We start from the raw sequence: 72,089 nt of genomic DNA, 5'->3' as shown, positions 1-72,089 counted from the left end.
ATTTGGAAATATGGAAAATATTCCATTGACTTTTGAAGAAGCTGTCTGTAAACGGTATGGAAGTCTGTAATAGTTGATACCGTTTATGTAAAAACTGCCTGTGTCTGTTTATGGATTTTTTTTAAAGTATGAAAATGATCTAGAAGATACACATCAAGTGTGACTGTGGTTAGTTCTGAGGAGACAGAGGGGTGGGTGAGAGCTGGGATGTAAAAAAAGGTGTTTTGAGGTTTTGTTTTGTTTTGCCTCGTATGTGTCTGAACTTCTTGCAATTAGCCCACATTCAGGTATGACTTTTATCATTTAAAGATAATAATAGTCATAAAGCCTCTACAAAAAAAAAAAGGAAAAAAAAATCACTATTCATCTTAGCTATTGGCAGATACTATATTATGTACCCAGTCCTTCCCTGAGACCAGATAAACACATTCAGAGCATTTGGCAAGTTTTCAGACTGTTCCCATCTGTGATTGCATGGCTGTGGTACGCGCAGGCCGGACCAGGGAAGGCAAACCCCACGTTAGGCAGGGAGGGGGCGGGTGAGCAGCCCAGGCCGCTACAGAGTCTGCAAAGGAATCCAAGCTTCCCGATTTCCTCCCCATGTGCATGTGTTCCGTTTCCTTTCATCCTTTTCGCAGTGTGGCTGAAGTCTTAGCGTTTTAAAGCCAGAATTAGGAAAAAAATCTCTTGACTGTTGTGTTTGATTGCTCATAAAAAGGCTTCGCTGTAAACTGTCCTATAACTTCTGAATTATGTTACATAAATGGTTTGAGGCTTTCTCATTATTGCCGAAGAAGAAAATTTACTGCTTTCATTTAAAGCCCTAGCACACGCTGAAGAAAAGTTGTAGTAGCTGAATACCTCTATTAGACGCTTGTCCTCTGAGCTCCTGCCTTGAAAAAAAAACCCCACTGGGCGCAGACAATAATGTTCAGGGTAGGGCATTTCTTGAATCAGAGACTTTAGGTGATAAAACAGACACAGCAGTGTGATTGGTAATCTGAGCAAATCATATTTCAACTTATTTGCCTCCTTTTTTTATTTTAAGATTTTATTTATTTATTTGGCAGAGAGAGATCACAAGTAGGCAGAAAGGCAGGCAGAGAGAGAGAGGAGGAAGCAGGCTCCCTGCCGAGCAGAGAGCCCAATGCGGGACTCCATCCCAGGACCCTGAGATCATGACCTGAGCCGAAGGCAGAGGCTTAACCCACCCAGGCGCCCCCTTATTTGCCTCCTTAATCATATAGCCTTGGACAGCGATGTTTGCTTTCAACATAGACGCCTGCCTGGGTGTCTACGTTATCCACGTCTCCTTGCACCTTAGTCTGCCAAGGCACTGAGTAGAGACAGCCTTTGCTCCCTTCCTCGTGAAGTTTGCTGCAACAATTCCATTCCTGTTAGATGTATGCCATTGCTTCTGTTAAGAAGTGGATTCTATTTTCCCTCCTATTCAGCTGGGTGTACCTTGTCACCTGCTTTGAACCATAAGACGTCATGGAAGTGACACTTTATTGTTTCTGACTTGGGCCTCAAGAGCTGACTGTTGTCCCCTGGCCCTCCTGATTCCAGCCACTATTTAAGAAATTCATGCAGGAGTACTGAATGTTATGAGGCCCTGACAAGAGAGGCCCTGGAGGCTGAGATGTCATCTTGGGAGGAACTCCCCGCTGAGTGCGGCCTTGGGAGCGACCCCAGCTGATGTCGTATGGAGCAGAAGGACCACCCAGCTGAGCCCAGTCAACCCACGGCATAATAAGAAATAATACCTTATTGTTGTTTGAAGCTACTAAGTCTTGAGGTAGTTTGTTACCCAGTAATAGAGAATGAAAACATGAAATATATCTTTTCTTCATTCCCTGTCTCCCTGTTCAGTAACTTGGTTATCCCTGAGCATCTCTTATGCTCATTTTCTGAAACATCATTTGTGGAGGAAAAAGGAACATTTGTTCAATCATTGTTCTTTGTCTAGCATGCACTTCTCAACTTGTGCTGAGTTGGGCATTGTGTGAGCCTTGGGCAACGTTAGGAAGACCAGGACAGAGCCCCTGCTTCATGTGACCCTTAGATCAGTGGAGGAGGCACAGGAAAGAAATCAACCTTTTCACTGGTAACTGTAGCCTCCCAGCCTGTGACCCCCACAATTCTACTATGGGGTAATTCTGAAGTCCACTTTCTCTCCCTGAGTCTCTGGGACTCACACAGGCAGTAGAGAGCATCTGAGATCATTCAAAAGTGATACATTTTATCTCTATCAGATAGGAGGGTGTCTTGTCATTAGGAACCTAATACATGAAAACTAAATCTTACAAGGCAGACACATGAAGGGACAATTATTCACTTCATAAAACTGGATCTTGCATTTAACAACAAAATCTTTTGAATTACCTGTTGCCTAATTCATAAGACACTGGGTGGCATAGGGAAGGCATTTTGAGCTGGAAATCAGGAAATGAACACAAATGTTAACTATTCCCAAGTAAATGTCATTTAGGAAAGTTGCTTAACTTTTCTCTAAGTCTGGTCAAACTATCCCCCTTTGCAGATGATATGATACTTTATGTGGAAAACCCAAAAGACTCCACTCCAAATCTGCTAGAACTTGTACAGGAATTCAGTAAAGTGTCAGGATACAAAATCAATGCGTAGAAATCAGTTGCATTTCTATACACCAACAACAAGACAGAAGAAAAAGAAATTAAGGAGTCGATCCCATTTACAATTGTATCCAAAACCGTAAGCTACCTAGGAATAAACCTAACCAAAGAGGTAAAAATACCAGGAAGTCTGACTCAATGATGTGTAAGGTGCTTTCCAGTCCGAGAGTCTATGATTATAAGTGGGTTTAAAGAAACTGCTATGAGCGAGGCAGAAACTATGGCCATAAAGTGTTAAGCTCCACAGCCAAATCGAGGCTGAATTGTAATGTCAAGCATCCCTGGAATGAAACTGAATCCAGGGGAAGGCACGACTGTATCTTTTGAGGCCATTCCCCCATGATTCCCTCTGAGAAGATGAAAGACAGAAAAGGAGGATTTGAAGAGTAGAGCCTAGGTTGAGAAGGAAGCACTGGGCTCTGAGGGGCGGAGGACCTGGGGGCCAGCACCACTGCCCGCCATCGGGCACCGTGTCATAATTAGTCATTAAAGAAAATGGGAGGGGTGTCTGGGTGGCTCAGTGGGTTAGGCCTCTGCCTTTGGCTCAGGTCATGATCTCAGGGTCTTGAGATTGAGCCCCACATTGGGGTTTCTGCTTAGTCGGGAACTTGCTTCCCCCTCTCTCTCTGCCTGCCTCTCTGCCTACTTGTGATCTCTGTCAAATAAGTAAAAATAAAATCTTAAAAAAAAAAAAAAGAAAAAGAAAAAGGAAATGGGAAGTTTCGTTCCCCAAGCTAGTGAGACCTGAATACAACGGGCACATAGGTTAAGGAGTCTGGACTTTTCCACAGACAGTGGAAATGAATAAAGCTGTTTTTGAATAGGGGAGAGTGATGGTCAGGCCAGGATGTGGGCCCCAGCCCTGGCCTTTTCCACGCAGGCAGCAGCGTCATCCCCAAGCACCATGCGGAATATCCTGTCAAAGCCATTCGGCCAGCCACGCATGTCCCAGCTGGTGGCCCACCCTCTGTCCCTCACCCTGGCCTTCCAGGCCTTCTGAATCCAGTCTCCACAGTCCAGCTCTCAAGAGATGTTGTTTCTCTTCCTTCTGCAGATTGACCTGGATGCCTTTCTCTGGTCCCTGCCTCTTCCTACACTTATACTCTTGTACAAGACTTGGTGGCAGTATCCCAGCACCTCTGGGGGAGATGGTTTCTCTGTTAGACTCGGTATTCACACTCGCAAGGCTGTTTCACAAGGCAGAATAATTCAGATACACAACGTGGGTGGAGGTAGAATAGGCCAGGACAGGAGAAGTCAAAGGAAATCATCGCTTTTTTGGTTTGGTTGGTTTTGGGTTTTGGGTTTTTTTTTGCGGGGGGTTGTTATTTTGTTTTAGGAAGCTGCAGATTTGTTACTGTAGGTCCAGAAACATGGGGACTGGGCGGGGGAGCGAAGTTGGAGATGAGTCTGAAATAGACAAGCTGGTCCCTGGGGGCCAGGCTAGACTGGTCGGGAAGAACCATTGTTTCAAAGGCTAAGATAGAAGGTGGATGTTCAAATGGAGGTGGTGCTGGTCTTCAACAGAGATTGAGCGCAGGTCGGGCGTGAGAGAAATCTTGCACCAGGTATTAGGAAGCCTGTGGTTTAGGGACAGAAAATCCTGGTACTAAAGAAAGGAGGATAAAGCAAAAACATAGTCATAAAGGAACACATACAGCTTTTACATCTTCAACTCACTTTCACACATAGTTTTCTTTGTTTGGACCAGAAACCTGTGGGATACATAGGGTAGCTGTTATTATTCCCACTCGGTGGATGAGATTAAAGACACATTATTGCAGGCTCTGAAAGACTGGAAGGAAGGCTAAGACTTTGATACAGGGGGCTATGGGAGGTCATTGTGTGAGGTTTCGCGTGGGACAAGCCATTAAACATTCCAGAAGATTCACCTTGTAAATTCCCCGATGCTGTGGATCCCCCTAACACAGTACTCCTGGGCTCAAATGCTTTTCTATTCTGGAGCATTCATCTGTCGCTGTACCTTTTAATTGGTCAAATACCCATCTGCACTATCCATACTGGAAGCACACGGGCAAAAATCAGAAGGTCTAAGAGGTCATTAGAGGTTGGAATGTATGAGGAAAAGGCATCTTTTCTAGAAACTCATTCTGCTCTTGCAAATGACTGAAAACATTTCTGAGTAACAAAGCAAGACTTGAGACAGTGTAACTCATGTGGTTCTTCCCATTTATGTGTTTTTTTAAGCCTCTTTATTTTTCCCCACTTTGTCTGCATTACTAATGTAGAAGAAAATTTGAAATATTCTGATGATTAAATGAGTATCTTCTGGTTAAATTCCTGGTTAATGTATACTTTGAGATAAAATCGCATAGATAGATACATTGGAGCCATTATTTGTCAGTCTGGCTTCCTCTCACCACAGGGCTTATAAAGTTTGTGAAGGCTGTACCTGGAGGCCACCATCACGGACTCCATTGGCATCACTGTCCCATGAAGCTAAAGTCACCACCACTATTAATTACCCCTGACTGGGGCTGCCCAAGGCCAAACCCAACACTGCCCTGCCTTCAATCCCAAATTCCCTGGAGGATTCTCAAGGCCAGCTGACTCTACCAAGCCTAAACTTTATGTCATCCTTGGTCACCAAACAAAATGCCATGGATGTTCCCTTGACGCTGTCACACGCTCATTTCTATGGGATTCTAAGCCTCCTGTGTCTGTTCAACCACTCCTTTCTGCCTCCTGCCCCATGGCTTTCAACCATGCCCTCTGGAATTCCATTTCCTAACCCAGCCATCCTATGTCTTCATACTCTTCACAGTTGCTTCTCCACTTCCTGAGCTTAATGAAAATGGGCTCTGGCTTGAGGACATGGCTCTCCCAAGTAGCTTTCTCCAGTTGAAGAGCCCCTATATCCTCTTGACTATCCCAAGAGGTGCCTCAAACCCAACAAGGACAAAATGGAACCTGTCATCTTCCCTATATTATCCATTCTCTTCCCCACGCCTCCATGACACAATGACCCAGAGGTTACCCAGTCGCCCCAGCCGGGCATCTGGGAATCCACCCAGACTCACCTTTCTCTTTTATCTTCCACATTCTGTCACTCACCAAGCCCTGACCACTTTTCCTGCTAACTAGTTCTCTAACCCATTCCTTCTCTTGTGTTTTTATTAGTAAATTCTAGTTCAAGGTCTCATCTCCTACCTATATGGTCATACTCCTTTCCTGCTTTCATGTCACCCCAGATCTTCCTCCACGCAGCTGTCGAAGGGATCTCTGACACAGAGCTGGCCGTGTTATTCCTTTCCCTCTACTGGTCCAGTGACTTTCCCAAACCCAGCTGAGCTCCCTCTGAGGGAAAACAGGTCCTCCTTGTTCTGTCCCTACCCACCACTTCATTCTCATCTCCCTCAAATTGCTGCCCCCTGCTCTGTGCTCTAAGTGACCAGTGCTTTGTTGTGCTCATCATGCTAGAATAATCCTGCATTTTCTTCATGTGCTTCCCCTTGCTTCAAATACCCTTCCTCACTCTACCCCATACCTGGCCTCCTTGTCTCTTACACACTAAGCTTTGACTGGTTTCATCTTGCCCGTGAGCCATTTCCTGAGAGGTCATGCCAGGCTCGGGAACCCTCCCCATCCTCTCTCAGCATCCTTTACCCAGTTTGCTTTAGCCATGTGAATGTGCACGCTTCTTTCCCCTGTATCTATTTTCCTGGAGGTCAAAACCCCTGCATTTTTTACATTTTTTAATACATTTTATTTTTACATTTCCATCTGTGGGTCTAGCAAAGTGACAGGAACATATTAGGTGCTTAATAAATATTTGATGCACTGAAGTAATTTCCACTGGAAAAGGATTTGCCAAGTCCCAGTGGCCTTCATGCATGTAGGCATTCACTTACTCATTCAGCAATAAAATACCTACTAAATATTTATATCCTATTTATCTAGCATTCTTGACCTCTGCTGTTTAGATATGCTACGACTTCTTGAAATGCCTCAAATTCACTTTCGCGTAGAATCACTCTCTCGTGTGAGCACCCCGGCTTATGCAAAATAACTGGTCTAGGTGATCTGGGAAGAGGCAAGACTAAGACAGCCCAGATTCTCATGAGTTTACAGTCTGATCTGACAAGACACATCTACAGTATCTGGCAATACATAGTTTGTAGAAAAAAAATCTTTCAGCAAATGTAAATTCATAAGACGTGAACTGGATACCTACATGTTAAGAGAATTTAGAGAGAGAAGGAAAAAAAAGTCAGAACTGGATGAATTGAATGAGAGTTGGCTGCAGAAGATAAGGTTTCTCTTTCACATAAAGACAATGAATGAATGGCCAAATGTTACTCTATGGAAAACACATAAACCAATAGGACTTCTGCGTTATTCTGATCTTATTCTTCTATGTATCAGTCCTATATAAGGTGATCTGCATTACAGACACATGTTGTTACAAGAGATCATATTTCTTTATTTCCCAGGGACCAGGCTGGCATACGTAGGTCAACAGTATTGCGGGGGAGAAAATGGAACTGATGAATGAACTGAAGCCAGAGGTATCTGGAAACTGGGAATGGGAACATCCGAGTTTCAAGGTTCAGCTAGCTGCCGATTGTAAAATGTAATACATGAGGCTAAGACAGAAAACATACAAAGTATCTAGGTCTTTGTTAAAGTCTAATTAAAAGGGGGTTAATCTGTAGGACTTTATGTAAAAAGGAATTAGCAAAATTGATAAGGGATTGGGTGTTGGACGTCAAAAATCTCCCAAGTTTTTGTTTAGGGAACCATGTAAAACCAAGTGGTTCTCTTGACTGTAATAAAGGCAAACTATGAGAGATGAATATTAGGAGAAAACTATATGAGTTTATTTAATCAATTAAATATATTGTGTAAAGACTTTAAATGCTATTTTTCTGCAGACAAATAGAGATGTGGGGGTTCTAGAAGTGGCATGAATTAAGAGCCATTTAAACAGTGGCATCCATGGGTCTTAGAGGTGAGGAAAAGCCTCCCCTTTCCCCCCCAAAACAATGAATTAGCATCTCAGCTATGGCGTCTGGGACTGGTGTAGGGTCCAGTCCCCCTACCCAACAAGAAGGGGAGATTTTAACGGGGCTGAGCTCCTGGGTACAGACAAATTACTGCATTTTCAAAGGCTGGAGGAATAAATGGAACAAAATCCAAGAAGAAATTGAAATCGACATTTCAAATATGATACAATTGAGGCAAAATACCCAGTATTTCCCCTCCTCAAGTCTTCTTCCTGATGCTATGATATGGTTGGAAGCACTGCCAAAACCTCGTTCTAATTTTGCAGTGACAATGCTACCTCTGTTTCCTCTTCCCACACCCCAAACTGTTAACTCTTATTTCCTTAGCTATCCTATCTCAAAAGAAATCCTTTGGGACCTCCAAGCTCCTGAAAAATTCCTCTTCTAAGTATGACACCCACCACAGAAATTCTCCCACAAGTTCTCCAGATAGTTTCATAGAATACTGCTTTTGCTGGAATATTCGGCCAACAGCCCCAATTTGCCTAGTAATGAAATAAAGAGCTGGTGTTTCTCTTTCCAACATTGTCACCACAAGATTATTTTAATGCAAGTTTAATTAGGAAGCAACACAATTAATAGTGTCCATAAATAGCAAATAGGAATGGCAATTCCTAGTCCTACCAAAATCCTACATCTTCATGCATTTTTCCACCTCACTACAGTGACCAATGAGGTGGAACGATTTCCTGACTTAGCTTCCCCACTGGCCTCCATTAGGGTTCCTCTGATGGGTCTCTCCTGGATCTCAGTTTCTCCATTCATCTTCAACCCTTCTAGAATACATGTATAGTATTTCTGGGAAATCCTCAGCTGCATATGCACTCTCCTATCTGAGATCCTGAGGAATCTGCTCTACCAACATCTTAATGGAAGGGAAGATGGAAAAGCCTCCATTCTTTGATCTATGTAATTCCAGGGGACACTGCCCCCATTAAAGGTCACTGCAATTCTTATCTGCTCTTGAAATGGTCCAGCATCATGGCTGCCTCTGCCAGCCGCACCCCGAGCCTCTGGATACTCACTGGTAGTTCACCACTTAGATCTCTGGGGCAATGTCCCCCGCACCCCCCAGAACTCTGATGCCATCACACTGACCCCAGCAGAAAGTTACATTTCCCTCTATAATCACATTCCTTAATTCATGCCATTCCAATTAACAACATAAGGCTTTGGACTTGATCAAGGGTTTGGAGATGGAGATAATTATTTTTTATTATTTTTATTTTTTTAAATTTATTTATTCATTTGACAGAGAGAGAGTGCGAGATCACAAGTAGGCAGAGAGGCAGGCAGAGAGAGAGGGGGAAGCAGGCTCCCCACTGAGCGGAGAGCCCAACGTGGGGCTTGATCCCAGGACCCTGAGATCATGACCTGAGCCGAAAAAAGAGGCTTAACCCACTGAGGCACCCAGGTGCCCCAATTATTTTTTATATTAAAAATGACTGTAAACATTATTGTTCCCAGGGTCTATGGAAAAAAAAATTAAAAATCAAGTTAAATGCTTCACAACCTTCTCGGGTTTCCTAGCCTTGGTCCTTTTTCATTCCCCAGAAACAGAGAAAGAATGTTCTTAAATCTACAATGGCACAAACCTCTACTTTCCTCTACAAAATTTATCCCTCTACTTTAGAAGGTCGGTCTCCTCCTCTGCTCCAATAAGGGCAATCCATGAGACATCGTAGTCTCAGCAGTATTTGCCCCAAGGTCAAGTTGCTCAATGTGAAACAACACTTTGAACCTCCAGCCAAACAATGTACACACTCATCTCTGGTAGGACAAATGTTGCCAAAACTCATTTTAAAAGAGAGAAACATTTCCCTGAAGGCAATATGATCTGAACAGTTTGCGCTGGGTCACAAAGGAGATGGCATTTTTACAGTATTGACAAAGAGATATCAATCCCCTGTTCCTGTTCTCCTGCTTCCAGACCTTTCCCAGGCTTTTCCCTTTGTAAACCAACCAACCAACCAACCAACCAACCAAGGATCCCATTACAGCATCTTTGAGAATAATAGAGCCATCATCTTCATAGCTACTCCATAACTCTTCTTTATCTTGGACCAAATCTTATTCTAGTCAAGATCCCCTCCATGCTAATATTGGAAATAGGAGAAAGACTAACATAGTGACACATATTCCACCAAAGCCATCTGCTTTCTGTCTGCAGGATTGCTTTTTCCTATTTTATTGGTATGGAGTAACATTTAGCTTCTCTGCAAGGCTCTTTCCCATCAGTCCTCTGATCTCATGTCCTTCCTGGGCTGTACCCTGTCCCTGTCACTGACAATCTATGGCTAATCTGGCAGCCCACTAGTGTCGCTTTGTTAGAGTTGAGTTACACGAGCTTGGTCACTAAACTGAACTGGTGTTATCTGAAGCCATTCAGAACCATTGTCTGCCCAAGCATCTTTTGTTTCTCTCCTCCTAAGTCCACATTCGGAGTCCTTTTATTAGTTCCCATTTCTGTGTCAGATTTTACTTCCCATCCCCACATAACTCTGATTTCTTCCAACTACTCTGCTCCCGTCTCTTTTTGTTCCTAGAATTCCTCTGTTCCTGCCCTTTTTCTCTTCCACAGCTGCACATTTTTTTCAGGCCCCCTGACCTCTCTAGAATACCTTCTCACATCTCACCTGACACACCAGCTCTCTCAGCTATTAAAATTCGGGAAATTTCCCAACCCCTCCAGAGCCAACGGTGACAGAATCACCACTGCTGTCAGTAGACAGTTCTACAGGGATCCAGATAAACACGACTGGGTTAATCAGGGCTTTGTCAGTCATGTTGCAACGGCATAATATAGGCATTACTTCAGCTACTTTATGGACTAGAAATGGACCCCAGCTGCATTACTAATGAAACAGGCTTTGTGGGATAACCCAAGGATTTAACCACCATTTATAATATTATCTGTTTGGGAAAATGATGCCTCCCTTCTAGGTAATGACAAATGAATTTTTGGTACGTGATTGATTCACACCTGGCCTCTGAAAACATTGTTGTAATTTCCCTTCCACTTGCACTGGATTATCTCATCTGGGAAGCAGCATCTTTTCTGTCTTAAAGACCTATATAGACCCACCCCACCCCTAAAATGCATTGCTGTAATTGGAGGAAGCCCACTTGCTGATGAGAATAACAATAAAATATTTATTTCTGTGTATTTTCACCTTTTGATCACATCTTAAGATTTTCAGAGCAAATAGCATGGATTTGGGCAAAGAGCAAATTATTTAGAGATAGGGACCTAGGTTAAGGTCTGGCTTTACTAGGTATTAGACATCTAGTTGGCCAAGTCACTTAATCCGTGGGAGCCTCAGTTTCCCTAACAGTAAAGCAAGAGTAGTAACAACAACAATATCCTGCTTCTCAAATTTCATGATTCCTCAGAAAGCATGGCAGCAGGACAAGGGGTGCTGGGACAGGTGGAGACGAGGGTGACTACAGAAATTCAAACAAGCTGGTAGGACATGGCAACCAAGGGGATTAAGCAATGTGCAGACAAGATGCAGGCAAAGATCGGGTTAAAAGGAGGAAGTAGCCGGATGTCCTCACTCGTGGTCAAAGCCTGGTCAGCAAAATTGAGTGTGTGGTATTCACCCATCCCAGTATTTCATGGAGGTCCTTACCAAGGCCAGGTTAAATCTCTAAGGCAGAGAACAAGCTTTCCAAAATTATAAGAAGATAGACTAGAAACCCAGAATGGGAATCCAAGGAAAGCCCAGTTCTATGAAATGAGGGGGGGCAGAGGACACTTGGAAACAGGTGGCAAACTATCATGACACTCTAGAGTAGCTTAACCATGATTCAAGACAACTGGAGAATTCTAGTGGTCGTCTCTGAGACCCCATGCCCAGCAACAGAAGAACCTTGGCATGGAAGCTCACACATTATCAGGGCAAGGTGTAGGTTATAGGAATGTCCATTGCATTGGCAGAGGAGAAGCATTGTCCAGTAGAATTAAGGTTGATGTAGCAGGTAGCTGAGTCAGTTGAGGTTCTGTGTGCTCAGTTGGGTACTCGGTTCCAGAACGGTGAATCCATCTCACCTCCTTGTGGCCATAGGCCTCTTCTTTGCTCCTGTCAGTTACCCTGTAAATGCTGAGTGCCTGGGCATCACGGGAAGAGGTAAATTGGCACCACAGCCCATGCGCGACCAGTGTAGGATGAGTGCCCGGGCAGAGGATGAATTCTGAATACAAGTTAAAGTCCACGCTAGACAAGTGGGGAGTCAGAGGCAGTAGCTTTTTGTACAAAGAAGAGAATATAGTTTTCCTCTCATGCAAAGGAATTTTAAGGATGGTGTCTCATTCTTTGTAATTAAGCCTGCAGACATCCTTAGTCCTCTGCTCTTGGAACCTTGGGAGAGAGAAGGCAGTCCTCTGCCTGCATTTTAAGAGCTGTATAGAAGAAGACAGACACGATCCAAAGAATTCAGTAAAAGATGAGAAGTCAATGGTCAGCAAATTCAGAGTTCTTATTTGAGGTCAGCGGAAAGTAATAAACCAAAATAAATTTGTTAGGCAGCGAGAGTTAATCACTTAGTTAATACCTTAATATCCATTTGAAGGTGACTGATTTATGAGTCCTGACATATGTCCTTTGCAACATTTGAGGAGTAGTGTAACAGAGGACAGAATTCAAGGTGTCACCGTCTCAGCTTACTGGCGATTATGTGAGGAACGTGGACGTCTGGGTGAGGTCGGCCCTTGATCCTTGCAGGATCAGAACTTGTGTGTGAGCCTTGAGGAGCCCCGTCTCGGGGAGAGGCATGTGGACCTGGGCTTCCCCAGCGCTCATCCCCAGCAAAGGGACCTGCACATTTCCTAATTAGGTTATACTCAGCGTTCCTAGGCTGGTGATGGATGAGATACTGAAGTGTAATCACAACTGATATTATTCATGTCCCAGGAATGTGCAGCCGAGGCGAGCTCCCGCAGAAAACAATGCGATCGTTGACAAGTAGACTTTTTACATTTCGGATCCTGGTTTGGATTTATTCCTGTTCGGTCACGATCGCAGAACAGGTATCTAGAGAAGACACAAAAACAGGCTGTAAATTCCATCTCCACGTTGCTGGAGCCTCATTAAGTCCTCTAAAGACTGGCAGAGCCTGCCTTTCAGAATGGTCAGAAATGGGGCCAAGTAGGGCCGCCTCTGCATCAGCCCCGAGAGGCTTGCTTGCCTAGAGGCCCTAGGAACAGCGGGCAGGGTAATTAACTTAATCCACAGGTGTTGTGCCGGGCATTGTGCTAAAATAAAAGATGAGGATAAGCTGCCTAGTCTGAAATGGTTACAGAAGTCAGGGGGAGAAGCCGACCAAAACGAACATGCCAGTGACTACAGTAGTTCCCCTTCTCTGTGGTTTCACTTTCTCGTTTTAGAAACTCTTGGTTAACCACGCTTTAGAAGCCAATGAGCTTCCTCCTGACGTATGGTCAGAAGGTCAGCAGTAGCCCGATGCTACGCCATTCCCTCCCTTCATTTCATCATGTGGGCATTTGATCGTCTCACATCATCACAAGAAGAAGGGTGAGTACAGCATAATAAGATATTCTGAGAGAGACCACATTCGCACAACTTCCATTATAGTACATTGTTGTAACTGTTCTATTATTAATTATTGTTGTTCTTCTCTTACTGTGCCTAATTTGTAAATTAAACTTTATCATAAGTATGTGTGGACAGGAAAAAAACAGTATATGTAGGGTTCAGTCCTATGCATGATTGCAGGCATCCACTGGGGGTCTTGGAAAGTACACCCCACTGATAAGGGGATGCCCATTGTAATGCACGTCAGTTTTATAATAGAGGAATCAAACCTGAATGAGTCACTGGAGCAGGGGGAGATTAATTATGACTAAAGGGAGGAGGGCTATCTCTCAAAGAGGAGTTTTGGAGAATGAGTATGAGTATATGGGCAGGGGAGGAATATTTCAGGAGGTAAGAAATGAGACAGAGCCTTGGGCAAGGAGCTAGAGTAACACAGAGGAGGGACAACAGTCCAGACAACAGGACTTGAGAGCCTTGAAGGCTATGGAGGTAGTAGTCAGATGGAGGGCAGAGGGAAGGGCATTCCAGAAAGAAGCAACAGCCCTGCCCAGAGAGGGGAAGGACACAGCAGTTTTGAATACAAGTCAGTCAGTATGTTTGGAACCTGGAGATGGTTTAGAAGGTGAGGTTGGAGAAGAAGGCAAGGACCAAGGCATGACAGAAGGTTGTTTGCTTGCTTGCTTGCTTGCTTTCTTGCCATCTAAGTGTTTTGTATTTTATCCTTATGTCTATGTGGTCCTTATGTCAGGTGGCCCAATCTATTTGACCTGGTGACTAATTGGATCTGGAGAGAGGGTACTGATGAAAGCTCTCAGTGAGACATGATGAGGGCTTCACCCAGAAGTATAACAGAAATAAATAGTCTTAGGTGATCCCACAGGTTTTCTTATGGAAGGAGGAAAAAATTGGAATAATTCTGTCTATTCAGTAATAATATTTCCCAATGCTCACTGTCTACCTTGTTTCATTATTTATGCAAATATTATCTCCTCTATTGGATTATCTGTTCCTTGAGGGAAGACCAGAGAAATTCATGTCTGATTCAACTTTGTGCTATTCACACTTTCTGGCACTGGCCTCACACAGGCTAACTATTCCCTACATGTGTGCTGAATGCACAGAAAACCCAGAATTTGTATCTGGGACAGCAGGGGAGAGAGATGGTGTCAGGGTTAGTACTCAAACAGGAGAAAATCCTTCAACTACTTGCTGCAGAGAGGTTAATTTCCCTGCCATTCTGCCCTTCTTTCAGACAGTAAGGGCCACCAGAGACCTTCAAAGACTTCAGAGGGTCTCTGCTGCCCATCTTCTTAGATGTGATGGGCACTAGAGTCAGTATAATTTCTAGAAGATTCCAAAGACTGGCAGATATACATTTGGCAGTGCAAGGCCAAAAGTGAGCAGGAGTTTCTTGTCCAAGTTTCAAAATATTCACTCACCTATTTATTGATACCGAAGGATTCATGTTCACCAGGATTCTCTCAAGATATCCATTTCTAAGCTGTGTTCCAAAGCCAGCAGTATCTTGTGTACTGAAGTATAGAGTATAGCTGAATGTAAAGTCTACTTTTATATTTTCATTTCAGCAATGCAGATCAATAGCGCAATGATCAACTTCTCAACAGTACAGAAAAAATACAGTTTTATACTTTTCTACACCCATAAATTCCTGTTTTTTGCTGGTTTACTTCTTTACTTCTAATTTTCTGGAAGATGTTCAGCTCCTTATAAGGAGTTAACATTTATTCATTTTATTATTTCAAAAGTTAAATTTCTAAGCTTTAAAAAAACATGGAGTTAAAGGTGGAAACCAACTTTGAGCAAAACGATTAAGCCCAGATCCTCTTCCTAGAACTTTTTAAAAAAAATAAACCTTTTAATTTTAAAGTAGTTCTAGACTTACATAGAAATTTGCAAAGATCATACAGAGCTCCCGTATACCATTTCCCTGTCAATGTCTTACATGAATATGGGACATTTGTGACAGTTAATGAACCAGTATCAATACATTGTTTTTAACTCAAGTCTGAATAAAATACCAAATATCCCTTTTCTGTTCTAGGATGCCACTCAGCACAACACATTGCATTTAGTTGTAACATCTCCTCAGGCTCTTTTTACAGTTTCTAAGTTTTTCTTGGTTTTGACCTTGACATTTTTGAGAAATACTGGTCAGGTATTTTGTAGAATATCCCTCAGTTAGGAATTACCTGATGTTTTTCTCATTATTTGACTCTGACTATGAGTTTGGGGGAGGAAGACCACAGAGGCGAAGTACCGTTCTCATCTCATCTCAAGGCTACGTACTATCAACATGATTCTATGACTGTAGACATTGACCTTGATCTCCTGGTTGAGGTAGTGTTTATCAGGTTTTCACCATTGTAAAGTTACTTTTCCCCAACCCTCATATACTGTATTCTTGGAAAGGAAGTCACTATGTGCAAACCACAATTAAGGAGTGGGGAGTTATCCTCTACCTCATTGACAGAAAGATATTTATACAAGTTATTTGGAATTCTGCAGAGGAGATCTGTCCTTTGTTCCCCATTTATTTATTTATTCAATCATTTATTTATACCAATATGGATTTGTGGATTTTTTTTCCTCCTTTGGGTTAAAACCTAATACTACTTTATTTTGTTGCTCAAAGTCTTCCAGCTTTGGCCATTGAGAGCTCTTTCAATTGGCTTTTGTGTCTCTGTGATCTTTGGCCTACTTCCTTACTTTCTGGAACTACTAGACGCTGCAGGCTTATCTTGTATATTTCCTGTTCCTAGAATCAGGCATGTCTTCAAGGAGCCCTGATTCTTTTATTGGAGAATGGTGTTGGAGATCATGATCTGGGAGGGCTAGGTGCTACTGGGGTGTCATTGCTTCTAGGCCCTACTGGCTGACAGAAAGAATATATGTGTGTGTGTAATACACATATATACAAAATTACCTATGAATATTTCTCTGTATCTCTATTAACCTAAATATGGGTCATAGTGGTGTCTCCAACTGTAACCCATTACTACATGGATCATTCTAGACTTCTTCCCTTGCTCATCTACAACCTCTCCCTTACAATGAGAACCCCAGCTCCTACTATCAGCTATCCATGACCTAATCGCTTGGTCCCAGTGTAGTGTATTTACATCATTCTTAGCCCACAACCTCAGCAGAACATAATTTTATAAGCTAGAGTGCTTATGTACAATTCCTTTTGCCTTTTTTATACAAACTCCATTCATTTCCAAAGTGACTTATGTCAGCACTTTCTGCACCCCTTCTTTGGTGGCAGCTCAGGCATTTATAACATAGTTACATTCTTTTGTCATATTTTGCATTCCATCCTGGAATCCTAGAACCTCCTAAATGATTTTTAAATTTGCATAATTAAGGTGCACTCTGTGTGCTGAAAAGTGTTGACAAGAGTAAAAAGGCATGCTTACTACACCCCATCTTGCAGAGTCTTTATTGTTGGATCTATTTCACTGGCACTGCCTGAGACTCCCTCCCTCTTGACCTCCCTTGTTCCTGAGAGCTGAACAGTGTAAGCCTCTCCGGATGCTTGGGGCAACCTTTCCCTCTTCAGATCCTAGTAAGATGAGGTTGCTTCTGGCATTGATGACCCGTGCACACCTGTTTTCTACTTCATGCTCTGCAAGCCATGTCAAGTGCACCTGTTGTGGGGTTTCGTGGGACAAGGGAGGTGGGGAGCGATTCCTTGCTCCCTTTCACTGCCATTTAACATTTCTCAAATCTTTCCACTTGCCTGAGAATCTAAATATTTACAGATCTCTCTTACCCATCTATTCTGTGTTCCTTCTTCTTTTCCCAGTTTTTTGTGCTATTGTATCTCCTAGGCCATTCCTGATGCTTCATTCACTCAACACACACTCGGTGCACACAGACTCTGTGACAAGAATTGTGCCAGGTCCTAGGGACACAGAGACAATCCTCCTACCCGGTAGGAAGAACAGAACTGAATATATTTTTTGAGATTTGAGAACGTGCCAGTCACATTCATAAAAATTCTTCCACTTAATCTCATATGTATTCTTAAGATATGTTCTAGGATAACCTCCCCACCCACCCACCATTCTTACAGATAAAGAACAAAGGCTTAGAGAGCATCAGCCTTGGCCCCGAGGTCCCACGGCTAGCCAAGGGACAGCTGGGGTCTGCACCCAGATGTCTGACTCCAGAGCACATGCTTTTTTCACCTTCATGCCATGGCTCTCCCCAGAGATAAAATTCAGAGCACTTTCCCATTCTAACCCATCAAGGATGTGTGTCTTTTTTTTTTTTTTTTTCAAAAGAAGCAAAATTATTTAGAGACAAGCCAGCAAGCAAACAAAGAAGCAAAATCCGTTCTAGACTAGGAGTCTCTGCCACTAACTAATTAGATGGCCTTGAGAAAATCACCAACTTTTTCTCAGCTTCCGTTTCCTCTGCTATAAAATGAGAGGGCAGGACTGGTGACTTTCTGGTTTTTTTGTTTGTTTGTTTGTTTGTTTTTAAAGATTTTTATTTACTTTTTTGGCAGACAGAGATCACAAGTAGGCAGAGAGGCAGGCAGAGAAAGAGGAAGGGAAGCAGGCTTCTCGCTGAGCAGAGAGCCCGATGCGGGGCTTGATCCCAGGACTCTGGGATCATGACCTGAGCTGAAGGCAGAGGCTTTAACCCACTGAGCCACCCAGGCGCCCCAGGACTGGTGACTTTCTAAGGTTCCACTGAGCTCTGATGTTCCTTTAATCAACAAGACACATCTGTAGCACCCTTTGGGAGAACTGTTCGATAGGAGGTGGAGACAAATGGAAGATGGAAAGCCTTTCCTGCTCATCTGGTGACAGGAAACATCTCAAAATTTTCTTAGTTGGCGTTTCTGTCGAAATGTGTCTTCCAGGGTTGTAGAGTCGGTGTGTTGAAACCACTGTGTGCTCACACCGGGGGTGAAGCAGAAGCAAGGCAATGCATTTGTCCACACCCAGAGAATGTGCCACGCCAGGATGAACCCTGCTATAAACTATGAGCTTTGGGCGATAATGATAAGTCATGCAGGCTCCTTGATTGTAACAGATGTAGCGCTCTGATGCAGGCTGTGTGTGTGGAGGCAGAGAGTGGATGGAAACTGTACTTTCTGCTCAGTTCTGCTGTGCCGCTAAGACTTCTCTAGAAAATAAAGGAAATCACTCAACAAATACATGTTTTAATTTAACTGAATTTTCTATGCAACGCTCACACATTTGTAAATCTGAGTTTGAATTCCATCTTTGGGTTTTCCATAAACTCTGCTTTCCTTTACAACTAACTAGGTCATTTGCCTAACAAGAAATGATAAAGCAATTAAGGAAGAGAATGGGGCCTCTGACTCGGTCATTCCTCCATGTTAATCCTAATTTTTAGGTATTTTAGGACAGCATGAATCTCAGAGTAGGCAGTTCACCTCCCAAGCAAGGTTAACTATACTCCAAGGTGGAGAAAACTTTGATCAGCCAGAAGGCTGTGCAAAAGGATTAGGATTCTAGCTCATTGGTTCTATGGCTCCTGAGAGAATCCTCCCTCCCAAGCCTGTCCTCCTTGCAAGAAAGCACAGCAGTCTCTAAAGAGGGCAGGTCATTTTTATAGTGACCTGGGCATGTCCTTCTGGGGTCCATTGCTAAAGGAAAAAATGTTAGAATCCACAGTCAGTGCTCTGCTGGTGAAGAAGACATATCAAGGAGAACTGGGGCTCCAAGCTGACAAAGTGACCACAGGAAGTCCCTGATAGTGGGTTAGAAAGAAGGATTATAAGGAATGAGGAAGAAAAGGTCAGAGAAGGCCAGAGACAAACCTCAGATCCTTCCTCACAAATCAAGTGTTGGAGCCTCACTGACATCCTTGTGGAGGCCATTGCCGGGGTCATAAAGACCCCTGCAGTACCAGACCACTCAGACCAGGTGTCCCAGCCCCAACAGAAGAGAAAGTCCGGTGACCACCCTATCCTAACACCTATTTCAAATGCCACCTCCTCCATCAGGCCATCCTCATTGCCCTACCCAGAAGCAAGCTCTGCACTTACCAAACCCCCTGCCATGATTTCATCTGTGTTTCCTGGAGCCCAGGAGAGTCAGGAAGGAATTTCGAGAAACTCCTTAACGAGAGAGTAGAAGGCCCAGAGAAGAAGGGTTCCAGAACAGCTGCACTTTCACCTGTCAGGAACATCGGGGTCCTGCTTACAATTCCATTTAAAAAGGGAAAAACCTCAAAACCATAAATGGACAATGAAATATCAGTATTATTCGGCCATCCGTCCCCGATAACCCAGATGGTCTCGGTTGAGATACACGCTGGGCTGTTGTCAGATAACATATCAGAGCGCATGTCCTCATTTGGCATTTGGAAAATAACATAGAGTTGATGATATTTCTCATATCTTGTCTGATTTATAGTTACGTGTGTCCTTGTTTCATCATCTCTATACATTTTAAACTGCTTACATGTAGGAAGCATATTCTTCTTTGCGTCCTTTAGAGTACCTGTCCCAGGGCCTTTCGCTCTGGTGTTCAACAAATATAAGCCAAATGACAGTAAGAATATCAGATCAGATTCACTAGCAAGCAGATGTATGGGATGAAGGTGCTAAATTCTTATCTTTGCTTTTTAGACAGACACACGACAGTCAGAAGCAACTTGCCGTAGAATTTTACAAACCCAAAAGGAAGCCTTAGGCCCCTGTAGGAACAGAGATGTTAATATTGTGCCGCGAAGGAGACCCCGGCCTTCGGGATATCCGTTTGTATAAATCTCAGTGTTTCCGGGCTAAGGTGTAAAGCCTGGCGTCACCAAGTGCTAGGTCTTACGTGGGTGCCTAATTCGCTTAACGTGGCCTTCTGCTCAGACAAGTGACCTGACCACAGACAGGTCCACCTAGATGTACCCAGAGGATGATGATGAATGCCTTTGGAATACAGGTTCCACATTAGTCAAGCAGGTTTGGAAAGATGAGAGAAATATAGGTCAGCCAGAGAGGAGCACCAGCAGGACAGGCCTGGTTCCTTGGCACGGAGTGCTGCCCTAATAAATATGAGTTGAAGTGCCCCCCCCCCACTCCTGCTCCAACCTGTTCAGTCAGGAGTCAGGCAACTCAAAGCACTCGCAAGGCCAGCGCCTGCCTATCTCTTATCTTTCTTGAGGAAATACCAAATACCTCAACTATCGTGTCCAGAGAGTCAACATCACAGACTAGGGAGAGCATCCCCTCAGGAGGAGGAAGAGCTATCCTCGAGAGTCCTGTAAACCCCTCAGAAGGGTGGGCTTCAGGACAAGGCCTTCACCGGGAACCCATGTGACCTTAGGGACCTCAGATTAGGACACTATTGTCAGATTTGGTTTTCGAACAGCCCTGTGGAACAGTGTCTGGGAAGAAAATGAAAGGACAGTCCCAGGTGTGTCCCCCCCACCCACTGCACATTTCCTGGTTTGCTTTGTGAGAGTCCAAATTCAGGGACCTGTAGTAAACCCCTCAGAAGATGGTCTGTCCATTGTGTGCAGGGTCCCCTAACACTGGGTAATGCAAGACAGGGAGAGACAGTGAGGACATTGCCAGACAGGAGTGTGTTTTGGTCATGGGTTGGGGAGAGGTACATGGGTCCCTGTGGTCCCATGTATGTGTATGAATCCCTTGGGGGAGCAGGAGTAACGGGGGGGTATCATTGTGGACCTCTCTCTTCCCCCATATGCTTTCATCTTGTTTATCACTAACCCAGAACATTGACTGAAAGGACTGATTGCGTTTCCTGCTCATCTTATAATCACTGAAATAGCTCTGTAATGTTCATCTGGGCAGGGAGAAATTGGACGAACAAAGAAACTCTGCCAATATCAGTGGGATAAGCCTCTGCCTTCGGCTCAGGTCATGATCCCAGGGTCCTGGGATGGAGCCCCGCATCGGGCTCTCTGCTCAGCGGGGAGCCTGCTTCCCCCTCTCTCTGCCTGCCTCTCTGCCTACTTGTGATCTCTCTCTTTGTCAAATAAATAAATAAAATCTTTAAAAAAAATAAAGATTTTATTTATTTATTTGACAAAGAGAGAGATCACAAGTAGGCAGAGAGGCAGGCAGAGAGAGGGGGAAGCAGGCTCCCCGCTGAGCAGAGAGCCCGATGCGGGGCTCCATCCCAGGACCCTGGGATCATGACCTGAGCCGAAGGCAGAGGCTTTAACCCACTGAGCCACCCAGGCACCCCAATAAATAAAATCTTAAAAAAAAAAAAAGAAATTCTGCCAATAGTTAGGACTTGCTAGCAGGTATACAAATGAAGATACTGCAGAGAAAGAATTAATAGGGATTGAAATCTTGATACATCCAGTTATCATTATCTGCATGACCTTGAATGAATCACAGGCGTTCCTCTAACTCATTCATGAAAATATTGTTTTATTCAAAAAATATTCACCTTGTGCCATGTAGCTACACGAAGCACTGAGGAATCATTCCTTCATTCAACAAATCTTGAGTAAGTCCACTATGTGCCAGGCACCCATCAGGTTGTTGGGGTGCAGCAAGGAATAAAATAGGCCAACTTTCTGCCCTCATGGAGCGGACAGTGGAGGGGTGCAGGGAGGGGGAGATAATCAACAAATAAATATACGGTATGTTGGGTGTGGGGTAGAGGAGATAACCCACAAATAAATACCCAGTATATTGGGTGATAAGCGCCATGAAGAATAAAGGCAGTGAAGAGATAAAAAGGACCATGGGTGACCATGGATGACATATAGAATGTCTTGGAAGGCCTCTTGGGTGCTACCATTTGAGCGGAGGCCTGAAAAAACCTAAGTGGGGAGGCTACAGGTATCTGGAGAAAGAGGACATCCCAAAGAGTACAATAGGAATGGCTCATTATACACACAAGGTTTTTAGATTGCCTTTAGTCCCTTCTGGGACCAGACAAAGTGTCAATCAACCACAGGGGCCTTACCTACAGAACGGGGACAAGCGACCTAAGAGGAGGAAGAAACCCGATGAAGGTAAACGGTTTCGTAAAGCAAGGAAAGCTCTACAGATGGAAGGTAAGACTGTTTTTTAGCCACTGACTGGCTTCCAGGCAACAAACATGCATCTATATTTGAAGGCCTTATCCAAAAAGAAAATTGGTGCTGAGTTCAAAAACTAATTCAAAAGGCCAAGAGAGTCCCAGGATTTGGCAGTGTCTGTGAATGACGGTCTGACCTGCCCAGAGCTCCACACTAGGCCTGCCTTCTGCATGCTGATGTAGTCTCCCCTATGCCATTTCCTGCTGCATCTGATTAGGCAAAGTAGATGTGACCCGACTTTATTTACAAGGAAATCCCTGGCTCGAAAATGCCTTAGCTTTCGCCAATGGTTCAACCAGATTCATTAGCACTGGTTAGCTTTACTTCCGGGACTGGTGACTTTCTAACTGGGGAGCACCGAGGGGAATCCTCCAGCTACAAGGACGTTCTCATTCAAAGTGTTCTAACCTTTTAGCTTCTCTTATGTTTTGCCTTAAATCTAACTTAGGGGGATAATCGAGAACATACACACACAAATTCAGTCTGAATGTGGCATTTTGGAGGAAAACCCCAGCTGAGTACATAAGAGTATGTTTCAGCTTTGCTAGAAGAGACATAGCTATGCATTATACATAGACTATAAAGACATTTTTTGTAAGCCTGACTTTTCAATGTTTGAATTTTAGAGCTTAAAATGTTCCATGTGTTTAGTATTTCTTGTTCAGCTACACTAAAGAGAAGTGGTCAAAAATTCGGTCCCCACATATGTGTGGCATATTTCAGGAATGTTTAATATATTATTATTTCTGGAGCTATGAGGTTTGTGAACACGGCTTTTACATCCATTACTGGTTGTAGCTAAGAGGTCGTTTATTCCATACATATTCATCGAGTGCCTACTATGTGCCAGGTCCCCTTTTAGAAAGATACAAGAACCAAGTCCACACACACACCAGAGGAAACAGGCCATAAATGAACGGTAAGTAAATATAATGTAATGTCAGGTAATGAAAAAAGTCTTTTTGCTTTAAGCCCAGCAAGGGCGGGGGGTGGGGGGGTGGTGGGGATGTGGGTGGGGCTGGTATTTTAGAGAAAAAGCCTTTCCCCTGAAGTCTCATTTGAATAAAGACCTTAATGGATCATTTGGTTATCTGGGGAAGAAGTGTCCCGCAGATGAGCGCCTCAGGCACGCTGGACTTCCTGGAAAAGCCTAGAGGCCATGTGGGGTGAGAGACAGGGATGACTCGTAATTGGAAATGAGGTCTTACAGGATACCGTATGTCCTAGGGTTCCTGGTGTCCCCGAAGTGAAAGGGCCACCAAACCCAGTTCCATTTTCTGGAGCTTCTAAACGATGATGATCAATAACAAGGCGAACCTGCTACCAAAAATGCAGTCTCCTTGTTAAGTTTCCCCTATTGCCTGTAAAAATGGATGTGGTGTCTCATCTCCTGGGCCCCCTTATCTCTGCATTTCTCCCTCCTGAAAAGCCCTTCTTGACTCCTCTCCCTATTTAATTTCTCCCCTATTCCAAAGATCATTTAAGCTCTGCCTCCTGAAGGATGCTCCCCTCCCTGGGGGTGCTGGGGCTGACTGGGAGTGGCTCTTCTGGCTTGGCAACTGGAGGCTTTTACTGGGGACTTCCTCACCGCCCATACATAGACTGGTGTTCAGGGCACCTCGGAAGCTGAAGGCGGAAACGTTGGTGGGTAGTTCCCTGTGTCAGTTTCTCTGACGAGGGCATTCCTCGGTCCCATGAGATTTTAAAATGAATCTCTGATTTAAAAAGATTGAGAACTGGGCGCCTGCATGGCTTAGTTGGTGTTATGATCCTGGAGTGGATGGATCAAGTCCCCACATCAGGTTTCCTGCCCAGCAGGGAGTTTGCTTCTCCCTCTGACCTTCCCCCTCTCTTGCTCTCTCTCTCTCTCTCTCTCATTCTCAAATACATAAATAAAAAAATCTTAAAAAAAAAAAAAAAGATTGAGAACCACTACTCTTGCCAGTGCTTCTCTGACATCAAATGGGCACACAAACCATTGACGTTTCATTAAGATGAAGACTAAAATTCGGTAGCCCTGGCGTGAGGCTTGGTGCTGCTGGGTCCCAAGCCCCTTGCCCACACTGGGTGGCAAAAGCTAGAATAATTCTAGCCAGCACTTGCTTGTAGACACTGGCATGTTGCTCTGCCCTGTAAGTAGACTGCAGGTTTCTGGACAGCAAGGGAACCGCTGACACTTCTTGGCTCTTGTCCCACAGTTGGGACTAATAGACCCACCATGGAGCCTACCAGATGCTTGCCTACCGATGTGAGTGCGCTAATTGAGCCTGATTAGAACATCTTTTCTATGTCCACTTTTTTAGTCTCACTTAGGCTTCTAAAGTTACCCCCAAGTGTTCAAGGCTAAACTTCTCTGTAATTCAGAGCAGAATCCCAGAATCCCTTAACGGTTCCTCATGCAACCCTTTTCTCTCCCCATAAATGAAATAAAAATCCACCAAGCCTAAAAGCCTAAAATGTACTCATTTGGAAGGATAATGCACGGTCTCTAGGAGGGCGCTCCCGGTCACTGAGGTTGATCAGTATCAAGAAGATGGCCAGTACGAATCGATAATGTGTAGCAAAGAGACCAGGATTCAGCAAACCGGTACCACCAGGCCTAGAAGGGACAGGTTCTGGACGAACTGTCTTGAGCCCAGAAGGGAAGTCTTACAAGGCACAGAGATGGAAATTTTCTAGAAGATGAGGAATGGTGTAGAAAAGTGAAAATGGGGTTTTGGAATAAAATAGCTACCCCAAACAAGCTGCCACTCTATATTTGCACAAGCTGTAAAAGAAGCAATTTACTTAATGTGGAAAAAAAAAAAGGTGTTTTCAACAGCGGCTAACTATAGAGCAAATGAAAAAAAAATTTACACGTAAGACATATGTGTAAAGAATGTCTTTGTGTGAGCAAAAGGAATTTTTCATGTGGTATTTAATAAATATATACAGATATTATTTGTACTTATAAAAATACCACATGCAATGAAAGCTATGCATAAATATTTATAAAAATCCCTTTATCTAAGTAGGCCAGTAACATTTAATATTTTTCAATAAATCCATACATAAAATATATACATTCGTGCCAAATGGAACATATATTTTGAAATATGAACCCCAAGTAAAACTCTGAGGAATCTGGAGTAAAATCCAGGTATCTGCCAAAGGAAACTTTGGAGCAGTTGTCATTTGAAGAAAAGAAACAACGCCGGGTCTCTTTATCTTCCCGGACTGTTTTGCCGGTCAGATTTCTAAGGTCTCTTCAGCTGAGTTTTGTACTTGACTTCCAGCCTGACGGCCATTTGACCTGCCTGCCAACTATTATTCTCTTTGAGGGTTTTACCACTCCACCCAAGTCTTCTGCTCTCCAGAGCTGTTGTGTACTTTTCCTTTTCCCTTTTCACTTCACCTTAACGTCCGCCTCAGCCCTGGCTTACAACGCCGGCTTGTGCATCCTCTAAGGTTTCAGACCCGGGGGCGTTGCGGTGAGGACCTGAAGCCCAGGGCGCTCGGCAAAGTCAAGGTCCTCTGCAGGGTATCTGCTTTGTGCCAGGATTTCCGTCCAACCCGAGAGTCCCTGGGCCCGAGTGAGGCCGGGAGAGCCCGACTGCACCCCCTACCCCACCCCCCTCCCGCGCCGGGTTCCAGCCACCTCCCCAGGCCGACCGTGCGGGCTGGGACTTCGCAGCCGGAAAACGCCGCCCTTTCCTGTCGCCTACTCATTAACCCAGGCGGACTACTCAAGAAGGAAGAGACCGAGACGGATTAAGAAAATTAATTAACTGGGTCCAAGCTGGGCCTCCGGGTGGAGGGGCGGGGCGTGCTGCGGCGGTGGCCCGAATGACCGGCGGGCGCAGGTGCCTCCAAGGGCGGAATTTTAGGCTCCCGGGCCGGCAGCTGCGCCACTTGCGCCTCGTCGCGCATCGGGGACAGCCGTCACCCGCCTGCCCCAGCTTCAGGCAAGTCTCTTTAGGGACCCCGCGGGAGAGGAAACACCTCCCTCTGGACTGGAAAAACCTGCAGCGTAGGCTGTTTGCGTGCCCACTCGCTCAGCCCGCAGACCCGGGAGTCTCCAGTGCGCCAAATCCACCCTCCGGGTTTTGGCAGCAGCTCCAAAGGGAGCGAGCTGGAAACTGACAAAACACGACCTTTCCCCCGAGCCCGGGCCACTAGTGGCTGGGGCACCCGGGGGCCGGGCAGGGTCGGCGCGGTCAGGTGGCCCCCCACTTCCTTGAGAGTCACCCGCGCGCGGCGCCCGAGCCAAGCCGGGCAAGATCGGCTTGTTGGGGCCAGGAGAGGTGGGCACAAGAGGTTTAGTGCAGGTGTCCAGGGTGCGGGCGGAGTCCCTTTGTCCTCGGGCACCCAGGCGGTAGCACCCCGGGGTCCCTCTTTGAACCGAGCTTCTCCCGCGACCTCTCTTTGTGCCGAGGGAGCTGAACGCTGCCGCTCAGAGCGTAGCCGCATCCCTCAGGGTGACGCCAGGGCGGTAACAATGGGTGCCCATTGGACTCCAGGGGCCCGCAGGCCCTGCAGCGGCTGACCGCCCCCCCTCGGCCCGGCCCAGGCGCAGGTACCGCGGCGGGGTGGGTCTTGGGGGCCGCGCGCGCCCTCCGGCCCGCCCGGGCCCGCCCCCTGCGCCGCGGGCCCCGCCCCGGCAGCCCCGCCCTTCACAGGTTCAGGCTCCGAGTCCAGTCGTCGCGCGCTCAGTTGGCTCGCACCTTCCCTCCGGGCGGTGGTCCGAGCGGTTTAGGAGCCCAGGGGCGGGCTTGGAGCGTGGGCAGAGCCTGGAAACCCGCGGCCTCGGGCTCCTTCAAGCCGACTCGGAGAAGACAGTGCTGTGAGGTGCCGCGCGGGCCGAGTGGGCTGGATCGGCGGGTAACGGGCCGGGACTGCGTGTGTCCTCGGGAGGCGTCCGTGCGGGGCGTCCCGCCCTGGGGCAGCGGCTGGGATCGTCGGGCTGTCTGGTGAGTCGCTGCCTGCCCAGGACTCCTTCCTCTTTGCCCGTGAGTCTGTCCGATCCGCGGTCGTGGCCGCTTCCGGCGTGCGCGGGGTGCTAGGTTTGGAAACGCACAGGGAGCGGGGAAACCGGGAGCATCGCCTTCCCAGCTGGTGTCCAAAGGACCAAAGGGGGCCAAAAAGCAAACCGGGAGGGGTTCGGGTGGCACGACCGGGACGCAGAGCTCCACCATTTGTGCCCACCACTTTTCAGGGTGGGGCTGCACGCCTCCGCTGCACCCTCCAAGCTATTGACAGCCATTCTGGGCGCGTATTGCATTTTTCCATCTGAGAACAAACCGCACATGGCTACCGCTCCCCTCCCATCGTAGGTTGGCACCGGGGCCACACATGGGTGCACCGTGCAGATCTGCGGTGGCACTGCCCCCCGGGTGCTCTCTCCTGCCTTGACAGGAGGCATTGTGGCTGGAGCTCCAACCTGCAGGTCAGGCAGTCTATATATATATATATTTTTTTTTTTTGACGGTGGTTTCTGAACAGCTGAAGCGTTTTCAAGATTTTTTTTTCCTCCTTGAAACTGCCTTGACACAGAAGAGTATCAGACATGTGAGGACGAATGGATCTGGGCAGTCAGTCATTTTTTTCGTTATGAATTATTGTACTCCATCCCCCTCTCGACTTTGGGAGGCATGTGTTTCATCTTATAAATAGAAAGTAGCATATTTTTTGGCAGGACCTCCTTTATACTGTACAGTCTAAGAGAGGTCAGTTTAAAAATAAATATGCACTTGAATGTTGAATTACCGAGAGCCAGGCTGTGGCTGGGACAAGCTGCGTGGACAGCAGCATCAAAGCCCGGAGCACAGCTGTGTTGAAAAGAGTAAAAGCCCCAGAGTGCAGCCCAGGCTGACAGTCAAGTAATTACATTTTGTTTAAAAAAAAAAAAAAAAAAAAAAAGAGTGAATTAAAATGAAGGCGGGAATAGGAATGTCAGGAGGGTATTGCCACGTGAATCTTTTCAGCTCTGGTGTATTTGGGGGAGGCGCTGCTTCTATGTACTGAGGGTGTTGGGGGTTTTGGGGAAGGAGGTGCTGGGAAGGGGGAGGGAATTGTTGAATGTGTTAGGGAGACAAAGATTTTTCTCCCCACCCCCAACTTTTAGGCCTCAGGATGTTCAAGAATTTCTTGGGGGTGCTGCCTTTTAGAAAGAACAAGAAATTAGAGGAGTGCAGCAGATGTCCCTATTTGAATAGCAGGGCCAGTCTTGGAGACTTCCCCTTCACATTGCAGGGAGACAAAAGGCTCCCTGAAGCTGTGATCATGCCCCAGGGGTATCTCGAAGGCCGTTTAAAAGACTCCTCAAACGTTCTTAGAAAAGATCTTGCGGCTCACAACCAGGAGCTTCGCTTTTTTCCTGGACAGTTCTAGAAGTCTTCTCGTTGACACCACCTGTAATTTGTATGAGCTCCGATTGGCAGTTAGAGAATCACCTAGACCCCTCTGTGATACAAACCCTTTTCAGAATGGATCTAAACACTCAGGAGATAAGTTGGGGCGATTGTGAAATGTTCAGCATTGTCACGGGTGGAATCAGGGATTGCTTGTATTTGTATAGTAGAGGAATGGTGGAAAGTTCTTCATTCAGTCTCCCAAAGAATGTCGATTTCCTAAGGGGCCTCACTCACTGAATGCAACACTGAGTACCAGCCTCTGGGCTCGCAGATAAGAACTTTACAGAAATTTGGAAGGGTTTCTGGATCCATGGCAGTTTCTGTTTTCCAGTGGTATCATCTGCAAGAGATTTACATTATGGATTCCATGATTGGAACATGGAGCTGTGGCTGTGGCAGCAGCTACAGACATGAAATCAGATGAGCTCCCCCTTCCCTCCAAATCTGAGCGAGGAAATTCTGTTTTCTATCTGTTTCTAACGTAACATGTAAAGACAGCTAAAGTAATGAGTGTTGCACTTTGTCTCTTCTTTTCTTTCTTTCTTTCTTTTTTTTTTTTGCTTTCTACTGTAAATGTAAATGTGCAAGAAGAGTAAATACAAAACCCTAAAATTTACCACAGGAGTGCTCGCATGTGCTGGTTTGTCTTTCTGCTGTCCAGCTTTCCTTTTAGCGTGGTGTTTTGTTTTATGTCCAACGTGCTCATAAAAGCTGCCCTTTTTTTGCTTCTAGAATTCATGGTATTCAACAGCAGTGGGGATAAAGTTGTTTTAAACCGTATCACCCGAAAATTTTTACCAGGCCATAAATTTTTCCCAAGCTCTGTGCCCAGCAGCCATCACATTTATCCAGTGGGTGAAGTATAATTCATAACCTGAAGAGACCCTCCAGAAAGACTGCTCTGATGTTTTCTTTTTAATTATTAAAATTCTTATTTTTGGTCTGATTTCGTTTTGGCCTGGCCTAATTCTTTTTAACCAGTATCCTGTGAACCCTATAATTCATTGATTGAATAAGAACCTCAGTCAATTTTTAAGTGCAGTATGTTTGCCAGAGAATAAGGATGGTCACTGGAGCCTAGTAGATTCAGCCAGATCCAAAATCTCCTTTATCAAGGACTGCAGCCCCAGAATTCTGCTAATACATCACGCTGTTCAGGACTTTGGGTGAGAAAGGTACTTCCTACATGGAGCCTGTCCTGAATGCCAAGCAATCTTCTCAGCCCTTTACCTCCATTTAACCCGGTTATTTCTAGCAGGCATGCTGTGAAGGAAAGCTGTTAATATTCCCATTTCACAGATGTGGAAGCTGAGGACAGAACTGTTTTATACTTGCCCAAAATTACACTAAAAGGAAAAAATCTAAATATGCCTATGTAATTTACTTGGCTTGCAGGAGTGGCTAACCTTGCATGAATGTCATACCAATTTAGGGTAAGGAAATGGGGGGAAAACCCTAAGGCTAAAAAGCCTCTCTGAGTCAGGCTCCCCTGGGCTCATAGCCTGGCTCTGGCACTTGATACCTGTGTGACTTTGAGCAAATTACTTAACCTGCATACCTCAGCTTAGCGATTATGAAATAGGGATAGTAATATTAACTTTGAGAATGAAATGAGTCAAAAAAAAAAAAAAAAAAAGTAATGCACTCAGAACAGTGCCCAGTCCAGAGTAAGCGCAAGAAAAGATTGATGCTTTCATTGTTGATTTTAGTTTTTTTCTTAGGTCTTTAAGGCTGGCTCTCTTGTTTAATATCCGTAACTACTCTGAGGTAGACAGTATTCTTCTTGTTTTCCGGATGAGAACACAGCCTCAGAAAGGTTTAGTAACTTGGCCAAGGTCACACAGCTTAGTAAGTAGCAGAGTCAGGTTTGAATTCAGGTCTAGTTGACCTTGTACTAAATACCACATCCCCACCCCTGGGGAGGAGGGGCAGGGAGGCTGTGAAATCTGACTCCTGTGAGGGTTTGGGGCTTCTGGCAGAGAACTCCTTTCCTAGTACTCCATATTCAAAGGAAGATGGCAGTCCTGCCAGCCTTGGGGAAAACCACGTGAATGATTTCATTTTCAAAGATAGTTTAGTGTCCCAGGTGTGGCACCAGTCTTCTCCTGTAGTGGATCCAGCCTCAAAGGGCCAGGGTGAGCATCTGATTTATGTCATAAATGAAGAGATGTGCCTTGTGGACCCAAAAGCAAAAAGGGGAAAGAAAAGCCTGAAACATCCAGAAGCGAGCCCAGGATGAAGCGGGGCTGAGGTTGGGCCACATGGTTGCCCTGAAGTTCTGAGAGGCCAAGGTCCCAGTGTCCCATGAGCTGGGTGGACGGTCCCGTCCTTCAGGCCGGTGACCACACCCACAGTGCCTGGCCCTTCAATCCCCTGGCACCCCACAGTGGGCCTTTAATACATGTTTCATAACAACGCTGCTTTGGGAGGAGCTACGCAAGAGGCAGGAGCCACCAGTAAGCCGGGCAGGAAGGTTCTGTCCTTGGAGGAAGTCGGGCCTCATTAACAGTTCCAAGTTCTACACAGGCCCTGGGCCCTGCCAGATAAGTGTCTGCTGAGACAGATAGAGGAAGGGGGCCTGGGGAACCTACCAGAGGTGGCCTGGATAACCCACAGGGGGCCGGCCTAGCCTCAGCTGCCTTGGACTTGTGGGAATGTGATTAGCGGGGGCAGGGAGCTGGGCTGCTTGGACCCAAGTAGGGGTTCTGGAAGGCATGGCTCAAAATAACTCCGGTTGCCTCAAAACTAGGAGCAGTAGCCTTCCAGCTGTCCGCCTCCATTTGGAATCTGCCCTTCTCCTGCCCCACCCTTTTAAAGGTTATGAAAAGAAACAGCACCCCACAAACCAGAATAAATAAGTTAAGTAGCCAAGTATTACAGCTATTATAGCAATAGTTGGGTACATTTCTTTCCTTTAAAAAAAAAAAAATGCCTTCCTTGGCCTTGATACATTTCTTCAATGCCAAGTTCACCATTGTCTCATGATGATGGGCTGAGTTCGACGGTACCCCTGGTGGAAAAGCCATTTTTAAAATGAAACCACAGTTTAATAATATGAATTGCAATATTGATATTTTAAAAGTTCTCTGTTTCTGAAGAGCCAAGCAAACTGATGAATTTGGAAGCTGGTGACTTCTGAATTAGTATTTGTGGAATCCTTATTGCTCGCCCAAGTCATGGATTAATAGTAGAATCCTCGAGTTTCAAGTTTGAAATTTAAAAAAGCTGATTTTCAGTGATTTGGGCTTTGTTTGCATATTTGAAAAAGTCATTATTTGCCTTCTAGCCTTTGGTTCTTTGTTAAACCGTGTTGTAGTGATAACACATCTGCAGTTAGCTAGGACACCACCACTTACCTTGGACCCTGAGCGAGGATTATTTGGGGAAGTAGCCTGATGAAGGTCCCTTTCTGCAGGACTTCTCAGAGCATTTAATCTGTCACTGTGTTCAGTGAATCTCCACACGGAGATGGTGTTCAGAGTCTCAGATCATTAGCCCACAGAGCAGTTGGCAGGGCTAGTCTGGCAGGAAACACACTCTGGGAGCCACTGAGCCAGAGGCAGAAGCCACACCAGGCAGTCTGCCCTGCGGAGCTGAAGAAACCCAAGGACTTTTTAGAGAACCACAGGGTGAGTGCCGGCCACAAGGACACACCAGAAGATGCGAGCACACCTGTCATTCTGCTGTTTGAACAAGATAAGCCAAGACTAATGGAAACAATCACGGAGGTACAGGACGGGAGACAGCAGGGTCCGGTCTTAGCCCTGATCCAGTGTAACAGACCTCAAGGTCTATCTCTTTCGATGAGCTGTTTGGTGCTAGAGCACCTCTAGCTGTAGACTCCAGTGAGCCCAGAGCATGACGCCAATCAGCATAGCTGTCGTCCCGCTAATAATGTAAACCCCTGGGTTAAAAACAGAGCCGGGCAGATCTGCAGCGAGGCGCCCCGAGCCAGCGTGCAAGGCAGAGAACTTCAAAGCCAGGCCTCTATTTAGACAGCTTACACACTCGGGAATCTGTCATGTTCTGGTGACAACTTGAAGGTCGTATTTGTGGACACATCACGCCAGTGATAAATCACTGTGTGTTTAGTTGAAAAAGACCTGTTCTGTTCAAATTCATTCTAATCATTTAGGCTGCACACATTTTTTAAACAAGGCATTTTTGGTTTAACGGGGCTTTGCCATTTCAGAATGTATTTGATTTCTTTCCCTTTTTATTTATTTGTTTATTTTAACTTTCTTGACTTTTTTTTTTTTTTTTTTTTTTTTTTTTTTTTGCCAAGGGTCAGTTCAGACACATAACACTGATTTTAACACAGCAGGAGATGGGGCTCGACTGGCCAGCTGTGTCACAAGGCAAAGCTCAGGTCTTCTCTGGGCAGGCTCTGCCCCTACCTCTGTGAAGCTGTGGAAGGGGAAGGTTGGGGGGGCAGGGGAAGCAGATGGATGCTTTCCAGGCTCTTTTCTGGCTCTAGGCTGCTGTCTTTCTCTGACTCTTTCTCCCCCTTGTATTCGAGGCATTTCCACAGTGTCTTCTACTTGGTAACACTTCCTGCATTTAAATGATCATTTATTGCCCCTCATGGTGACCTAGCTAGACTCCTGGCTCCTCAAAAGACGGGGCAGAACCTCGTTTATATCCGTTTTCTTTCTTTCTTTCTCTTTCTTCTTCTTCTTTTTTTTTTTTTTTACAACAAAACCTAGTGGAAAAGTAGACAGTCTAGCCCTGGCCTGTGACATGACTCTGCCTCTGGCTCGGTCTTCTCTAGTGTTGTCGGGCCAAAGTCACGTTCACTTAGCAGCTTACTCAGATCTTGGCCTCATAACGTTACTCTTTCCCAGGTGACACACGCACGTTCGAAGGGAGGCAGCACCGGTCCTTTGGTCCTGGTGGTAAGGGTCCCACAAGGTGCTCCAAGAAGCAAGCCAGCCCCAGAACTTACTTCTCGGCTGGGTAGCAGGTGGTGGATGTGAGTGACTAGCCAGGGGCTGGATGACGCCAGGTGAGCTCTCAGTGAGCCCATCGGCTGCAGCCACATGGCCCACCGTGTGCCTGTCACAGCACCAAACTGCCAAGTGGTTTTCTTGCCCTCAGATGGCTTCAGAGTGAAATGTCTTCCATGATAATGTTGATTTTTTTTTGGCTTCCTGTAAATTTAGTATAAGTTTCTGTTCGTGGGTGAGTTTTGTTCTGTCCCATCTGCGAGCTGCCCTGAGAGGCAGGTGGGGTAGAGAGCGCTGCCGACCTGTCCCCGGGGGCAGTGGGGGGGAGGGAATTGGTGACTTCTTCCCAACTCCAGTTTTTTCTCAGAATGAGGAATTACGCTTGGAACCAGAACACCCCCCAGGGGTGGGGGTGGGGGGTTCACACAATTTAAAACAATCAGTTTATGCATGTGGCTAGGTCCCGATATCTAAAAGAAATAAGGTTGGAGAAAAATCCAAACAGTGAACTTCTGGCCTGGCCTCTTCCTTACACAGCTCTGGTTTCTTGGAATGATTAGTAATCCTTGCTTCTTCCACTGATTTGTCAGCTCATTGCCTAACAGAACTTCGTCAAGCATGTGACATGTGTCATCTCCACCTAAGAAGACATGGCTACTGTCCCCACTCTGCAGATGAGCAAACTGAGGCTCCCAGAGAAAATTACTGGCATTGCTTTGTACCCTTAATTTGGTACCAGGAAAGATGGGAAAAGATGATTTACATTTTAGAAGCTGGTAACCAGTATTTTGATTCTAAGGATGCTCTTAACTTCATTAAAAAATACTCTATTTTTTCCTTCAAATTCCCTGAAAACTAGGTGTTTCTGCAGACGTAGAATCACAGACCCTAACATTTCACAGATGGAAGGGTCCTTACTTCGGCCCTTATCTCTCATTCTGACAAGATAAAACCAAGGCTCTAAGAGTTGAGTTCCAGAAAACGAGTCCTTTTTCTTGGCCCAGTTCTCTTTCAAACTTTTTTTTCTAGCCAAAGCAAAGAAAGAAAATCTTAATATAAACCCAGTCTATTAACAGATTTTAGAATTTTTTTTTAGTGCAAGAGGGGGAAGAAATGGGTAGGAAAGTTGGCCCTACTTTTCTCAGTCTCCCTTCCTGTCACCAGTGACCCAGAGGTGCCTTCCTTGAGCTCTAAGCGTTCCAGGGAACACGATGTGAAGAACACGGTCATAAAGTACTTCGCCATACTAAGGACGGATAAATCTTACACACAAATCTGTGATTATATCATCTCTGCATGTCTATAGCTTGTAGGCACTTGCCAGGGACTGCTCCTTTAAGTTAGGAGCGTGGCTTAGAGGATGTCTACTCTAACTTCCCCAGGCAGAAATGCTTCCTCCATCCCTCCCCTCTGGAATCCGGGACTTGGGAACTCCGACTCAGCGGGAAAGCCTCTCCCTTTCTTCAAGCTGATTAACTCAAGTTGTTTTAGATTTCTTCTTCAGACACAGCCCCACCTGGCCTCACCATGAACTTTCATCACATGAAAGATTCCCTCTCACCTGACAGCTTACCAGATATTTAAAGAAAATAACTAGAGGCCCTTACGTTTTTCTTTTGTGACCAGTAACCGTTGATTGTAATTTGCCCAACTCTAAGAAGTCCCATTGGTTCTCAAGGCTGGGAGAATTATACCTGGAGAGAAAGGATGCTTGTCTATTTCCATTTATAGGGGAAGATAATCTCGCCCCATGTCAGAGGAAGGAATTATCCTCTGAGCCAGCTGGAGGTGGGAATTCCTTCCAGTTGTAGAGACTGTTCACAGGGTGGACACAAACCATTTTATTGATGACTGCTGCAGAAAACATTCAGGGAAGAAATGAAAGTCATTATTTTGGTAATAGAATGCTTCCCCTCCTTCATGTTGAATCTAGTAGATGTTCTGGTCTTTCCTTCTGTATAAAGATGATGCTGGGTGTCTGCACAGCACTCAGCTCTTATAAACACCTTTAAGAAAAGCAGGGTTGGGGTAATGATCTCCATTTACACAGAAGGCCCCCACCTGTGTCTGGAGTTCTACAAGGATCCTGCAAGCCTGGCTCCAAGGGTTAGCCCAGGTGCCTTCTCCCCTAAGGCCTAGAACCACCGTGAGAGCTCTGTCTGCTGTTGTGTTTGCCAATATGTTCATTCATTCAATAGGTGTTTTTCTTAAGTACCTGCTCTGTGCTCATCCCACATTGCTCTTCAAAGCAACCCTTTTCTGTAGAACATCCATTATAGTCTCTTGATGTTTCTTTGTACCTCTTGGGCCAGATAATCCAAATTTCCCCTAACCCGTTTCCTTTTGAAAGGAAAGGTCAGGAGAGCGAGCTCTTTGTTTCTCCAGGGCCTCATTCTTTAAGATTGGCTTAAATATAACTAGTGAATCTGCATTCAGGGGAGTGTATTGTCAATTTATTCTTGAGTCTTGCCTGTCTCTCTGAGACGCTATTTGCACATTGTAGTCAAGGATAGAAGCCCTTTCCCTTTCAAATAGCACAATGACAAATATTCTCTGCCTTAATCCCGAAGATCTGTAAGAGCCTATAGAATTACTGGAATTGCATTGATAGCCTCTAAGATTCTTACTCTGCGTGGATAGAGAAAGGCTAAAATGTCTTACACATGGATAAAGGGAAGAAAGCCTTTGCCACAAGAGGCCACAACTCCGTTGTTAAGTGATTTTTTTCCTCCCCCCTAGGAGTCCTAGAAAGATTTCATCTTGCATTTTCAACAGGATGGGCGGGGAAGGAGGAAGTCAAGGCAGTCTCTTTCAAACTTTCTCATTGTTCATTCATTCAACAAACATTTGTTCAGTGCCAACTATGAATTAAATCTAGTTGTGTCTGCCCAGAAGCAGGTAGCCTAGTGGGAGACCCAGTAGTAATAGCAGCAAAGTGTGCTGGCTGGTAGGTTTGAGGTATCAACTAGGTACGGTAGAAGCTTGGTGTGAGAGGCCTTGGGGGAGCTGGCAGGAAACACCGGCTGCAAGGCTGGGCAGGACCCTGACTGCTAAAGCGGGCCTCACACGAGTTGTTTTCTGTCCAGGCTGTAAGGGTGGGCTAGCCATTGAAGACAGAGAGTGACAAGGTCACTTGGGCATTGAGGCTGGCTCACTCAAGGTGATGAGGTTGGAGGCGGGAAGACAGGTGAGGTGACAAATGCTCTTTGCAGGAGAGCGGTCTTGAGGCCTAGAAAAGGCTGAGGCCCTGGGGTTGGTGAGGGGAGACCGCAGTGGGCCTTGAAGTGGAGAATGAGGCAGGGAAAGAAGTTGGGGATGACAGCCGGGTTTTGGATTTGGGTGCCTTCCTGCCATTTACTGAGGGGAAAGTGTAGGAGTCTTGTGCTAGGGAGGCAGGAGGAAAGATGGCACATTCGTGTGGAATAAGTTGAACAGGAAGTGCCCCGGTGGGGGTGTTGGGGAAGACAAGTGAAGTCTAAAAAAGACCAGGGGAGAAAAGTCCAGTGCTGTCTGCGAAGGAGCAGTGTTTTCTTTGTGTTTGTTTTGTAATTTCTAGCTACTGATACTAGTGTGCACAACGAGTACCTTGGCCCATACCCAGCTCCAAACTTGTCAATAGCCTATCCAAGGAGAAAAAGCCACTGATCCTGTCCTTGATGGTTAGGGCAATGTCAAAGAGCTTCTGGTAGCTCTCTTGATTTCTTTACTCATCTTGTCATTGATGAGCCTTGGTCCACAGAGCTACCTTTTGTAGTTAAAAAGACTTGTTATATGTGAACTAAAGACACTGACTGGGAAGGTACCATTAGAGGGGATTGTTGAAGCCACGTGCATGGTTGTGACTGCAGAGGGATTGTTAAGGGTTGGGGGATGGACAGCCACTGTCCAGCCCTGTGGAAAGGCCATATCTGGGGCAGGGGCTCAGACTTTTTCTGTAAAGGGGTCAGTTCATAGTTTAGACCTAGAGGGCCACATAGCCTGTCACTGACTACTCAACTCGGACCTTGTCCTGTGAAAGCATCTCTCCAGGGGTCCCAGCCCCAGCTCTACTGAGAAGTGGAACCAGATAATTCCTTGTTATGGGGGGGCTGTCCTATGCTTTGAAGAATGTTTAGCATCTCCCCTGTTCCCACCCGCTAAATGCCAGTAGCACCACCACCCCCAGTCACAAGAATCAAAAATATCTCCGGATATTGCCAAATGTCACCTGGGTGGGGGTGTGAAGTCACCCTCAGCGAAGAACTACTGAGCTACAGACAACATATAAATCAATGGGCATACATGTGTGGTAATAAAACTTTATTTACACAAACAGGCCAAGGTTTGGATTTGGCCCACGGACTATATTGGCAGATGCAGGGTCTAAGGGATGGATGAGGGGAAACTAAAAGGGTTTATTCAGTAACATGTGAGGGCCTCTGGTGATCATTGCCCAGAGGAGGTTCTGTCGGGAATCCATTATAAGGAGGAGATTTTTATCAACAGTAGCTCTTACTCCTAGCACCTTTGCCTTCCTCGTTTTTATTGAGCTTAACACCTACCTGAAGATACCGGACATAAAATCACAAAACCAGAAAACAAAAATAACAAATAATAGGCTCTTTAAGAGTCCTCAGAAAGCCTCCCTCCAGCACAGTGCCAAGCCTGGATTACGTGAGGTGAGTTAGAGAATTTTCTCTGGGAAGGAAGTGACTAAAGCGGATCTTGAGGGATGTTATGAGTAGGGGTTGATGGTAAGAAGGTGGGAGGACATTCCACATAAGGAACACAGGGTTTTTAGTTTCAGAAAGTTGCAGGGAAGTGAAGTGTCCCCAGTGAGGGAAGGGAGCCATTGTCCCCAGTGAAAGCTGCGTGGTGGTTGTGCGCGCCCGGTGCACGTGCTTCCTCTGGGAAAAGAATTAACGGCGCTGAATGCTCTTTTCTAGAACAGGATGTTTGTTTTTCTCTTCAAGCCTCAGGGGGCTTTTGTCACTGCAAAATTTTAATCTTTTGGCTTTTCTTTTACATCAAGTCAAATTTCTTTTGACAAAATTCTTTTGGCTGGTGTCGAGGACCATTTTATTCATTCTTGGTTGCTGACAAGGTGCAGGTACTATCTCTGCCTCCCGTTGGTGTTGAGATCATAGTGTATCGCTGCTTCTTTGTCCTGTCAGACCTGGAGGCAGGTAACCTGCGGTGGCCATTCCATCCTAAACTCACTTGCATGCCAGTTGTCATGTTAGCCAACCAGGAGCAATTAAGAGCACAGACTGTGGAGTCCAGTGGTGGCTGAATTCCTAGCTCCTCCATGGCTTTGGCTGATTGACCTGAGATATGGGCTTAATCTAAGATTGTTTCCTAACAGGTACGTTCAGTACCCGCCTGGCCCATAGCAGACATCACATGTTAGTCATTCATGTTCACCAGTGTAAATTCCTTAGAGAAACAGGCATTTCAATCTTGCCACTTCCTTGCAGATCCCCTATAGACTTGGACTGGGGGTTGGCACTTGGGGAGCAAACCAACTCATCCCTCATGATGGAAGGGTAGTAGGGGTTATGGGTTTAAAAACTTCTTGACTTGATGTTCACTGTGTACTCTGTATAGTGGGAGGGAAAGAGAAGATCCAATTTGTGTTCCATAGAAGAGCCTGGTTTGCCTGGTCTGAGAGAGGATGTTCATTCATTTATTGAACAAATATTTGTGTATAGATATTTCCGTACAAATAACACAAGGGAGCCTGCCTTGAAAGTAGATGGAGAATGGGATGGCCACTGCCGGCTTCCAAAGATCACCAGTGATGGTATGAGGTGGAGAAGCCATGTTTCAGCCCATCTGATGAGAATGAATGATTATCAAGGGCTAGGGTAGGTTGGGAGAATAACGTGGAAGATCCCATTATCTGTCCTTTCTCCCTAACAGAGAAGAAGAGTAATCAGGGGCCTAAACTTTGGGGTCTAATTCTCTTTCTGTAATAATAGTTTCATTGCAGCTTCACAGATCGGTGGGCTCCGCGAGTTGTTCACAGTAATGGTGTCATGCTAGAGTGCCTGCCTTGGTCCTTCCGACTAGCCCTGACAATGTGCCCCATGCAAAGCTGGTTGTGGTACATGAGTCAGGCATTTTGAGAGAACCTGTCTTCCTCCTGCCTTGCTCCAACACCCGGGGATCGATGGCCATATTGAGTCCTCCCCAATAACTGATTTTAATAAGGAGAAAGGGTGTGTAATGGCCCATCTTCAAAAGTGCAGACTTTTCGAGGTGGAGGTGCCGTCTTCCAATTTTGCCTCTAAAAAACCTTTCAACTAGTACAATTAGATCCTATAAATGTGAGGCGTGTACACGAATTAGCAGTGAGTCTCCCATATGGTATTTTGTGGGTTTCTATAAAGCAGGTCGTAAAAGAAAAATAAATACAAGCTGTTGCTGAATCATAGACTAGACGTCCATTTACAAATAAGCGAAGGTGAGCTGTGTCAGACTGTTTGAGTGGGTCCATAAAATTGAGTCCGCTGGGTCTGGCTGTGAGTTCATGGGCTTGAGGGCTAAGCGGCTAGGGGCAGAGCTCACTGAGTGTCACCATCTGGGCACATATAGCGATGCCATGCTCAGCTTGGATGATACAGGAGAGGATAAGAATCTCAAAATAGAAATGGCATCTTCTTATCTTCTCATGGGTGGAGTAAAATAGACTAAAAATATGAAAAGCATCCCTTCAGCATGATGTTTATTAGGCATTCTTCTGGTTCCCTTTTTTTTTTTTTTCTGTCTTGGATTTTGATTGAAGTTCAGTGTGAAACATCTAACACCATGATTTTTTTTCCCATGAATTTGAAATTCTTTGATGCAGAGAAGCCCTCCTAAGAGGTTCGCGGAAGGACTGGCGTGAGAGCCCACGCTGTGGTAACGTCTTAGCGTTTCTGAGCTAGCCACTGGTCATTCCTATGTTAGTAAAAACATGGCCATCTTCAAGTAGAAAGTCTTCTAGGTAAAGTCTGTGCGTGTTTTCACAGGCAAATGTGACAGGAGGCCATGAATGATAGTGTCCCTGGGTGGGAGACAGAATGAGCAGGGACCCGCCGTGCACCACGGAGGAGGCCTGGGATCAGGACTGCTCCCTGTAATGTCCCTCAGACCTCGGTCACACACCTGGCAGCCACCCACTCCATCTTTGAGAGGAGCCAAAATCAAGGTGCTTGGACCTTCTGCCCAGTAATCCTAGGGCCTCAGAGGACAAGTTAATTCCTTTTCTATTACAGTTTAATGAATCCTTCAGATTCCTAAAGATTAGTTTTCCCTCAGTCTGAGTTTTTGTTCAGCTGCTCCCCTCCTTCAGCTTCTCACATGTCATGACCAAGTTCTTTGTCTCCCTGTTGGACGCCACAGAACATGTAGGAACATGTTTCAGGTAACCTTTATCCCTTCTGAAGTGTGGAGTCCAGGGGCGCCTGGGTGGTTCAGTCGGCTGAGCTTCCAACTCTTGATTTCAGCTCAGGTGATGACCTCAGTCATGAGCTCCAGGTCCGTGCTGGGCACCATGCTTAACTCAGAGTCTGCCTGGGACCCTCTCTTCCTCTGGCCCTCCCTGGCTCTCTCTCTCTCTCTCTCAAATAAATATTTTTAAAAACCAATAAATTGTGACATCTAGGGCCAAATACAGTTTTCCGGGTCTTATCACAGGAGCATTATTTTCCAGTTGGCGGCAGAGAGAACTACCCCAAAGATAGTTGGGAGTAGAGAGGTTCATCATCCATTCCTGGGCTAATGGTTCAGACTTGAAGGAGGACCCGTTTCATTTTTCTGATTGGGGCCCAGGTGGTGCGGCAGTGCTGGGTCTGGGTGCTAAAGAGGGGGAGGCGAAGTGAAAAGTGATCAGAAGCTAGGATGTCCTTGAAGGATGTGACAACAAAGCAAGCAAGGGGAAGTCCGCACGCACTCACTTCCCGAAAGTAGAAGAAAGGAAAAAGCCCGAAGGTCCCTTGGGATGGTTTCTCCGCCCTCCACCTGCCCCTGTTTTTATGCATGTGTGTTTCAAATTAACATTGCAACCTGTTTCATAAGATTTTAGAACTTTTTTTATCCTCTCTGTCCACTGAGAGTTACTCTAAAAATAATTAGTGGACCAACCAAACATTCCTATGTTAAATGGGGTTTTTAAAATCTAAACCTCTTTGTTCTTTTCAGATGAGTTGCCAGTCCAGTCAACTCTTAAGTGATTCAGGAACTGATTTTTTCGCGCGTCACTTCTTAACGAATCCCGTTTCTCTCCAGCTCCTGGCCACTACGCTGCTTTGGTCTTTCTGGCATCATTCTATTTGCCAAAAGGATGGTAAGGAAGTAAATCAAAGGGCTGCTTCGGGGTTTTTGTTTTTTGGGTTTTTTTTTTTTTCCATTGAATTATTCCTGCTGTGATGATTTCTCTCACTAACAAACATTGTCACTTGGGCTTCATTCTGTCACCAGAAAATGGAGTAGGTTAGCGTCGTGCCGGAAGGACGGCTCAACACGCTGCCATTCTTATCAAAACTGTGACTTCCCCTCGGGTCCTTTTGTATCCTGGAACCCTTGGATGTCTCATAAATTCCTGTAAGTGGGGCCTGTGCATTTGCAGCTGGACTCTGGGTCCCCACATCTGCCGGACGTTCTCTCTCACCTTGATGAAGGTGACAAACCACTGGCCAGGGAAATCTTTTGTTGGCAAATCTGTCCGCTTCCAGTGCCCAGGGACTGGGACCTTTGTTTTCTAAGGGATCTAACTTCCCAGATGAGTATTATCTCAAGTATCATCGAAGTGGGGAAAGAGGAACAAAGAGTGATCCAAGAACACAGAGAAAGGGATTAGCAATCATGGAGAGTTCCGATTTCAGGGTCAAGAGGTGGGTTTTTGAAGAAAGGCTACACATGGGAAGATTTCTTCCTGTTTTCCTGTTTCTTTCTTGCCTTCCTGCCTCCTTCTCTCTGACTTTCTGTCTTTGGATCTGAGGAAAACAGTGGGAGTAGAGGAATGATGGCAACACAAGAAAGCTGGAGAGCTGGGGGAGCCCCCCAGTGTAGGCGGGCAGTATCCTGCGGGCGTTTCTGTACCAAGTGGTCGCAGTAGTCCTGCCCGGTAGAAAAAGGCCAGCAGTTCTCTTCATCTGGTCTGCGGAACAGCCAGAGGGCCTGCTCACCAGTTGTGGGAGAGTAGTTCACACCTGGCCTGTGAGCCCCTCCTTCCTCTCTCCCACCCCATCCTACAGCAAGCAGGCCCCCTTCTTTCTGGGCAGAGGTGTCAGCCTGACTCAGGCTCCCCCACTGGGATTGGATTCATCCTTGCTCTGCCCACTGCCACATCGGTCAGCTGCCAGCAGCCTCCTGGAGCCCAGGTCTCCTTTTGTGAAAATGGTGAGCAGGGACAGGATTTTGTGCTGGACATTTAGGACCATCCCATTGCAGAGTGTCGTCTGGGTCACTAGCCGCGGTCTGGACAGGAGCAGTCTGCCCCAGCCCGGCTCCTCTTCCGGCCCATGCTTCTTTCCACCTGGACACTTGCTGCATCCTTATGTCTCTTGCCTCTTGCCTTTTCTCGTTACTTTCTGACCACAAACCCTTCTCTTGGGAGATCTTCATTCTGCCAGGTCCCACTGCTGCCTCTTAAACGTGACTGCCTGGTCCCCGCAGGAAGAGGCGATTTGTCCCTTGGCCACACTCTGGTGAGACAAGCTCACCTTTCTTCGGGGGGCTGGGGGGAGGTCTCACCCACGCACTGCCACCGTAGGTTTCGGCTTTTGAACACAGTTGCCCCCAAAATGTTTGCATTACAATCCTGCGAGTCAAATTCAGTAGGCTTTTCTGGGACCTTTATATAAAATTCACTCCAAGCTGCAGCCTGAGCCCTAAGCAGCCTATTTTGGTTTTTTGAGTTTTTGTTTGTTTGTTTGTTTGTTTATTTGTCAGAGAGAGAGCGCACGCAAGCAGGCAGAGGCGGAGAGAGAAGCAGGCTCCCCACCGAGCAAGGAGCCCAATGCGGGACTCGATCCCAGGACCCTGGGATCATGACCTGAGCCGAAGGCGCAGCCTAACCGACTGAGTCACCCAGGTGTCCCTATTAATTTGCTTTTTAAATAGCTAATTGCTCATTCAGTCACATGTTTCAAAAACCCCCAAACCCTAAAAGGATACACAGTGAGAAGTTTCTCGCCCGCCCACGTCTGTCGTATTCTATCCACTCCTCCCTGTGGGCAGCGCCATTATGAGTTTCCTGTGTGTGTTTCCAGCGAGACTTCATAGACCTACAAGCTAGCACAAGGAGGGCTGTGTACTTTGGCACAAGTAGATCTGCATACTTCAAAGACCGATATCTCTGAGCTCTTTCTCTATCAGCATACAAAGACCCGCTTCATCCTTTTTAAGGCCTGTATGGCACACATTTGTATTAGAGGCACCTTAATTCAATTTAACCAGTCTTCCATCAGTGGACAGTTAGGCTGTTTCCAGTTCCAGACTGTTGTAAGTTCCTAGGTTATAATCTTGTACACGGATTATTTCCCATATATGTAAGTCGGCACATCTCTGTAAGTGGAATCCTGGTGTCCAAGGCATGGGATTTGCAGTTGTGACAGATGCTGTCAAACCCACTGCTACCCAGGGGGCATCTGTTGGGGCTCCCACCATCGGGGTATGCAAAGCCTCAGTCCAGTGTGTCATCACACATCTGTATCTTGAACAGGCTTGGCAGTGCGCCCCCTTCCTCACGGGGGAGCTGACTGAACTCCCGGCGAGTGTGCTTGTTCAGCGTCGGGACCTTCAACTCGAGCCTGGCCACTTGGCTTCGAGCCTTGTAGCCAGGTAGCCTTGGCAAAGGGACTCAAGACTCATCGTCTGCCCTTCAGTGCCTCATTTGTAAAATGGGGCTGGTAACAGCAGCCTCATGGTTTCTTATGCAGGAGCCAGTATGTTGGAACAGTGGCCAGAACACAGGGCTGCTTGCAGTAGTACTCAGGGTGGGTGGTTCCCAGGAGTGAGTGTGCGCATACCGCCCCCGCCCCCCCCCCCCCGCCCCCGCCCAGGACCAGCCACTTTGTTGTTACTGAAGAAACTGCCCGTTAGTTTCCTGTACTGGCAATGGCAGAGAAGATGCGGAAAAAACAGGCCAGGAAGGGAAAGGGGGCAGTGATGTACATTGGCTGAGAAGCCCGGGAGCCCAGAATATCCAGAAAGGAGGGGAGGAAGCAGCCAGTGTAAGACGTGCTCACTATTAGATTGTGATCTGTGGGATGGAGCATGGTTGCCCCTGAGTGGAGAAGGACAGGTAAGATGGGCGGGCAGGGAGTGGGGGGCGAGCTCCATTTCCCCAGCTTTACTCGTGAATAGCTACTAATCTAAAGTTGTTGTAAAACTGACATTTTTGTCCAAAATTCCTTTAAAAAAAAAAACCAAACTCCCGTGTATTTGGGAGCTCATAGCACCGGTGCATAGTAGAAATTTAATACAAATTATTGTTTGCAAAGTCCTAGAAGGCACATCCCTGTCCGGCAATAAACACTATGTAAATATCTATAGAAAGAAAAATGCTTTTTACAGTATCTTCTCTCTTCTGCCCCTCCAGTCTCACTGCCTGCTGCGTATGTGGCCTTCACTCACCAACCCTTTCCTTTCTTTTTGTCGCTTCCTTCCCACCTTTGTGTCCATGCCACTGACCTAAAACCCAGCTTCGACCAGGCTGAGCCAGCCTCTGATGAAGGGCTTTCAGTGCCCATGGCAGTGGCCGTGGTCATGGCCGTGGCCAGGCGGGGAGGGAGAGCTGTGCGTTCCTGCCCTGAGCACCTTCCTGGTCAAGTGTTTCCTTTCCCCTTCTCCCCAGCTCACCCAGTCCTTGTTCAAGTGCAGGGCAGTGGCGCGGGATCTCGTCAGCAGGGCAGAGAACCGTTCACTGGCTGCATCCCCATGGTACTTTTCTGCATAGCTTGAAGTACTCTCCCTCGGTTTCTGGCCTCGCGTAACCTTGACTCCACGGACAGCCTCACTTTCTCTTGCGTTGTGGTGGACACACTGTATCTTTCCATGGCAGCTGTCCTCCTGGCCGTGTGTGCTGAGGACACCACTCCAGTGGGCAGCTGTCCCTCGGGACGGCCTCCCACCTTCTGTGGGCTCGGTGTCCCAGCAGCCCCTGCGAGCTGTCATCCACCGTGCGGTGCCCAGGGGCGCCGGGAGGCAATACCAGCTACCTGGGGTGGCAGGGCCCTGGGCCATTGGACACTTAACCAGGAAGTTCTGAGGTTGGGATCCAAGGCTTTGGATTTGTAACATTTGTGACAGCCACTAGACTCAAATTCGAGGGAAAACAGAGAACGTCTGGACCTGCCAGCCTGGCTTCTTACACATGCATGTCCCATTCTTCGGTAGCAGTCATCTCTGTTAGTGACACAGTGTTTCCTTGGGACCCTAACCTCAAATGGGAAGTGGCACCTTGGGGAGCTTGTTGGAGCCAGGGCCTTCGTCAGGACTAAAGAGAAGGAGAGATGGCAAGTGTTTGGTCCCAGGTGACAGCTGGATTATCGAACTTGGGTTCAGACCCCCTTGCGCTGCCAGGGCTGCCTTCCCGCACATGAAGGCAGGGCATGGTGGGCCTCTCCCGCTCATCGTTCTCTGCCTTGTTGAGCTTGGGTGCAAGCCAGTTCCCAAACAGAGCTAGTTGGTCCCTTGCCCGTGGGTACCAGGGCACAGTTCTTTCCACCTGCCACAGGGAAATGAATGTGAAGCTCTCGCCGAAAGGAAAGAAGTATGCAGCGGATACAGACGGCCTCTGGCTGCTACAAAGCAAATGTGTCTGGCTCTCTTCAAGCCACCACCTGACTCAGCCCTCCAAGTATTTATTTATTTATTTGCTCCACTGCCCGTGGGAGAGGAGCCCGATGGGAGAGGTCTCAGCTGAGCCATTTCAGGAATTCCCACAGTGGGAAAGGTTTTAGCTTCCCCATGTCAGCTGACGTGACTGAAGAGTTAGAGGATTATTTTTAAGAGATGAACAGTTTCTCCTCTGTAAGATGAGAACCTGGAGCCCCACACTGCCTAGCTTAGCATTTCTGATTGTGCTGAGTGGCGTATGCAAGGAGGGGTTGTGAGCCTTCCACACTGGTAATGCGTGACCACAAGCTTGGTGGCTTACATCACTCTCTAGTGATTGTCCCACAGTTTCTGTGGGTTGGGAGTCCAGGCAGGGCTTCGCTCCGGGGTCTTATCAGGGGGTGAGCCAGTTGTCAGGGTTGCAGTCTTATCAGATGCTCAACTGGGGAAAGAATCCACTTCAGGTTTCCTCAGGCTGTTGGCAAAATTCATCTCTGTCGGGCCTCCCTCTCCATGGCAGCTTATCCTTTCAAGGCTAGTGAAGGGAGACTTTCTCAGTCTGCTAAGATGAATATAACCTAACCAAGGGGGGAGCATCCCATCCCCTTTGCCATATTCTGTAGGTTAGAAGCAAGTCCCAGGTTGTGCCCACAAAGGCATTAATGCTAGGAGTCACATCATGGAGGTTTCCTCGGGGTTCTGCCCACCCCAGGGAGAGGATACATGCTGTATCAGTAAATGTTCCAAAAGTATTTCCAAGTGAAGACCCAGCCTGTTATAGCTGATCACACTGGTTTTTTCTGTGAAAAGAAGCCGTTTGAATCTTTTCCTTCCATCTCAGAATGCCCCAGGTCCTGAAACCCTTGGCAGCCCAGTTCTCTGCACTGCAACCTGATCCCAGCTGTAGCTGGCTGTAGGTGATTGAGAAAGGGTGATTTTTTTTTTTTTTTTGATTCCTGAATCCCTGTTTTCTCATGTGTAAGAATGCAGTTTGCTCCCTCTAATAACCACTGTCACTTAGTAAATATTTCCAGTCCCTTTGCTTATAGGACTGTTCACTGTATTGCATTAATTTTATTTAGACATGGAGCTCAATGACAAAATACTATCAGTCTTGCTAGTGTGAACACCGAACAAAAGAGAAAACACATTTGAAAGCAAATCCGCTTGTATCTAGGAAGCTGAAATCGCTCTGGTCATGTGCTGACAGCAGTACTTAGAACAGAGGAAAAATCTAAAATCTTAGACACATGTAGAAAATTGTGTCCATAGCCATGTTTAGAAAGTGCTGATGTCATAGGTGTGAGGTTTTTCGATCTCTTTCTTTTTTTTCCCTTTTCTCCCCCTGAAAGAAGACTGTGGTTAGTGGACCCTTAGTAGAAAACCTGAAGATAGAGAGAGAAGACAAAATCAAGTGTGGCTCTTGACAGAACTGCTCCTGCCATTATGCACAGGCTCTGGTGAAAAAGGCGGGCCCTGGTGAACCCCAAAGGGCAAGGTGCTAACTATAACCTGCTTTGGTTTCCTTTTTCCAGGTTTCTCCCCACCGTGGAAGGGGTTGGATGATGTACCTCGCTCTCTGGGACGCCCCACTTGGCTGTAATCTCAGGAAGGCCTCTTAAACCCCGGCTCACCTCACAGCCACTTCTGGAAGCTACTTGAGAAAAAAAAAATGATGTGACAGACCCTCTCAGGAAGGATTTTCAGAAACCCAACATCCGCAGAAGAAAGTGGCCCATTTCCCTTTTGCAAAGTAGACATTCTCGGATCCCAAAATGCCAGCCAAGACACCGATTTACCTAAAAGCTGCCAATAACAAGAAAGGCAAGAAATTTAAACTGAGGGACATCTTGTCCCCCGATATGATCAGCCCTCCCCTCGGAGACTTCCGCCACACCATTCACATTGGCAAAGAGGGCCAGCACGATGTCTTCGGCGACATCTCCTTCCTGCAAGGGAACTATGAGCTGCTCCCAGGGAACCAGGAGAAAGCACGCCTGGGTCCCTTCCCCGGGCACAGCGAGTTCCTGCGGGCCAACAGCACCTCCGACTCCGTGTTCATAGACACACCCTCCCCGGTGCTCAAAAATGCCATCTCCCTTCCGACCATTGGAGGGTCCCAGGCACTCATGTTGCCCTTGCTGTCGCCGGTGACATTTAGTTCCAAACAGGAGTCCTTTGGGCCGGCCAAGCTGCCCCGGCTCAGCTGTGAGCCGGTCGTGGAGGAGAAGGCCCCAGAGAAGAGCGGTCTGCTGGAGAACGGGACAGGCCACCAGGGAGACGTCTCATGGGGCTCCAGCGGCTCCGCGTCACAGTCCAGCCGGGGCAGGGACAGCCACTCCTCCAGCCTCTCCGAACAGTACTCTGACTGGCCGGCCGAGGACATGTTTGATCATCCCGCCCCGTGCCAGCTCGTCAAGGAGAAGACGAAGTCAGAGGAGTCCCTCTCTGACCTCACGGGTTCCCTCCTCTCCCTGCAGCTCGATCTGGGGCCTTCCTTTTTGGATGAGGTGCTGAATGTCATGGATAAAAATAAGTAATGGACACCGTGGACTCCTGTCCTTTGGGGGAAAAGGTATCAGAAAATAAAAACTAAACTAACCACAGTCAAAGAGAAGAGCTTCACTGGCTATGTGTGCAGTTGTGCGTGATGGGTTTTCTAAAATCATGTTCCTACGAAATATTTTTTGTACCTGTGATGCCCTGTTTGCAAAAACAATTAGAAAAAAACAAAACAAAACAAACAAACAAACAAAAACCCGTCCTGGCAGAAAGGAAGTGAGTCAGTCAGAACCCATTTTCAGCAGGCATCGCTAATGTTCAGCTCACATTTTTTTTGTTTCCAGAAACGTAAGAACTCTGGCTCGGCCAGGATTGGCACTAGCTACAAAGGGCTGCACAAGTCACGTTAAAGAACTTGACAATACTCCAGCATTTTCTGAACAAGAAGAAGTCAAAATTTAATACCTAAGCCTTTTTTTCTAGACTCTTTTCTATATTACCTTATTTGGGCTCACCATAGCGAATTCTTCAGTGTTAAAACTGTTCTCTGTTTTCACATTTGAACAACTCTATGGGTTCGGGGGATTTTCTCGTAGCTCTTATATATCCCGATATATTATATCTATATCGCGCAATTTTGACAGTCAGCTATACATGTTGGTAAGACACAAGCGAAGTATTACTGTAACTAAGTTATTTTTAAAGTTAAAATATATTTTTATGTGCCTTTGGCTTTTTATTGCAGAGTCTACATTTTATAGCTCCTACATCAGATGTTGTCATTTGACTTATGTCCATTAGGGCTCCATTGTAAGCTGCGTATGTATATGTTTGGAAAAGTGTATTCATACTTAGCTTTATTTCTTTCTCTTCATCTGTTAGCGTACTTTTCACAGCATCCAACAATGGATTGTTAAGTTTAAAGGCATAGGTTACTCATGATGCTTCTGCAGAGACTGTGGTCTACACCATATAATGTTATTTGGAAATATAGGTATTTTAGTACAGTACATACTTGCATTACGTAGGTACTTCATGCGACACAATAAAGAGTAAATGTTAAAATGAAATTGCTTGTTTATAGTAATAACAGGGCTAGAAAAATGGCTTCTCTAAAGTGTATGTGAGCCTTTAAAATAAGAGGCGATTTTCATCCACTCTGCAGTTTTGATTTTTTGCCCAAAGGTTTGAGAGTCCAGAAACAAGGGCCCTTCAGTTTTAGGAAAAATGAACATGTGAGATCAGAATTTTTAAGTCAACACTTATGCCAGCCTTTCAGGACTCATTTCTGTGAATCTCCTAACCTTACATTAACACACTTTGTAGCAAACTCTTGTAACCCCAGTCCCATCCCTGTTGGACAGATGTTTCCTTGCTGCAGGTGCCATATAAACAAGATTAAGGAGGCTAAAAAGAAGGCAGTAGAGAACATCCTCCCCCCATAAGGAGAGATGCCTGAGGACGTCAGTTAAGGAAACAGGAAGAGGAAATGTACACAGTTCCTGCCCTGCTGTCAACCACCCTTCTCCTCCCTTCAAAGTCCAACACTTGCACATAATAACTTTCATTTCTCCTAGAACTATATCCCTGAAATGACTTCCTCTCTCAAATACGTCAATGATTGTCCCACCTGGTTTGGAGTTGTTGCAATTCTAACATCTGATGGCCTGAAACAACCTCTGAACTTAGCAGGGACACACAAGACAACTCACCAACTAGAAGAGGAAACCAGTTTCCCTGGAGCACAGAGTACCTGCCTTAACTTCCCAGCTGCATTTCTATCCCACGATTTTCTAGCATTCTTTTTCTGTTCAACCAGAGCCTTTGAACACTCCCCATCTTCATTCACGGTCACATTTATTCTCATTGTACTCTTCATCTGCAGCATGACCTCAAGGAAAAGATAAACAACTAGGTGAAACAGTAATGTTTGCGTATTTCCGCTGCTTGGGTTTGTTTGATAGAATCTAAGTAATAATGCATCCTCGCTGGTATTTAGCTATTAGACTTTCTCTGGCCCCTCTCACAGACCAGGCTCCCATTAAGTTCGGTATAATTGAGAGGGCACAAACATGCCCCTGTCACAGAGGAAACAGAGCCACATCCTGCTTATGATTTTGTTAAGTCATTTCTCTGTGGCAGCCCTTCTAATACCTGGTTCTTTCTCCAAGGAGCAGGTGCAGAGCTGGTGGTGACTTTCTGCAAAAAGGCACTTTGAACTTGGCACCTGCTGAGAGCTGAATTGATGTTCTCTGTCTGTGAACATCCTCCCACTTTAAACCTAATGTATCAAGATGCACGTTATTTGCAAACTCAGAATGATGAGCCACCTGTAACCCAACAACCAGAAAAGACACCATGCAATTTGTGTGAAATAGAGACTCTGTGTTGTAGGCAAGGTTCTTGGAGGTGATCTTTCCCTTGCGCGATGAGATCTAACAGAGGACATGCTCTATTATTTCTGCCTCAAATTATTTGCTTTAAAAAAAAAAATCAAAACATCAGGGTACTTAGCTCTTCCCAAATATAAAACCATAACTGAACACATTTCATTGAGTCAGGCCCCTGGCAACAAATGCAGAAGACTAAACTGGTTGGACAGACACCCAGGTCTCCAGAGTCATGGTCTCCTTTATGTTATTCATACGTAGAGTTTTTTAAGTCTCTGCACAAAAATGCTTGAAGTCATGGAATGGAGGAAGTCATGAATCCATTAACTTGATAAATGTTTTTAAACAGACAAAAGAAAAGTATACATTCCCTGATGGCTTTGCTCCTCCTAATATGAAGCCTGGTGAGACTGAATCATTTTGTTGTGAAACATACAAACAAAAAGCAAGTTGGCGTGATGGTTTCTCTCCAATAAGAGTTTCTTTTTTGGAAACTTACCAACCTATTCCCTAATTTAGCAGTTCTAATAATGTCCTCAGACTTTAGAATGAGTCTACCAAACTAAAATGAATGATCGACTTATTTTTTTTAAGATTTTATTTATTTGACAGAGATCACAAGTAGGCAGAGAGGCAGGAAGAGAGAGAAAGGGGGAAGCAGGCCCCCAGCTGAGCAGAGAGCCCGATGCAGGCCTGGATCCCAGGACCCTGAGATCATGACCTGAGCCGAAGGCAGAGGCTTAAACCCACTGAGCCACCCAGGCACACTTTTTTTTTTTTTTTTTTGACAAGTTAATAAGCCACATACAGAATTAGGTTACTGGCTGCCCCCCTGTGTCACCACCCATACTTTCCGACCAGATCCAGCAACATAAGAGAAGTTTCCAGATGCTAAATGATAAGCTAGCATTGACCCAGACAGGTAGGTCACCTTCTGGTTTATTTGGTTGTATAAGGCTTGAGAATGTCACAATACCCAAAATAATATTCCCACATTAACTTAATGTGTGACTAAGCAATACAGTTATTTTCTAAAGAAGATGCTGTCCCTGGTTGGTTGCTTGATGGCCATGTTTGTTTCATCTGATGGTAACCTGGAGAGGTGCATGCTTGGTTGGGATAGATAGCACAAGATTTCATCCAGCCTGTCTTCCATCTGAGAATGTTGAATTCTCCTTATTCTTAGGGCATGTGATTAAGAAGTCGGCCTAAACATTTCTTATTTAAGTAATGTTATTCGTGGCCATCCACTCCTAGAAGTAGATGATCCCCCTGACCAATGGCCAAAAGGTCAGCAGTAGCCTAACGCTATGTCATGATGCCTACTCACCTTACGTCATCTCATTCTACCAGCATTTGATCATCAAACATCACAAGAAAGGTGACTACAATCAGATATTTTGAGAGAGAGAGACTGACCACATTCACATAACTTTTATTACAATCGATTGTTATAATTGTTTTATTATTAGTTATTGTTAATCTTACTGGGCTTAATTTAGAAACTAAACTTTATGGATGTATAGGAGAACATCGTATACATAGGATTTGGTACTATCTGTGGTTTTAGGTGTCCTCTGGGGGTCTTGAAACATATCCCCTGTGGATAAGGGGGGGACCAACTGTAATATACTACATTTAATTGTCCTCCATTTGTACTTAAAAAGAAAAAATCTATAGTGAATTCACTTCCATTGGCTTCCAAGGGAGGTCAGTAATCTTTATTCTTTGAAGTTCAGGCAAATTTCCAACAGATCAGCACTGGGGATAGATAGGTAACAACATCTGCCCAATTCAGGGTCACTTGGCCAAATATAGTTAATGTCCCAGAATCTCCTTGTGCAGAGATGCCTGCCATACATCAGAATTAGGGAGGCTGAACTGGTAAAGTGGGTGTTATGCTTGCCATAAAACAATTATTGGAGTGAGTCATAAGACATGTGATTTGTTGCCAAAAGATCATTAGGAGAAAAAAGACCTTTGAGTTCTGGGGAGGGAAAGTCCTGGAGGGCTTCATGGGAGAGGAGGACCCAAATAGTGAGATTTGTTTTTCAGGAGAGGGAGAATATTCAGGAGGAAGAAGCTTATGAGCAAACTAAAGGATACACTGCATCCTAGAAGGCTTTATACTCCAGACAGTCCAAGAACAGGGATCAAAGTAGAAAATGCTCAGGTTCAAGCCTGGAAGAGTTGGGCCCATGCCTGTGAAGGGTCTCCCGGTGGAGTAAGAAGACGCTGGAATCTGAGATTGCTGGACAGGTGGCTCCCAAGGTTAGAAATTTATGTGCAATAAGCACATTACATGAAACTAAACTAGACAAGAGCATGTCCAGTTAACAATGCCTACACTATGACCCGAAGGCCAACCTGGGGACACCTCAACTGTGAGGCCAGTGAGCGTTCAGGGAAAGTCCTTCATGATGATGGAAGAAGCAAGAGGGACAAAGTATCTCCTGAAACAGCACAAGATGAAAGTTATTATTACATTCCCTGAGCTGAACCTACTTGGGCCATTGTCCCGCCAACAGAACCTCTAGGTTGCTTCTTCAAGCTCCCTCTCAACCATCTTTTCCCAGTTGGGTTGCAATTCCTGCAAGATTAAGGGATAAAACTCTTCAAGAAATAAAAAAAATTAAATGTTGTTGAAAAGTCTCAGCTGAGAGGAAAACCAGCCCAATGGAGTAGAAACAAACAGCCCCTGGCATTCTCTCCAATGCCTTGAAGTTCACAGTCACAGAACGAAGTCCCGGAAAGAGGCAGAAGTCCTGGATGTCCAGACTCAGGATGCCTGTCAGTACTTGCCTCTTCTCAGCAGTGACTTCTGGGCTGCCCACCCCTTAGGGAAGACCAAATTCACCCATTGGATTAGCCCTTCCCCTACAAGGTACATCAGGAAACCACAATCTCAGCACAGCACGAAGTCCCCCACATTTACAATACAAATAAACACCAGTGAGAAATGAGAAGATCTTTCCATTACATTGGGATCTTGAACAAAGGCGCCCTTGAGGTACTGTTTCCATGGAAAAAATTCCAGCTTTGAGTCACAAGAAATGTGGATTCAAACCCCCAAAGGATGTGTTGTCCCCTCACCCATGACCAGAGTTTTTTGTAAGTGAAATAGGCAGAACTTGAGTGACCCCAAAAAGACAATCCCACTCAAAACAATTTCTCCTTTATGTAGCTATTCCCAGGGCCAGAAAACCCACCATTGGAGATGGTTCTTTTGGGTGAGGCATGCTAGGCAAGGACTCCCCTTAGAATGCCCCCGGAGTATCAGCATCTTAAAGCCTTTAGCAATGGGATGTGAACTTGTTTATCAGACATCTACTCTAGGAACACAAACTGTCTAGCAAATGGACTGGGGCAAGGGACACACAGAGTTAAGAGACACCAGGAAAAGTGTGAAGAGTGAGTTCACTTAATGCAGAATTTTGCCTGGAACCCAATAAAAGAGGGGGTGGAGAGATAGGCTTTTCCAGGATATTTACCTGTCACCAGGGGTAGCCTTCACCAGAAGAGATAATAAGGGTTATAGTTGGCTGGTCTCCCTTGTGCAACCACTGCAATTAAATCTAATTTTGAATCAACACCAGTCAGATAACACAGGAAGAGACTAAAGTGAAGCTCTCAGTGATGGGCGTGGTTCCCCTCACCCTACAGGCTACAGGGTATTCATGCCTTCATGCCAACCATTGATATTTCTGAATCACTGTCGGATCTTCTCTCTGCCTTTCCCCCTCTTGACCCTAAACAATCACATCTTAGTGATAGGGCTTCTTTAAGGAGATTATGATTTTCTCCTAGAGTCTCCTTTACAATACTTTTCCTGCATTCTGAGGTAAACCATTCGCAATTCTCCAAAACACACGAAACTTTGCAAAGCCTGAAACAATATTAAAAATGACACTCTGCATTTATCAGAGTAAGCAGTAATGTCCAAACATCTCTTCGTAAAGTAAGCAGAGGCGTTGTTGAAAGCAGAATAAGAAAATTGCTAACTATCTTCTAACCCCTACTCTCACTGCATGAAGATGAAATTGGGATGGGACTAGACACAAGAAGGAAAACATTTACAGTGTTCTGGCCTCCGATTTTTTTTTTTTACCATAAATGGCCAGTAGGGAGAGCAGACAAACACAAGCTTAGATATTAGATTGCAACCAATAAAATTCTCCCGCCCTGGTAGCGGACCGTGGGTCCTGTGACCAAATAAAACACTGTTTGTGAAGATTCACTCCACAGTAACCCCATTCTTAAAAAAAAAAAAAAAAAAAAAAGGTGGTGGCTTCACTGTTATTAAAATGGCCAATTTTCAACACAGTTGGCTCTCCAGACTTCATAAGCACATTGAAAATTGATCAGGTGTTTTCGGTAACGGAGAGGGGAAATTGTGTCCTGATAGAACAGAGAGGAGGGGAATCAGGATCTTCCTTGTGGAGACCCCAGTCTCAGAGATTGCTTGAACCAGAAGTAAAAGAATACAAGTGAAATAGCCCCCTCTTCTAAGCAGCGGTGAAATGGGGTTGCAAAGACGACACTTTTCCTTCTTTCCTTCCTACCCCTGATCATCTGAGGGTTTCCTCTCCAGGGAGACCCCCCCGCCCGGCCCCTAGTGCCCAGCCCTCCTTTTAGATCATGAGAAGGCCATGGGAGAGCAGAGCCAATGGTCTGGAGGATGCTTTGCAGGGCGTGATTTCACCTAGACATGCCCAAGAAAGACATGTGTGGGTTTCTTGCCTTTCCAGCAAGGGCTCCTCTCATAGACCAACTCTCCTCTGAAAACAACAAAAGATAGTATATGAACAGTATACATGAGGTAGGCTGAATAATGGCCCACGAAGATATCGGGTCCTCATCCCTAGAACCTGAAAATGTTACCTTATCTGGAAAAGGGATCTTTACCCATATGATGAAGTTAAGGGCCTTAAGAGGGGGAGCTATCCTGGATTATCCAGGTGGTCCCTAAATCCAATCACAATGTCCTTACAAGAGGGAGATGAAAATGTAACACACAGAAGAGGAGGAAACAATGTGACTACAGAGGGAGAGACTGGGGTGATGTGGCCACAGGTCAAGGAATGCTGGTGGGCAGAGCTGGAAGAAGCAAGGAACAGATGCCGCTTTAGAGCCTCGAGCTTCCAGAGGGAGCATGATCCTGTCAACAGCTTGACTTCAGCCCAGGGATACTGGTTTCAGACTTCCAGCCTTTAGAACTGTGAGAGAATAAGTCTCTGTTGTGTAAACCACCAAGGTGATAGTAATTTGTTAGAGCAGCATAGGCAGTGAATGTAATAACCCAAGCACTGGGCAGAAGACAGGGCAATGGGGTATATTAAAGCACAGAGCATGCCGTGGACGGAACTGGGTTTCCCCCTAAATGCGTATGCTGAAGGCTTAACCCCCACGTGGCTGCATTTTAGAAATAGGGCCTTTCAGAGATACTTAAGGTTAAATGAGTCCATAAGGGTGGGCCCCAGCCTGTTAGGATTGGTGGATTTACAAGGAGAGGAGGAGAGAAAGATCTCCACCCCTCCCCCACCACGTTTCTCCTCCCACATACATAGGGCAAAGATCATGTGAAGATTCAAGAGGGAGTCATCTGCAAGGCAAGGAGAGAGGCCTTCAGAGAAAACAGGCACCCTGATCTTGGACTTTCAGTCTCCAGAACAGTGAGAAAATGAATCCCTGCTGTGTAAGCCACCTGTGTGTGGCGTTTGTTGTGGTGGTCCAAGCAGCCCAATGGAGAGTTAACAAAGAAAACTCCCTTCAAGAGGGCTTCTTTGAGAGGGTAAGGCCAAGCATGACCCCATCTCCCTGGACCTCAGTCTCCACTGTGAGATGAGGATTTTACCCTGATTCAGTGGCGCTCTGGCTGGTGTTGAACAAGGGGAGAACATTCCAGGCAGGAGAATCAGCAGGAGTGAAATTTTAGTCCTGTGTTACGATTTCCAGAAAGCGTCCCCCTATAAGTGCACGAGAGAAAGCTGCTTTCAAGTGCCACATGTGTAGACGGGTAACACAGTGTCTAATCAGACCCAGGTGTGATGCCTCGGCCCATGGGGGCCACAGTGGCTACCTTCAGGAGGGTCACTGTCACTCCCAATTGAGTGTTGCTGTGTGACGTAAGTCAAGTGTGTGCTTGGTGGGCAGATTTGGGGGAGATGGAGAGAAATAAAGGATTTAAAATACGTTTTGAGGCTTGTTTCCAGCACCAGACAGTGTTTGATGTGGACAGGGGCCAGATTGTCCCTGTCATCCCGATAACAACAGAAGGGAAGCAGAGAAGACCTTGGAGGGACCCTCGTTGTTGATAGGGACATATCCTTCAGTAGCTCTTTGCCTAAGACATGTTCTGTCCCACACAAATGCAAGCAAATGCAAATAGGCCTTCCCCATCTGCAGAGGGCAAATCTAGGAAGAGGCCAGAGAGCTCACGGAAACCCAGGGGTGCTGTGAGGACATTGTAGATACCCCCCAGGAAGCTGACTGCCAAAGAGCCAGACTGAGTGCTGGAGGTGGAGCCCTTTGGGCCAGTGCTTCCCACAACATGGTGCACAAAGGAAACGAAACCATTGGAAGGACACCCTGGGGAATGAAAAGACTATTATAACTGAGGCAGGCCCCACCTACTACCACAGGTGCTGCGGGTTCAATGCCTCAGCACCCTGTTAATGCCTGGACACTGTGGGAAGTCCCACCCCAGAGAACTTATCATCTCACTGGCCCCTCTGACTATGGGACCACCCCCTGAGCTCTTCATTTGACTCCAAGACCTGGGACCCGTGTGTGGCACAAGCAGATGAAAGAGAAAGGTGACCCTTGAGGGATATCAAACATGGTGCCAGGTGAGCCCTGACTGCCACGTGGTGACACACCCTTCAAACCCTTCACCTGTAACAGGGAATGGGGAGCCAAGCCAGGACCGGGAACTTAGGAGTTGAGCCCAGTGAGTTGAAAAGATCTAAACAGCAAAAAGCCTTCCATCTGATGATGGGAGAAGCGGTCCTGGGTCTGCCTATGACCGCCCATGGCTGAAATAGCTCATCCATGTCATTGACCACTGGAGAACACAAGATGGAGAGCGTGCTCAGTTCTCACTCTGAAAACCAAACAACACTGCCTTGAAACTATGATCTCTTCCCACAGCCTCAAGAGGATAGAGGACCCCATTCCTCACCTCAAGTTCAGTGAAGCCACTGTCCTCTGGTTTCCACCACCGCGTTCCACCCAAGCTGCCTCAACCTCGTCACCAGTGATCTCTGTTCCTAAAGTCATGGCTGTTTCCTATCCCACCTTCCTTCCTTCTCTACATCATTTGACTCAACTGCTCCCCTACTTGTTCTCTCCCCTTCTCCCTCCACTCCTTTCTGGTCCCTCTTCCTCAACCTGCTCTGTTGTCAGAGCCAGCCCTCTCGCTCCACTACAGATCTCAACAGTCAAAACCAGAAATAGACAAGACTGCTTGTGCTCTAAAATCCAGGGTGCTTGTTTGTTATTGCACTGTGTTGAGACATTGACACAATGACTGGAACATTCTGACCCGATAGAAAAGCCCCAATAGTGACAGAATGCCTAGAAACCCACACTCCACATGTCCCTTTGTCTGCTCAAGATCATTAGTTGAACATCTCTTGACACCCCCACCTCCCCTGCTGAGCGGTGTCAGCCTGCTCTATTGCCATTACCCCCCTGAACCTCTCCTGTAAAACTCTAGCGTCCATCTTGTGGGGGGAGAGGTCAGTGGTTAGACGTTGTACCTACCACCTCCCAGGGTTGCTGGCACCTGAAATAAATCTCTCCCTTTCTCTGCTCCAGACCTTCATCTCTTGCGTTATTGGCTTCTCTTGCAACAAGTTTATCTGAGTTTGTTTGGCAACAGTATTGGCGGGTCCAGCCAGGAGCTGTGCTTCTGATTTGTCCAGCCCCCTTAGAATTCCCCAGGAGGAGCAGGCATCCCTACCAGGGCCACCCAGGGCTCACCATTCATCCCTGAGTTAGTGGCTGTGATAGATCAATAACACTGTCACTACTGTTCGCCCTGGGGCTGTCCTTGTGCTTCCCTTTATCCCTCTGTTTGGGGCATAGCTTCAGCTCCCAGCTACTTCCTGATGACTCCCAGATCTGCATCTCCTGCCCAGACTCACCTCTTGGGCTTCATACCTGAATACCCAACTGAACACTGCACACCTCCACTTGTTTGTCCTGCAGGAGCCCTGAATTTACTGTCTTCCAAACCGAGCTCACCATCACCAATAATATGGTGCCTTCTCCCATCCTAGGAAATGAGACTACCAGCCATCCAGCTGCTCAAGACAAGAATGTGGGTGTTGACTCCTTCCTACAACCCTCTTCTTCCACTCCCTTCCTATTTCTCATGTCCAACCTCTTTTTGCCATTCTTCCGGCCACTAACTTTGTTCAGTTCCTTGTCATCCCTTGCTTCTGTTAGAGCAACAGCTCCTAACTATTTCCCTGCTAATGGTTTTGTGTTATTTTGCTGGTGATGAGTTTTCAAAATATTTTTTAATATTAAACAAATCTTTTAGACTTCTCCAAATGAATATCTAAACCCTGAAGTTCTAAGTTAACAACCTTCAGAGACTCCTTCTTACCACACAGAACCCAAACTCCTAAGCAGGCATATAAGGCCCTCCATGAACTCACTATATTAGTGGCAGAACCTGAACATAAAAAAGCATAGATTTGTGAGCAAATTACGCAAATCAAAGTCTAATGCTTACCACCACCCCCCCTTCACAACACCTTAATCCAAATATCCAAGGGGGTAAAAATTGGATCTATGCTGCTAACTGTTAGGTTTAGAACATAAACATCCTTGCTTCTGGGTGGCTTCCTCAGTCAGGACTTCTTCCTTTAAAGTTCAATTTTCTCGGGACACCTGGATGATTCAGTCAGTTAAGCATCTAACTTTTGGTTTCGGCTCAGGTCATGCTCTCAGAGTCACAAGATCGAACCCCTTGTCAGGCTCTGTGCTCAGGGTGGGGTCTGCTTGCAATTCTTTCCCTGCCCCTCCCTCTGCTCGTGTGTGAGCTCTCTTTCTCTCTCAAATAAATAAATAAATAAATAAATAAATAATAAAGTTATAGAGTTCAGCTTTCTTTTTTTTTTTTAAAGATTTTATTTATTTTATTTGACTGACAGAGATTACAAGTAGGCAGAGAGGCAGGCAGAGAGAGAGAGGAGGAAGCAGGCTCCCTGCTGAGCAGAGAGCCCGATGCGATGCGGGGCTCGATCCCAGGACTCTGGGATCATGACCCGAGCCGAAGGTAGAGGCTTTAACCCACTGAGCCACCCAGGCACCCCAGAGTTCAACTTTCTTAAAATTTAGATTACTTCTCTTTCCTCTAGCTTTTGTTGGGATAAATGGGTCTGGGGTCTCCTTATGATTATAGAGAAGCCCCATCTTCCTTCCCTCTCTTAGAAAGTCAAGCAGGAACCAGGACGTGTCCAGGAGACTGCTCTCTCCCTGAGGCCCATCACACTTTGCGTAGGCTCTTTCTGCAGGTTTTCCACTGTTTTACAGCTGAGTCCTTCCTCATAAAAGGATGACACCGTCCTCACACCCGACCCCCAGTCAGGCTTGGGAGTTGTGGTTCCATGAAGGAAAAGATGAAAGAAGGAGTAAATAGATAAGAAGTAGACAACAAAAATTCATGCTCGCCAAAGAATTTTTTTTATTAGTCCACAAGATGTAAAATACACAAGAAGTTCAGACTTTTCAGGAGCCTTAGCTAGATGAAAGCCATGCCATAAATTCTGAAAAATAATTTTTGATAAAAAGAGAACAAGGTATGATGTGTGTCTCTAATGTGTTAAAAGGAGATACCGACTAACAGGACTGAGACTTTTAAAAGAATATATATAATGCAAGTGTTTCCATGGATCTGGATTGTTTTTCCATATTTACACGTTTTTGTTATCTACCTTATAAAAGAATATAGCCCTACAGAAATTTATTATTGTTTGCTACAAGAAGACAGAACCATTACAGCAAGCTTTTAAAATGGTGTTGGTTTAAAGAAGGGTAAGAATGTGATTTGGAGCCTGTGGGCACTTATAGTCCTGAACAAGCCTAAACAAACCTTTTTAATCAGCGTTAGTGCTTTATGAAATTTTTAATCTGCCACTTAAGAGACACTAATGTGCAAGTTGACAAAAAAGAAAAAAAAAAGCTGTCACCTTTACCATACATTATCGAAATGTGCTGAAGCAAATGCATTTCAAGTGCCCTTCCCTGCTGATGCATGAACACATAACAGGACAGGGAGGCAGCAGCAACTGATTTTATTTCCTAATTGGTGGCATCGGCTGTTTCTAGGACAGTCAGATAGTGCCAGGAATAAAGACATATAAATTATAGTAACATATAATGAATATAAATAATATTAATATAGTAACGTATAATAAATAAAATATATTATATTAATGTATAATAAAGACAAATAAATTATAGCAACAAAGAGAAACAACATGTTAAAATTGATTGTATTGTCTCCTGGTAGAAAGCAAAAATTGGATCTTGGGCTATCCAAGTATTTTTAAGTGCCATGAAATGTGATTTTTAGTTCAATAGCTTTCTATCATGAAAAGGTAGACACACAGCTATGAATTACACATAACACCCCTTATCTCCCCCAACGCTGCAGCTGTTACGAGTCACAGGACACTTGATCCACAGGCAAGTAAAGATTTACAGAGCTGAGCTCTTACCACAGACTGGAGCACACAACAGGGTATCAGAAATAATTCCCACTTGTGCCATCCTGACATCTTGGCATTCTTGGAATGCTACATATGACCTCACTGTCCTAATGCTAGACCCGAGAATGAGGGAACGTAGCCCTGGACTCTCTTCCCTGTATCAAATAGAAGCCCTTTATTTAATGAGTCTCATAGTTCTGAAAGCAAGAACAAATCCCACAGAAACATGTTGCCTACACATCAAAGCCTTATGTTCATTCATTGTGTGTGCCCACATGACATGGTGTGTACGGGTAGAGTGTGTGTGAGTGTGTGCATGTGTGACAGAGAGAGAGAGAGAGAATGGCTGACAGGCTAAGGCAGATGATCAAAGAGACACTGAGAAAGGATGGCAAATTGCTTGCAAAGAAGTCAAAGGATATGTAATATTACAAAGCCCAAGTTGATTTTTGCAAGGGAGACAAGAAAGAGCAACCGAAATGAGCAGAAAACATACAGAGGAACACAAAAGATGTAGGAGAGACTACAAATGAAAATCAAAAGTGACTTCATTGGAAAGAAAATAAGGTGACCCCAAGCAGGACTGTCCCTAGACTGTGTGCCCCCTGGCAATTTTTTTTTTTTTTTTGTGGGGCTCTTGTCTATGCCAACAATTTGATTTTTAAAGTATTGACAAATTGGGGGCGCCTGGGTGGCTCAGTGGGTTAAAGCCTCTGCCTTCGGCTCAGGTCATGATCCAGGGTCCTGGGATCGAGTCCCGCATCAGGCTCTCTGCTCAGTGGGGAGCCTGCTTCCCTTCCTCTCTCTCTGCCTGCCTTTTTGCCTACTTGTGATCTCTGTCTGTCAAATAAATAAATAAAAATCTTTAATTAAAAAAAAGTATTGACAAATTGATGGATCTTTGTGAGGCATAAGGATTTATCACTGGAGATTCAGGATAATGGGTAGCTTATTATTAATATTTGCTTCTTGTCCCATCAGCGTGTGTGGAGAGTACTCACAGCGCCTGAGCACCTGAGCTTTCCGTGTGGGTACCAGAAGTGTCTATTTGTGTTCTTTATCATTAAATATGCTCATTTCACCTTCCCCCCCTCCCCGAGGAAAGGGTAATGACATTGTCATCGTACACACCATGGTTCTTCAGACTATGTATGCACTGAAACAGCCTAGGTCTTCTTGCTTCTGCATTTCCTTCATCCCCTTTATTTCATGCTGATCAACCCACACTCAGGACACCCCATCCATCCTGCCACCCATGAATCCCAGTTTCCAGAAACTCTCAACAGTTCCTTCTGGCTTCATAGGTGAGGACTATACCCTGGTGGTCTCACCCAGAATATGAAGGGAAACGGGAATGTTAATTTACTTTGTCATCAGGTGAAATTCGCTGTTTGAAACTGTATCGAAAAAACATAGAACAGCATGCATTTTTCTACCTTATCTTCTCTTGAACTCCTTTGGGTATTCACTGAATTCCTAGAATGTGATTTCTTTCAATGCTGACAGCACCTCCGCTTTCCACCTCCAGTTGGGGGGAAGGGGAGGGAAGGGGCTGTGAGTAGACAAAGAAGCATGGTCCCGTTGGTGCAAGGAATGTCTGTGTCTCACCAAAATGGCTTAAACAGGATTTCCTTGTCAACACATCGATTGGCTCATAGAGAAGGTTCTGCTGCCGTTGCAGAGCAATAGCTTGAAAGCTGTCAGAAGAGAATGACAGAGCCACCTCTGGAGGACCACTCAAGGAGGGGTTTGACCATCCTGTGCCTGTGATGAGAGGTAAGCAGGATAAAGGATGTAAGCTGCCCCATCTACTGTCCTGGGGTGCTATAGACCAGAGGCTGCCATACATAGGAACATGGAGGGGTGAGAGCTGATGCATGGACCCAACATGTGGCTGCCCAAGGGTTGGCAGTGTGCCATGGGTACCCCAGAGCCCTGAACTTGTGTCTCCTACCTAAGAGTCATCAAAATCAGTGTGTCTGCACTTGTATGGTGGCTCAATCTTATGAAATCTCAATGAAGAAAAACTGGGTTATCCTGGTAGCAATTGCTTGTCAGGCTGCCCTCTTGGAATCAGGGCCAGGCCAGGGGCCCCAGAATGATCTTATAGATAGGAGTCCTGGAGCTCTTTGGGGCATCTGGTTGATTCCACATGGTGTGTGGGGAGTAAAGATCCAAGAACATGCCAAAAGGGAGAAATGGGGATCAGAATTCACAAAGATCCTAAGATCTTGCCTGGATAATACAGTCATCCCAGTTATTCCCAGGTACCTAAAGGGAACTTTGAAAATGTTGAGGAAGGCATTCCAGAGCACGAGGGGCCCAGATGTATCGGTCCTGGGACAAACATGTTGGGATTCAAGGGCTGTGCTGATGTCAATGATGACCAGTGACATCTATTAACAACCTGAAATGCTGTGGGAAAAATCTAAGACACAGGGCAATTAAACAAAATGTCTAATAAGTGGCTTCTAAGTGGTGGAGTCTCATTTGAACCCAAACAGTCTGGCTCTAGGACTTGTGTTCTTTGCTATAGAAATATCTAAAAAGACTATAGACTTAACATTAAGACAGACCTGGATTTGACGTGCCACAATGACAATACCAGTATGGGACCTTGGGGACAAATGGGGATAATAGGACTTCCTTCACAGGATTGTTTTGCAAGAATCAGCTAACCTGGTCTGTGAAGGACCAGATTATAAATTCCTTCAGCAGCCCATATAGTCTCTGTTGAAACTGCTTGTTCTCCAGCATGAAAGTAGCCATAGTTGATGCATAAGTGAATGGACTGTTGCTGTGTCTCAGTAGAACTCGATACAATCATGGTGGGCTGGCTTTGGCCCGCACAGGGCTTTCTTCGTCAACTACTTGCTCTGAGTATTAATTGAGATGGTGCCAGTGAAAGTTTCATAAAAGTTACCCACACTTAATATTAACATTCAATAAATATTAACTTATTATTATACCAACAAAATGATATATTGTAAACTTGTTACTCTAAGATTCTAGTATGCCTGTCACTTTTTTGTCTCCTTATTTTACAGCTATATTGTATATATATAGTATATATATTGTATACATATTGTATATAGATAGATAGATAGATAGATATATCTATCTATCTATATATATATCTGCCTGCCTCTCTGCCTATTTGTGATTTCTCTCTCTCTCTGTAAAGAAAAAAAAAAAAAGAAACCTACAATTTACAAGCACATGTAATGCACCAAAAAAATGAAAAGACAACCTACTGAATGGTATGTATATCTGATATATCTGATAAGGGGTTAATATCCAAAATATATAAAGAACTTCTACAACTGAACACCAAAAAAATTAAATAAATAAAGAATCCAATTAAAACATAGGCAGAGGACCCACGTAGACATTTTTTCAAAGAAGACCTACAGTTGGCCAACAGACATATGAATAGGTGCCCCGCATCAATAGCCATGAGGGAAATGCAAACCGAAACCACGATAAGACGTCATGTTATGCCTGTTAGAATGACTAGACTCAAAAAGAAAAAAAATAACAAGTGTTGGTGAGGATGTGGAGAAAAAGGAAGTCCTGTGCACCATTGGGAATGTAAATTGGTACAGCCACTGTGGAAAACAGTATGGACGTTTCTCAAGAAATTAAAAATAGGAATACATTGATCCAGTTATTCCGTTATTAGGTATTTATTCAAAGAAAACAAAAACACCAATTCAAAAAGATATAGGCAGCCCTGTGTTCCTTGCAACATTATTTACAATAGCCAAGATATGGAAGCAAACTGTCTATTGATAGACAAGTGGATAAGGAAAATGTGGTATATACACATGATAGAATATTATGCAACCACAAAAAAGGGATGAGATCATGCATTTGAGACAACATGGATAGACCTAGAAGCTTTTATGCTAAGTAAAACAAGTCAAAGACAAATACATACGATTTCACGCACAAGTGGAATCTAAAACAGCAACAAAAAATGAATAAACAAACAGAAAGCACAATCAGACCTATAAATACAGAGAACAAACTGATGGTTGCCACATGGGAGGAGGTGGGGGTTGGGCAAAATGGGTGACGGGGAGTTGGAGATATAGGCTTCCAGTTATTGAATAAATAAGTCACAGGAATGAAAGACACAGCATAGGGAATATGGTTAATGATATTGCAGTAATGTCATATGGTGACAGATGGTGAACACAGCATCATGTATTAGCTGTTATATATATGTTGTACACCTGAAACTAATGTAACCCTGTATGTCAATTATTCTCAAATAATTATAAAAAGAAATATATTTCTTATATATTTGATCTTTCCATGGTTCCTGGCTCTGGGCTTCTAAACCCCTTGTAATTTCTTAAGTGGTAAGAGCAATAAAGATGTCTTTATATGTTAATGAAGTGACTTTGGGATCCCATCTAAGGATGGAGGCTGGGAGTCAGAAGAAACAACCAAGTGATTAGAGGTTTGGAACTTTCAGTCTGACCCAGATCTCCAGGGAGAAGACAGGGGCTGGGGAGGAGATCCAGTTCAATCACTAATGGTCAATGAGAAAAGGAAGGAAAGGAGGAAGGGATGAAGGGAGACAGACATGTGATGAATGGATAATCAGCTTCATCATCATTCATTTGTGATTTCCGTGGTCATTTATAGGATCATCTATTTGGAATCTACACAGCCCCTTCCTGCACTTCTTTAATGAACAGCATTTCTTAACTTTGGGAGATTATCCCTTCCTCCATTCTGTTAATGTGGTTTACAATAGCTACCATCAATGCCAGCTGGTTTTGGAGGTGAGCTCTGGATCCAAGCAATGAGCTGCTTCTGCTGGTCTTATTTCCAGCGCCAGGAGGACATTTGTCAGAAAGAGTGGAATCACTGAGTAGCGAATAGCAGTGGCGAGGGTTGGAAGGATCGAGTCTTCACCCATTCACACCCAAAGCCTAGCCACAACCCCATCCTCTCCTAATTTGTTTATGAGAGACAATGAATTCCCCCTTTGCTTAAGCAAGTTTCAGCTGATCTTGGACTGTGATGATATCACCCTTGGGTGATGTGAATCATCCCCATCTGGTTTATCCCAAGGGAAAATTTCCCATCTGCCATTCCCCAGATGTGTGGCTTTCATATCATCGAAAGTAACTTCCAAAGAATAAAGCTCATTTGAGGGCACTTCCTTCATCTGGAGGACCAGATGGAACCAACTAGGTCAAGAAGAGAATTACTTTAAATGACTGGGCATGGTTTTTGCATTTATTTTTTTATAACTAATACAACTGAGAACACTGTGCCCAATTAGGGAAAACTTTTCTAAAGGAAAACTCCAAGCTCATATCACTGGGCTAAGAGGAATTATGGATTATTTTATAACAAGCGGCCCGTACTCAGGGTTTTGCAGCAAAACACAATTTTAGGAAAACCTAGTAAAAAAAGAATTCTCAGGTTTTTTTCATTTTTTTGCTTTTTGTTTTCTTCCTAGTTCTTCCCTGGGTTCTTGGGCTCATCACATGGACATTTGCTAAACAAACAGCAGATATGGGTACATGGCTCCTGGTTGGCCCAATGGTCCCAGTGTCTGTGTGGACAGCCTTATCAAAATACCAATGACCAGGTGACTTAAACAGAAATGTATTTTTCATAGTTCTGGAGGCTAGAAGTTTGAGATCAGGATGCCAGCAGCCTTGGGTTCTGATGAGACTCTCTTCCTGGCTTGACTTCTCACTGTGTTCTCACATGGCCAGGAGAGAGAAAGAGACCAACTCTTTGATAGCTTTTCCTAAAAGGGCACTAATCCTGTGATAAGCACCCCAACCTCATGACCTCATCTACAACTGGTTATCTCCCAACGGTCCCACCTCTAAGTACCAACACTTGGAGTTTGGGCTTTAACATATGAATCTAATGGAGATACAATTCAACCCATTGTGCCCCCTTAGACCGCTGATTTTTAGAGATTAACCTATTGGTCATCCTAAAAGTTAAGAAGAATTAACTACCAAAATATATTTTCATCTATTGTACAGATAACAGAATGAGAGGGAATGAACAGTCCTCTTGGAGCCAGAGACCTGGGTTCAAGCCTTGCCTAGACTATATATTTAATTAGGTAACTTGAGTTTTTTGAGCCTCAGTTTTCCCTTCTATAAAACTGAGGTTATAAGATGATCTGCTTTACACAGATGAACAGGAAAATACATGTGAAATGATAGATATGAAATATTCTTAACCACTTGGGCCTAAAAGATCTTCTATTGTGAATATCTCTTTAATTTTTTACCCCCTCCCAGGGCATCAGTCATTCACATCTTAGTGTGAAGTAATCAATCTGTTTGCTTCCTCTGGGATTAGCCCTGAAGAAAGAGACATTCTGAAGAGATGGGGCTGGGGATCATTTTGGAAGATGAGGTACATGTAGTAAAAGACGAGACTTTGATGGTGTTGCAAAAGAAGATTAAACTGGACACTTAGGAAATAGGGCAAATTATCTGTCAGCAGTGAGGATAGGCTGGTCAGGAAGGAAGGGTCCCAAAAGGATGCAGGAGAAAAACAAGTAGTCAGCTTCACGGTTTTCTAAAAATCTGCTGTAGAGACGGGGCTCCTGGCTTCCAAAAGCTCCTTATGCTCCTTCCTTTCCCCTGTGGCACAAATGCAGGCAGGAATCCCTGTCACGCCTTCTAATAATCATTATACCTGGGGCAGGAGAAGGGAAGCAGAGGTTAGAAGGTACTGTTTGGCTGAGGCCCATTGTCCCCACTGTGACTCCTGATCCAGAAAATAAAGAAGCCATGCTCAGAGCCGGCTGAAGTCTGCCAAGCTCCAGAGCAGATACAGCTGGCCTGGGCTTTTCTGTGAGGCACGATTATAACTCTCTGCCAGGAAGTCTCTCTGGAAGGCAAAGAAACAGAGACCAGACACCTAACTTCATAAAAACTAACAAGTGTCTAACCCTCCCAGCGGCTTGCTTGTACAGCTGTACCCGTTGCTTGTGACATCTCCTTTAGCTGCCTGCTTGCCAACCCTAATACTCAAGAACACTTTCTCACAAAGGGACAGAGGAAACCCAACACCACCAGGGATTCTTTCCAAAAGGGATTGGAGAGTCCCCTTCCTCTCAAGATTACCTGATCCAACTACAATCGTTTTAGGAATATTCTTCTGTCAGAAACTGTGAATTTCAAATGACAAAACTCTATTTTCTGGAATCTTCCACATTGTAACTGCCTATTAATTATGTCCGCTTGTCAGCTGGCCCCACACACAGGGCTTAAATGTTTAGTCTGCAGTTTGTACAATCATTCTCCTGCTTCATAATTACTCGCTAGAATTACTTAGCTCTGAAGACATCTCCACAAAGTCTGTGCTTTTCACTATCTTATAGTAATGCATTATCAGGTCTGCGTGCATAAGCCTTGCTCAGGGATTCTGCTGAATCTTTAGGCAATACATGTCCTTTGAGCAAATTCCCAGTTTTACACCTGTTTCTCAGGCTCTTCTGTTGAGGGCTATCTGAGTGGGTTTTAAGGGCAGTGAGGAGAAGCTTTCTCTGTGTCTACTGCGCACACAGAAGAAGTTTCCACAACTGCTGATGCTCCAAAAATACTCACTCCATTTTCTAAACCAGGCTTGTCCAAGTTGGAATAGTCATGAGTTTGTTTTTTTTTAATTTTATTTATTTACTTGACAGAGAGAGAGAGATCACAAGTAGGTGGGGTGGGAGGATGCAGGCTCCCTGCTTAGCAGAGAGCCTGATGTGGGGCTCGATCCCAGGACCCTGAGATCATGACCTGAGCTGAAGGCAGAGGCTTAACCCACTGAGCCACCCAGGTGCCCCTGGAATAGCCATGAGTTTTAAGGAGCTCCCACATGGCCTTCTGCACTCACCTGCCATGCCTAGATTTGTGTCAGACTCAGACCAATGGAGTTAGGAGCGACAGGCCTAGCCCATGGTAATAGACTCTTGGCTTCAAGATAAAACTAGAAAAGGAAAGAAGGCCCGCCCCAATGGCTTAAGGAAAATGTGGATCCAAGAGATGGTTACCATTTCAGAGCAAGGCGTTCATGGTGCATCGTGAGTCTCCTACCTCAAAGTCAGCTACCTCAAGGCCTTCTACAGTCCAACACATGGGCTACTTCCAGTGCTCTAATTACTCACCATCTGAAACTCCATTTCAGCCAGACTGGCTTATTTGTCCTACTCTCCTGGACCTGGATCTTTTGTCACCTTTGTGATTCTGCTCATGCCTTCTGCTGCCTGGAATGTCCCTTTTCAATACTCAGCTCAAATCTTCCTCCTCCATGGAGGCTTCCCTTTCCTGCCAAACCCGAATAATCTCTTGACTCTCCAAGACAACTCCATACATTCCATTTATAAAGTAATCATCCCTGCCTCTCTTGGGTTGTTATCTTCGAGTGTCATTCACATCTTTTAGGGTCACCTAACTTTGCATTACTGGTGTGTTCTCTTTACAAATATAATTTCCTTGAATGCAAAGATCTTGTCATATTCCCTCCCATTTCTCAGAGCGTCAACAGCAATACACAGTAAGTGTCTTTACTGGACTTATTTCATTGGCTTCATCACTCTCAGAGTTTACAGATTCTTTGCTTTCCTAGTGCAAACCAAGTAAAAATCAGCAAAACAGTGATTCACCCCTGTAGCAACAGTGCTTCCTTAGTTCCTTTATTGATTGGTACTATGATATTAGGGGTTGCCTTTGTTTTCTCACTCCTGCATTCTGTGTGCTGGCTACCAGAATGTGCATAATAAATTGTTTGGGGTGTGTGTCTAGAACAAGAGCTAACTTACTTTCTACTCCCTGGGAAAAGGGGAATTAGTCATGGTTACTGAAAAGAGGAGAACACATTCAAAGTAAATAAAAGCGCATAAGATTGCTTTTCACTAAAACTCTGAACACCCACATGAGCCTGAATTTGTAAATATTTACTGTAAGTTATGGTAAAAAATATTGGCTTCCCAAGCCCTCTTGCTGCCAAAATATTTCTTTTCTGCACTTCTGCCCAGTGTTCTGGCCTGTGGCTGGCAACGTATCCTCTATCTTAGGTTAACATCATAGCAACGGTAAAGCTGTAAGTGTACTTTTGTGTAGTATGGAGGAATACAGAGATAGAGAATAAAAGAAAGAAACTTGAAAAAGAATTAAAGCAGCAACATAGTGAAGGACAAACATCCTATTTCTAATGATGTCTGACATCTACTATATGAGTTATATGAAACATTTTATCTTTATTTTTTATTTTTTTTAAAGACTTTATTTATTTATTTGACAGACAGAGATCACAAGTAGGCAGAGAGGCAGGCAGAGAGAGAGAGAAGGGGAAGCAGGCTCCCCGCTGCCCAGAGAGCCCGATGTGGGGCTCGATCCCAGGACCCTGGGATCACGACCTGAGTTGAAGGCAGAGGCCTCAACCCACTGAGCCACCCAGGCGCCCCAAAACATTTTATCTTTAAACACAAAAATCTTGTGAAGAGCCCAGGCAAAGACAATCAATCCCCAAAGGTAACAGATTCACATTTGGGCTTCCCTCTGCTCATTAGTGCAGAAAAAGCCCTCTGTTCTCCTACACCCCAAATTCACGGCCACATGCACTCACTCTCATGACTTCACCAGGAAGATCATGGCAGAACTGAAATTCTCATGGAGGCCACCCACCCAGAAGCTAGCTGCCTACTGTCTCTCTGTCTTCTGGTTCCTGAGCCTACATGAAAAATCTTAATTTTCATGTTGAATCAACTTGTCTTCAGAACTTGACCATTTTTTTGAGTTCCCCAAAGAAATTCACCAACACAAAATCATAATTGTCAATGTCACCTCTACTGAAGGTGTTACAGAAGAATTGGGGGAACCCAGATAGTTTAGATATCCCACAGCTACAATTGACCCCACTAAATTCTTTTGTGGAGTCGCTTGAGCGCTGTTAATTGCCCTCTCTATTCCTCTCCCAGTGGAGCCCACCTCCAGCACAAGGGTTATACCAGACCAGGCACAGAAGGGCTCCCCACCTACCCCT

General features: G+C 45.3%; 1 protein-coding gene across 2 annotated transcripts; it reads left to right on the top strand.

The window, feature by feature from the left end:
• The first annotated feature begins 27,091 nt into the window (after positions 1-27,091).
• LOC111158420 (CDC42 effector protein 3) lies at positions 27,092-50,190 on the top strand. Of its 2 annotated transcripts, XM_022520423.1 has the most exons (3): positions 27,092-27,248; positions 41,888-41,945; positions 47,977-50,190. In XM_022520423.1, the coding sequence occupies exon 3, from the start codon at positions 48,217-48,219 to the stop codon at positions 48,979-48,981; it is 765 nt and encodes a 254-aa protein (XP_022376131.1). In that variant the 5' UTR covers positions 27,092-27,248; positions 41,888-41,945; positions 47,977-48,216; the 3' UTR covers positions 48,982-50,190. The 2 variants fall into 2 exon arrangements, with proteins under 2 accessions (XP_022376131.1, XP_022376130.1); XM_022520422.1 differs by lacking the exon at positions 41,888-41,945.
• Positions 50,191-72,089: the final 21,899 nt, after the last annotated feature.

Source organism: Enhydra lutris, unplaced genomic scaffold (genome assembly GCF_002288905.1).
Source record: "Enhydra lutris kenyoni isolate GAN:26980312 unplaced genomic scaffold, ASM228890v2 scaffoldscaffold59, whole genome shotgun sequence".
NCBI classification, from domain to species: domain Eukaryota; kingdom Metazoa; phylum Chordata; class Mammalia; order Carnivora; family Mustelidae; genus Enhydra; species Enhydra lutris.
This window is presented reverse-complemented; position numbering and strand designations above follow the sequence as displayed.

What these genes read in the sequence shown, in the direction of transcription:
- LOC111158420 (XM_022520422.1), top strand. Translation starts at nt 48,217, where the DNA reads ATGCCAGCCAAGACACCGATTTACCTAAAAGCTGCCAATAACAAGAAA.